General features: G+C 46.3%; 1 protein-coding gene across 8 annotated transcripts; it reads left to right on the top strand.

Moving 5' to 3' along the window:
* Positions 1-3,955: 3,955 nt before the first annotated feature.
* On the top strand, positions 3,956-26,265 carry Pex5 (peroxisomal biogenesis factor 5). Of its 8 annotated transcripts, none has more exons than XM_013110396.3 (16): positions 3,956-4,078; positions 4,661-4,823; positions 5,086-5,121; positions 5,428-5,560; positions 5,722-5,853; positions 13,498-13,603; positions 14,019-14,109; positions 14,508-14,618; positions 14,844-14,939; positions 15,278-15,397; positions 19,815-19,958; positions 20,106-20,176; positions 20,516-20,728; positions 21,041-21,206; positions 22,288-22,445; positions 22,567-23,869. In XM_013110396.3, the coding sequence occupies exons 2-16, from the start codon at positions 4,677-4,679 to the stop codon at positions 22,766-22,768; spliced, it is 1,926 nt and encodes a 641-aa protein (XP_012965850.1). In that variant the 5' UTR covers positions 3,956-4,078; positions 4,661-4,676; the 3' UTR covers positions 22,769-23,869. The 8 variants fall into 8 exon arrangements, with proteins under 8 accessions (XP_012965850.1, XP_012965849.1, XP_040593404.1 ...); XM_013110395.3 differs by having other exon boundaries at positions 4,004-4,078; positions 4,371-4,823; XM_040737470.1 differs by lacking the exons at positions 3,956-4,078; positions 22,567-23,869 and adding an exon at positions 24,960-26,265 and having other exon boundaries at positions 4,227-4,823.
* Positions 26,266-56,348: the final 30,083 nt, after the last annotated feature.

Raw genomic sequence — 56,348 nt, 5'->3', positions numbered from 1 at the left:
ATGGGGGGCAGATCTGTTTTTATAGAAGAGGCCACACCCTTGGCGACAGCAGGCTTGAAGGATGCCCAGGGTCGGTGGATAAAGATAATGAATGGTTTCTCTTTGAAGGACCAAAAATTAAAATTAATAAAAGTTTAAAAACTTGGGCCTGAAAAGCGAACTTCTAGTGACTGGGAATGCTGTGACTGGCACCTGAGTCCAGCTCTCAGAAAACAGGAGGTGACACTCCACCACTTGGGTCAAAATTCCTGTCTGCTAATTGCTCAGAGTAAGGTTGTAAAGATCCCCAGGGGATAACTGACAGACCTTGTGACCCTGTAACCCTGCAATCCGTGGCCCTGTCTTATCTTACTCAAATGTACCTTGCTTAAAATTATAGTTACTGCTTTACTCTGTACTTTGTATGACCTTAGGTAACCATGGAAACTCTGAGATTTGGGGCCTTCAACCTTGCCTTCTGCCCCTGAAAAAGCTTCTCTTTTTGGCTGGTTGGCATCTCATCACACCGTGTTCCAGTAGGAGGCACGGTGCTGTTGGTCTCCACATCCCGCAGGAGGGAGAGTTATCTGGTGAGGCTGACATTCAGGGAGCCATGATTTCTAAATCAGGTGAAACTAATCTATGAGAATGTGAGAACTTTCTTACACCTCCTACTTGCAGAGCAGGCATGATGTTCGGGATGACTGTGCCTCCACAGACTCTGCAGACTCCCTGGGAAGATGTGCCAAGCCCTGGACTTGCAAGTGGAATTGCAACAGCAAGCTTGTCCCACAGACTAAAACTACATCCTCTGCTCAGCAATAAACTGAGATTTGAACTTGACCTCATTTCTCTTTCTGAACTCAGAATGTAATTATCACAGTTCAAAATCCAATAGTAATCAAGTCGTTCCTTTATTACTATTCTACAAATAGTTACTGTCTGTATTATCCATATCTCTGTGTGTGTGTGTATGTGTGTGTGTGTGTGTGCCTGTTCAGGTGCATATGTGGGAACATTTGGAGGCCAGAGGACAGCCTCAGGAGTTATGATGTACATCTTTGTTTATCCATGAAAGGATCTATCACTGGCTTGGAATTGGCTAGAGTAGTTAGCCAGTGCCCCTCCCCCTCTCAGCTGTCCCCTCCCTCTCTCAGCTGCCCCTCCCCCTCTCAGTTGCCCCTCCCCTCTCAGCTGTCCCCTCTCACAGCACTTTGAAGATGCAGGTGCTGGATCTTTCATTATGGGCTCCACAGGTCCTGACTCTGTTTTTTCTATGATCTATTTCTCCTGTGCTATTCAACTCGAGTAATTTCTAATGTCCCATCACCCAGGTGACTGATTCTTTCAGCTGTCCCATTTATCCTATTAGTAAGCCTTTTAATATCAACTATTGTACATTTCAGGTCTAAACTTTCCATTTGGTTTTGTAGCCATGGGAAAAACATGGATGGACTCTTACTTGTTTGTAGTTGATAGCTAATTTTGAAGGTTATACACCTGATCCACACATTATTGGTGGCACATAACCTCTGAGACACGTGGATATGATTGCCTAGGTTACTCCTCAGGGACCTGAAGGTCACTTCTGCTGAAAGCACTGACTTTTCACATGGGCAAACGGTTGACTCAAGAATGACTAAGACAGGATGAATCAAGTTTGGTATTGCTGCCTCTGTATCAGTGTCCTCTGCTGTCTTAAACTTTGGGCCAAATTTCCACTCAACTCTTCACATAGTCATATTAACCAGTCAGAAATATCTTCTCTGGAACTATACATGCAATGTAACCTAAACCTACTTAAGCCTTGTTCCCCTCCAGGGCTGATGATACCCTCAAGAGAAAGGCAGCTAAGGCAGCATCCTACTCCAGGTCAGTGGAGCACTGTCTAGAAGTCTCCAGCCAGCAGCTCTCTCTTGCCTAGTGCTCCAGGCCCCTTTTCTTTCCCTCAGTTCTCCAAGAGTCTTCGCCAGTTACACCAACCATCTTTGGTTTTAAGTAAATCTTTTTCCTTGGCCCAGCAACCTGTACTTGGGTCACTGGCATTTTAGAATGGCGTGGCACCAGACATGGTTTGGCAGCAACGCCTTAAATGTACATCTTCTACTTGTTCTGCAATTTTTGGTGTTGGGAATGAACCTGGGGCCTCACACATACTAGGCAAGTGCTCTTCCACGGCACTGATTCCCAGCCTGGCTCCGTGTTTTGTTTGCTTCACATAGGTTTATAATTGCTCAATGAAGCATTTACATCAATTGATTAGAATGCAAAGAAATAGGTGTGTGTGTGTGTGTGTGTGTGTATGTGTGTGTGTAGAGGTCGGAGGACAGGTCTCAGGGGAATCATTTCTCTCTGCCACTTTGTGGGACCTGGGGATTAAATTTAGGCCATCAGGCCTGTGCAAATGCCTCTACCTGCTGAACCATCTTGCCAGCTGTGCCTTGGTGGATTCTGACTTCTCAGATGTTTGTAAAACAGGGTTAGTAATATCTTTTTCATAGGAGCATCATGAAGATTATGATGATTAAAAGTGCTAATGCTCACCAAGTGTTTAGTGTAACACTTGGGGTTTAACATGCATTTCATAAGCTTCAGTTATTATTAAACCATTCTCCCAAGAGCTTGGCACAGTGGATTACTGCTAATCAGTTACTAAACTCCTAGCGGAGCAGAAGGCTATGTGTGTGGTGTGCTTTGGATGCTACTGGGAGATGCTTTCCTGTTTCCCTGATGCTCTGAAATCCAAAACGTTACATGCTTTCCTTAAACACTGCTTTTTCCAGAGAGCCTCCTGTTTAAAGGACATCTTCCAAGAGGGTGTCCCTTTCTCCTTGGTGTGGCTAGTTTATTAGATGCTAGGCTATTTTCTTTAAATGGTAGCCTAGGATCAGTGGGGACATCCAAGGGCTGGGATTTATTGTCAATTGGAAAATAATGTTAGAGCCTCTGAAAGATATCGACAATGTACTAAAGACAAAAACATTGCACAATATTCTGTCTTGTTCAACCTCTCTAGTAATAAGTGCAATTTCTATCTTCCTAGGGATGAATTTACACAGCCTGTGTTCCCCAAGTAAGACTATCTACCATGCTGCACATATCAAGCCTGCCCCAGGGCGCCACCTGCTGACTAAGTGCTTCCGCTCCCGCATTCCGGGCTGGCACGGTCCGGCCTTTATAGCACTAATCTCATCCGAGCCCACCCGACAGCACTCTGAACCCCTCCACCTCCCCACGACGTCAAGGAGTCCCTTGGTTTTGTACCTAGGTGAGACATCAAGGTTTGTTTCCCAGTGACCTTGAGGTTTGGCATCCAAGCCAGTTCTCTGGCAGATGGTGGCGCCTGAGGCTTAGGTTCATATCCCCCGAATAAAGGTACTTCTTGCCACGTTTTCCCAGCTTGGAGCTGAGGGAATCAGGCCATCATGACCTTGACCAGTTTGGAAGGAGAGAGGAGTGACTCACTGCACCGTCCCCATCCATTACCAGTTTGAGGTCTCAGAAAGCGTAGGACCCTATTTTAGTCACCAGAATTTGTCATCATCCGGCGCTGTTTTCCTCATTACACAGGCACGGGAGAGGAACAGGGGGGCAAGCCTTGGAGGCTGTGACGCTGTCCTGAAGGAGCACGTGGGAAGGGGCGGGGTGGGGGTGGGGGTGAGGTCTAGAAGGCCGAAGCAGGTCACAGATTTGACCCCACGAAATCTCCCAGGTTCTGTTTGGGCGATTTAGAGAAAGAGAAGACCTAGGAAAGAGAGCTGAGCCTTGGATCCTCCAACCTTGGTTTTCCTCCAAAGCACGAGAAACCTCTCCTAGCTCCATTCCTCTGAATTTTCCACAAAATAAATTCTGGCGTTCTAGAGACTACTGGAGAGCTCGCCAAACCAACTGTCCAGGACTTCTCCTTTAAGGCTCTTGGCTCCGCCCATCACGCCGCGCAGTTTAAGGCCCCGCCCCCTCACCCTCTTCCGTTGAGCTGGGCCGCAACGCGGCGGTCCGGGTCCCTTTAAGGCCGAGCCCCGCCCCCTGGCTCCCGCCCCTTCCCCTCCCCCAGCCCACCCCGGGTGGCCCGGCGGGTCCTACGGTGCGGCCCGCGGCGGTGAGCACTGGAGCCTAGGGGGCGCGGGGTCGGGGCCGCGAGTCTCGGCTGCTGCGGTGGCCTTGCGGGGCGGGGGCGGGGGCGGGGCTGGGCCAGAGGGGCTGGGGGCGCGGGGCCGGGACCGGCCCGGCGGGGGAGGGGCTCAGGTGACGCGGGCCGGGATCGGGTCTCGCAGCGCACCCCGGGCTTGGCGTGCCGGTCCAGGTGTGCGGTCGGCGGCGTTCCCGCTCTCCCCGGTCGGGTCAGAGTCCCCGTCCAGTCGGGTTGATGACGCGGTGCCCGTGCTCCCCAGGGGTCCAGGCCCATTTGTCGGGCTGCTGTTGGCGGGTGGTGTCTGAGATGCAGTCGTGACAGCTGCGGGAGGACCCTAGCCGGAAGCCGCGGCTTGGAGTGGGGAGGCAGGACGATACAGACTCCCCTTGGCCTCGGACACAGCTTGCGGGTGGCCAGCGGCAGGACGCCTGGCCCTGGAGGCCTGGCCCGCGTGGGACAGACGTGGGCCCACCCGCTCTACATAGGGGCCGAAGCGTGCGTTGGGAGAGACTGCCCCTGGGACCACAGTTCTAATCTTCTGTCCATCAGGGAGCTGGTGGTCACCATGGCAATGAGGGAACTGGTGGAGGGCGAATGTGGGGGTGCCAACCCGCTCATGAAGCTGGCCACCCACTTCACCCAGGACAAGGCCCTTCGGCAGGAGGGACTGAGGCCTGGCCCCTGGCCCCCAGGAGCCTCAGCTGCAGAGACGGTGAGTGTTCTAGAGCGGGAGAGCTCATTTGTCAGCCCATGGCTGCCTTCTCTGTTGTTCTAAGTAATAGCTGTTACCACGCAGTGACAGTGGTGTGAGCCCTGTGCATCTTTGCACAGAGGAGGACAACTGTTTTATAGACAAAGAAGCCGGGGCGTCGTGAAAGCTTGCCTCAGTCACCTGAGCAGTAGTTAGAGCTGGGGTGCTCCGGATGCCTGTGACCCCCCCTCATTGTGTGTATTGCCTCTTCTACATTCCTTAGGTTTCCAAGCCTTTGGGAGTAGGTTCTGAAGATGAGGTAAATACAACAAGTTTCTTGTCTGTCTGTCTGTCTGTCTGTCTCTTTTGGTCTATGATGATGTTTTTTTAAACTTTTAAACAGTCCACTCATACTTCACTTTGAACTCTCTTCACCAAATGAGATTTGTGTGTCAATGTTTTCTTCTACTCTTTTTGGTTCCCAAATTTACAGATAGACTTTTTTCCTTCGCTGTCTCCAGTGTCTATTTTCTTTCTGTCTGACATCAGTATCCCCATCCAGTGGGCCCTGCCCCTCTCTGAGCCCCCGATCCTAACGGTTCATCTCACCATCTCTCTGTAATAGTTGGTGGCAGAGTTCCTGCAGGACCAGAATGCACCCCTTGTTTCCCGTGCCCCTCAGACCTTCAAGATGGATGACCTCCTGGCAGAGATGCAGGAGATTGAACAGTCAAACTTTCGCCAGGCTCCTCAGAGAGGTGGGTTGAGGGCCTGGTGGGAAGAGCAGTGTTTTCTGTGCACAGAGGACTCCTATCCTTTGACTTTGCTGGTGTCAGCAGAGTGAGGAGGCAAAGGAGGTGTCATCCAGGAGTGACGGGCGCTTGTTTCCCTTTCCGAGTCTACTCTTGTCTCTTTTCAGCCCCTGGGGTGGCAGATTTGGCCTTGTCTGAGAATTGGGCCCAGGAGTTTCTTGCGGCTGGAGATGCTGTGGATGTAGCGCAGGATTATAATGAGACGGACTGGTCCCAAGAATTCATCGCCGAAGTCACAGGTGAGGCTTGTGGGAAAATCTGTACTATTTGTTTAAAAGTTCTGTACTGAAGTACTAATTCCTCTTAGGGTCACTTTTAGCTGTAATGACTTCTTGATTCATTTCTGTAGGACATTAGATGTGACTTCTTGTACTAATTCCTCTTAGGGTCACTTTTAGCTGTGATGACTTCTTGATTCATTTCTGTAGGACATTAGATGTGACTTCTTGTAGTAATCATAGGGAATCAAAACATATTAACAAGAAAACCGGGTTTGTTTGTTTTGCTTTGCTTTGTTTTGGAGACAGGGTTTTTCTTTAGCTTTGGAGCTTTCCAGCTGTCCTGGAACTCGCTCTGTAGACCAGGCTGGCCTTGAACTCACAGAGATCCGCCTGCCTCTGCCTCCTGAGTGCTAGGATTAAAGGTGTGGGCCACCACCATCTGACTTTCTTTGTTTTGTTTTGTAGAAAACTGGGTTTGAAAGAAGAAAATAAAGAGGGGGAGGAGAGTGAGAAAGAGGAGATGGCCATTTAGCCTAGTGGGGAGAGCCAGAGATGGGATGGATGGTCCAGGAAGAGAGAAATCATCACCGGAGCACCTGGGAGTCTGGCATCAGCCATCTTGAGTAGAACTGGGGTCTTGGAAAGTAGGATTGTGGGGTTCAGAAGTTAGGCCACCTCTGTATCTGTAGGTCTCTTAGCTCTAGATTAAACAAATTGTGGATGGAAAAAATTTGGAAAATCCTTATGTCTGTACTAAAAGTATACATATTTTCTGAGTTTTTAGACAGGGTCTCTTGTAGACTAGGCTGTTCTCTAAATCCCTGTGTAACACGTCTCCCTACTTCAGCCTCTTGAGTGCTGGGATTCCAAGTGTGAACCACTGTGCCTGGCTCTGTCTGTGTGTGCGTGTTTGTATAGGCATTATTTTCTAAACCATGTGATTACTATATACATGGCATTTATATTATATACTGGCTATTAAAAATCATCTAGGGATGTTAAAATAACAGGAGGATATGTGTGGGTTATATGCAAATAGATCATTTCATATAAGAGGCTGGAATCTGTAGAGTTTTGTGTCTGTATGAGTTCCAGGAACCAGTCTATTATGGTTATTGAACGAATGGTGTTTGAGGGTAAAGGTCATCTATGATGATAAAATAATATTAGCTCTATGTAGTTATTGTGCTCTGAGCTCTCTGTTAAGTGTATTGAATTTCTTGTTTGTTTAAACTCAAGAACCCAAGTTCTAGCTACTGTTTTTAGAATCACTTTATAGATAAGAATACTGAGTTTTTAAGGTAAAGTAACTTGCTTAAGGTAACAATCTTATAAGTGATTTAGTTTTTGTTTTGCTTTTTTTTTTCTTTTTGAAACAGGATTTCTCTGTGTAACAGTCCTGGTTATCCTGGAGCTCACTCTGTAGACCAGACTGGCCTTGAAGTCACAGAGATCCACCTGCCTCTGCCTCCAAAGTGCTGGGATTAAAGGCGTGTGCCACCAACGCCCAGCTAGTTTTTTTTTAATAGATTAGCTTTTATTTATTCTTAGGCATTTCCATACATGTAAACAGTACATCTTGTCCACATGTAACCCAGCTCTCTGGAAGAGCTCCCAACTCCTCTCTGCTCCCTCTCGATACCAAACTTGCCCTGCTGCCTCCCGTGTCCTCTCCTCTTTTCTCTTCTTTTTTGATATTAATAACCCACTGAGGCCAGTTCATGCTGCCTCCCAGATGTCACCTGATTTCGACTTGACCTGCAGGTGACTACAGCTGAAATGAGTCCGTGGGTGCAATAGGCATGCCATGTCCTGAAGACAGTGTGTCACTGCACCCCACGCCATCCTTCGGTTCCTACATTCTCCCCCCCCCCTTCTGAGCTGTTCCCCGGGGAGGGGGATTAGGATGGATGTCCCAGTCAGGACTGAGTGCTCCGTAGTCACTTACTTATTCTCAGCACGTTGATCAGTTCTGAGTCTGCCTAACCTGCTCACCACTGCAGAGAGAGGCTTCCCTGGCCGTGGTTGAGGGCAGCACTGATTTATGGATGAGCACATGTTAGACTGTTTGGCAACACACTGTTTAGGTTTCTCCCTAGGGTGTAGTTGGGGTTTGACTGTGGACCAAGCTGTCAGTCTGTCCTGCCAGGCCTGAACTTTATGCTTTTTCTCTCTTGGCTGCACACTTAATCTTAGCCTAATGTGTGTGTTTGGGGCATCCTCTGCTCATGCCTCCCTGCGGATTGATTGCTCTTCCCACACCTATCAGACTGGGTGAAGGGGAAGGGCAGTCCTCAGGGCAGTCCTCAGCCTTCCTCTTCCTGATCGCGCACTGAGAAGCATTGTTTGCCTTTTTCTTTGTTGAGAAATCCGAGGATGAGAAGAGATATGAATGGAGAAAGTTACAAAAGATTCTAGCCTCTCAGGCAGTCACAGTGTCCTGGATAGTTGAAGGTTTTTGGGTTGAGGACTTAGTTGGCTTCTCCTCTGACCATTTCTTACCCTCCTGAAGGCAGGGCTTCCTCCAAACACAAGAGAAATGCCCCAGAGCCCAGCAATGAGTATAAGCGGTTATAAGTCATTTCACCCAGATGCCCTTTCCTAAAGCAAGGAGAGCAGACAATGTTCTAGGATTTGCTATTAGTTCTAAGCCCTCTGCTAGGCTGAGATTTGGAAACCTGTTACAGTGTCAGTAGGAGACATGATATCCAAAGTCATGCCTACTTGTACCCAGTGGCCGTACTTTTCTAAAATCTCAGTTTCAGAACACTCTCAAGTCTTCCCTGGGGAATTGCCTCAAGTCAGAATCTGAACTAGCCAGAAACCCTCTGCTGGATCGGCCCTTTCAGGTGTCTACACAAACCTTAACCTTAAGCGATACATCTTAGTACAGAAAGACTTCTGCTGGAATGGGTGGGCATTAGTCATTTCCATAATTTAAAACTAACAGACAAAACAACCCAAACTGTGTGTGCAGTGAAGCACAATGTGAGCCTGATTTTATTATAACTGCTTCCTGTCCGTGACATCTTCCCTAATTTATAAATGAGAACAGCCTTAGAAAAACATGTTGGACCTGCCTCACCTGTTTGGTTGTCTTTGGAGAGCTCATCTGTTTTGCACATTCGTTTGCAACTATACCTGCTTCATTCACAGAGGCCCGGATGTGGGTGCTGTGTGAAATTGGTCTCTGTAAAATTGTCCTGTTGTGGTAGGTCTTTGATAGTGAATGAATGAATGAATGTATGTATGGATAGAGATTTGGGAGCAAAATCTGAAAGAAGTGGTTTTCTAGGAATTCATTATTTAAAAGATGTATTATTATTCTTTTATATGCATGGGTCTTTTTGCCTGCATGTTTGTCTGTGTGTCACATGTATGCTTTACCTGCAGAAACCACAAAAGGGCATCAGATCCCCTAGCACTAGAGTTTGAGGTTGTTGTTAGCTGCCAAATGGGGCCTGGGAATTGAACCCAGGCCATCTGGAAGAACCCTTATATAAACCATCAAGCTATCTCTGCAGCCCCAGAGTTCATATTTTAAAATGTTTTTCTCTTAGTGTTTGTAGCTGGTATGTTAGTGATTTAAGTTAACTGCTGTTTTATGGATAAGTAGATTTGAGACAAATCCTATACTTTTAAAAGTCTTACTAGCTATTTTATTTTTTGGTGTTTGTGAGATAATAATCTCACTGTAGCCCTGGTGTGCCTCCAGCTTAAATTTGTGGCTGTCTCTGGTGAATGTTAGGATTACTGGCATCATCCTTATGTGTGCCTTTTTTTTTTTTTTTTTTTTTTTTTTTTTGAGGAAAGGTCTTACTACGTAGCCCATAGCCTGGGCTGACTTTGAATTCAGTTCTGCCTCTGTCTCCCAAGTGCTGGGATTAAAGGTGTGCATCCCTACCACCTGACTAGTTGTTTTTTATATGGACAATTTTATGGTCTTACTGATAATTGTGGAAAAATAAATAAGAAGAAAACATGTAGGAAGCATGTGTTACCACCTCAGTGTCCCCCAGAGGTGATCAGGATTCACTTCGGTATGGTCTGTAGAGCTCATTGGTTTTGTTCCGTTTTGCACGCCATTATCTGTGTGTGAGCAGTGTCATGCAGCGTCATCAGATGTGTAGATTTGCATAAGCGCCATCCCAGTCAAGAGCCATCACCATACGAGACCCATCCCCCCTTTTCTGGTCTCTCATACTACTGATAGAAACATCTGATGTGTTTTCTGGCCAGTCAGAATCTTGTGCTTAGTCAGATCTGGAGATGAAACTCAGCCTGCAGGTATTCTGAATTTAGACAGACTCAGTTGAATACTGTGTGTATTAATCAGGGTTCTCTAGAGGAACAGAAACTTACAGAACACACACAGAGGACAGCCAACAGAGAGTGCAAGCTTCCTTCTTCCATGTCTGGAATAGACGAGACTTCCAGCCATAATCTACAGGCAGGTGTGGGCCAGACTAAAGGTGGATCTTCTCATCTCAAAAGATCCGGACTAAAGGTGGATCTTCTCATCTCAAAAGATCCAGACTAAAGGTGGATCTTCTCATCTCAAAAGATCCGGACTAAAGGTGGATCTTCTCATCTCAAAAGACCCGGACTAAAGGTGGATCTTCTCATCTCAAAAGATCCAGACTAAAGGTGGATCTTCTCATCTCAAAAGACCCGGACTAAAGGTGGATCTTCTCATCTCAAAAGACCCGGGTTGAAAATGAGTCTTCCCACAGTGTGAGGCTCATAGGGCAACGTGAGCTGCCAGCTAGTGCTGTTACAGGGAAAGTTGTCTGAAGCCCGGCAGAATGTGCTGGTGACAGCTCCTCCCTGAATATAGGAGGAGTGTGGAGTACAGGAGCAACCGTCTCCCTGTGGTGTTCCGTGGTGTTCCGGAAGATTTGCCCTCCACGGACAGTAAGATAGCACTAATTTGTTACTGCCTTTTATGTTTTTTGTTTTTGTTTTTTTGAGACAGGGTTTGTGTAGCCCTTTCTGTCTTGGAACTTGCTCTACTGACCAGACTGACCTTGAACTTACAGAGATTTGCCTGCCTGTGCCTCCCGAGTGCTGGGACTAAAGGTGTGTGCGACCACCGCCCAGCCTCTGTGTTTTAATTTTGCAGACACTCCTATGAGCTAACTGTTGTCTGTTTTATAGATAAGGAAGTAGAAACTTAGAAGTTAAAGTAAGTACTCTGAAAGGCACAGTGAGTGATGTGTGGAGTTGGAGTTGGATGAGGGTGACCTTAGGCTCCTCCCCACAGCACTCTCACTGCTTAGGGTAGGGAGTTCTGAGTGACCTTTTAGCTTGCAGCAGAAGTGCTCAGTGAGAAGTGTGGTGCAAACACAGGTGAAGTCCAGGCCGTTGGCTCTAGCTCTGCTTCTTATATGTGACCCAAGAGTCACTGCTCGCTTTGGGCTTTACTGCTTCAGTTTCAGGTCCAAATGGACCCGGTTTTCTGTAAGGATTTCTCACAAAAGGTTGTTCATTTGCTTATTTTATCTAATTCCTTTGTTGGGGCAGGTTCCTAGTGCCAGAAAATTCAGCATCTTGAGAGCAGTATGCATGAGCCAGAGACAAACTGTGTTAGATTGTTGTTGCTATTACTGTTGTGGGGTGCTGGGGATTGAACTCACACCCTTTAGAATGCTAGGCAGGAACTTAACGCTGATGTGCACACCTAGCCCTGAATCGTAGCAATGTAAGGATGGCGTCTCTCACCTGTGTTTCCTTTCCCCCTAAAGTGTGGCGTGTGTGTGATAAAGTCCAGGCCTGTAGATTTTTCTGTTGTTTTGCTATTGATGAGAACATTCTTCAGAAGTGGTTTGTGACTTTGTGGTCTCAGGATCACTCGTGGCCAGAGAGAGAGCAAGGAGGCAATGGAGAGTGAGCAGCACAGTGGTCTTTTCAACAGGACAGGAAGAGGAGCGGGGAGGAGGTGTTACCGAAATCTGCTTTTCAGGGTTCATATGTAAGCCACCGTCTATTTATGGTAAAGGAAGAAGAAAAATGTTACCTAAGGACAGAGCCTGGAGTTGTTGAGGGTTCTTAAAACACGGGATCTGTAAACCCAAACAATTGTCAATCATGCTTTTTATTCTGGCAACCAGGCATGACTTCCTGACAGTTAGGTGTGTGCATTCTGAGACCTTTGGCTCTTTTTCTGTAAGAGTTGACATTATTTTCTCAGAGTTTGAGATTGCTTTGTTGAAATTGTTCAGGCAAGTCTTAGGTAAGGTGGATGTACACCAATACTGAGGGCGTGAGGGGCCTTCTCAGCGCGACAGCAGGACAGTCAGACCTCCCGGTTGGGGGTGGATTACCTTGTCAGCACCTGGGATGTAAAAATGGGGCAGAGTCGAAGCAGCCTGGGCTTGCGTCTTCTCTGTTACCTCGGCAGTGCTCATCGGCTCACTGCTTGGTAGGACAAAGTTCAAGGAGTTGAGAAAGAGTTCAGTGCCCTCATTCATGTTTGTTCCCATGTTCATTGTGCCCTTTGTCACTAGAGTTTCTAAGTAACTTCAGAATTTGACTGAAAAACATGGCCTGTTAAAATGAATCTTGAGTTCAAGGCCAGCTTGGGCTACATAGTGAGACCTTGTCTTAAAAAACCCCAAACAGCAACAAGAGCCAGAGTAGTATTTGTTATCTCTGGGTGGAGGGGCCTGCGGCATCCTAGGAGGTTGCAAGCACCCTGCCTCTCGCCGGGTGGGGTTGTGAGTGCTGTGGTATGTCCTGGTTTGGCACATACTTTTTGTGTAGTTCCTATAAGGAAACCCTGATGCTCCCTGCTTCTTACTGAGGACTGCAGACTTAAAGGAAAAGGATTTGGAAGGATGGTGAAGGGGAAAGGAAGAACGAGGAGGGGAAGTTGGAAAGTAAAGGGTGTGTGTGTGTGTGTGTGTGTGTGTGGGCATGGAGGCTTCTGCCATTATCCTAGCCATAGGCAAATGGGTCTGAATGATTTTGAGGCCAGCCTGGTCTACCTATTGAGCTCCAAGACAACCAGGACTACATACAGAGACATCCCAAAACCTCCATCACCCCAAAAGAAAGAGGGAGTTAATATGGACAAAACTCATTGTATGGATGTATGGAATTGGTATACTGAAGCTCTAACTTTGTACAGCTGATATACACTATTAAAGATTTAAAAACTTTATTTTATGTGTATTTTTTTCCTACTTGTATCTGTGCACTACTTGTATGCTTGGTTCCCTTAAGGTCAGAAGACGACTTTGGGTCTCCTGGAACTAAGATTACAGGCAGCTGTGAACTACCATGTGGTTGCTGGGAATTGAACCCAGATTCTCTAGAAGAACAGCCAGTGCTCTTAACCACTGAATCATCTTTCTTTCTACCCTACTTTCCTTTATAGACGGGCTCTTTCTATAGCCTTCAACTTTCGAGCCTTCTGGTTCAGCCTTGGGAGTGCTAAGTTCTTTCCAGATCCTCCTTAGTAGGTTTCCTGTTCCCAGCTCTCCATAAACTTTCATTCAGCCACTGAAGAGGCTGCTGGGTTCACTAGAATATCTCTCCTGGGGGACTCTCCAGGGTTCTGTGTGCTTTGCTTTGGTTAAGTGTGTCAGTGAGTCTGTACTGCTTTCTCTTTCTCTGACCTTACACTGAAGTCTTGATGAGTTCCACAACTGCCGTTTGCAGACCCCTTGTCTGTGTCCCCTGCCCGATGGGCTGAGGAGTATCTGGAGCAGTCTGAGGAAAAGCTGTGGTTGGGAGAGCCAGAAGGATCTTCTACCACCGATGGATGGTGAGTCCAGTGTCTTTCTTGGATGGCATGAAGAGAGTATGTTTTGGGCAGTTTCCAAGCCTCCCCCATCTCCATTCTCCATCCACACCCAGCTTGCAGGCTCTTCTCTCCTTCATTTGTTAGCGTTCCCACTAGTGTTGTTGGTATTTCACCTGTTGGTGGTAGCCCTAACTATTCCGTTAGGGATTTGTAACTGTCTCGACGCACCATGTTTCCTGGAGCACGCCATTCTCTTCTCCCTCCCTTTCCAACTTCCACTGAGATATCCTTCTTTGCTGTAACTTGTAGCTTGTAGTTCCTTACGGTAGTGGGACAGCATTGTTCTCCCCTCAAGAATGATAGTGTTTGCCGTGGGCCAGGACTGCAGAAGCGCATGGGCAGTGGGTGGATGACGTAATCCTCCTTCTCACCACAGGTACGATGACTACCATCCTGAGGAGGATCTGCAGCACACAGCCAGTGACTTTGTGTCCAAGGTGGACGACCCCAAATTGGCTAACTCTGAGGTGAGTTGCCTCCTGTTGCTGAGCTTGGACTGAAGGCCAAAACCTTCTTTCCCTTTCCCTACTGTGCTGTAAAGAGGGGCTAAGATTCTAGAGCTGTCTTCCCTCTGGGGAACAGAGATTTTGGATCTGGCTGCATGTTGCCACTATTTCCCTCATTTCTTTGTCTACTAACTAACCCGTGGTCTTTCCTGTGCCTTCTCAACTCTGTGGAGGCAGAGCATCCCCACCCCCATGTGTTTGATCTCTGCTGTTTTCTTTTTAGGGTCTTTAGCATTGTCTTGATTTGCAGCTAGAGATGTTTATAGGGAGGGGTGAGTGCAGGGTCTCCTTGGGCATAGTTGAGAGTGTGCACCTAGAAGTCCTGTCCCAAGGTGCCTCTGTGTGTCTCTGTGCCCCAGTTCCTGAAATTCGTGCGACAGATTGGCGAGGGGCAGGTGTCCCTGGAGTCCGCTGCAGGGTCGGGCCGAGCACAGGCAGAACAGTGGGCAGCAGAGTTTATACAGCAGCAGGTAGGACATTGTCACTCCCCAGCCCACCTGAAGACTGCTGCCTGAGGCTGGATCAGTGTTCAGTGGGAAGGGGTTTTATGACAGGTTGCCCTGTGGCATCAAGATTGTGAGTGGGTGGGGAAAGATTCGGAGAACACCCAGGCTGGTGGTGTCTAGTGGGCTTTCGGTCACTCTGTTAGTGGAAAGGAAGTTGGTGGAGGTGGTACTGATCATCTTTTGTCACAGGGCACATCAGAGGCCTGGGTTGATCAGTTCACAAGATCTGGAAACAACACGTCTGCCCTTGATGTAGAATTTGAACGAGCCAAGTCAGCTATAGAGGTGAGAGCAGCTGGTGTGAACACAAGTGCCCTAGGGCCATGCCCTCTCATGGGGAGTATGGCTTTGTTAGTGTCAGGGTGATGACCATTGTCTCATAATGGGTCATCCGTGTAGGATAAGTGCTTTTTAAAAAATGTAATTTCTTGGACATCATTCCACATTCCTGCATCAGTCTGGGGGTAGGGTCGGGGAATTTGCATTTTACAAAAGCTTCTCTGATGGTTGCTGACACATTGAAGTTTAGTACCTATAGCCCTAGGGACACACTCCAGTAGAGTGGGGGAGGGGTGGAGTGGCCATGAAGCACCGCCTTTTCTCTCTGCCCTCCTTCCTTACAGTCTGATGTCGATTTCTGGGACAAGTTGCAGGCAGAGTTGGAGGAGATGGCAAAACGGGATGCTGAGGCGCACCCCTGGCTTTCTGACTATGATGACCTCACATCCGCCTCCTATGACAAGGTAGGAGTCCCTGGCTTTCCAGGTTCTGGAATGGGAAGTTTCCATGCTGAAGCTGTTGCTGTTTTGGAGCCTATTTCTGTAAAGTCTGATGATACCTTGGCTCCTGCTGTCCAGTAATTGAATGGTCACGTGTTGTTGCGATTCGGTGGTTAGTAAGAATACCTCTGCACATCGCACAGTGATATAACGCCCATGAGGGGGCCTCACACACGACACACTAGGAACAGATGGGTAGGTCCTCTTCGCTGGTTGTACTGGGACAATTTATCTGCTGCTGGCCCCTCTGCTGGACAGTGGGAGTTGATGAATCATTCTTTGTCCATGCTGTGATATGTGCTTTCTTTTTACCTCATGAGTTCAAGCACCTGCTCCCCCACTCCCAAATGCTGGGGATCAAACCGGGGTGGTGTGTGCTAGAAAGGACTAACTATCCCATTGGGCTATACCCTCAGCTCTCATTTAACTATCCCATTGGGCTATACCCTCAGCTCTCATTTAACTATCCCATTGGGCTATACCCTCAGCTCTCATTTAACTATCCCATTGGGCTATACCCTCAGCTCTCATTTAACTATCCCATTGGGCTATACCCTCAGCTCTCATTTAAGCTCTGATCTCTTGTAGGAACAGGCTCTTTTGTCCCAATTCAGGATTTCAAAGAATTACATTAACTTATTTAAACAATAGGAACATTTCCAGTAGTCTATGGTGAAGATATTTGGATTTTGCATGTAATGTGAGCTTTTGGCTTAGATGTTTGTGAGTAAACCTGCTTGTGAGTTGCAGGATCACTGGGGACGTGACTGATAATTGAGCCTCTGAGTTGAAGCATGAGAGGGAAGACAGAATAGGAACGGAGTAATGATAGTTGGAGGTTTCTGTCCTGTCCCATCCCAAATAAACACACAGAAGTTTATATTAATTACAACTGTTTGCTGATGGCTCATGCTTCTTATTTGGCTAACTCTCTCTTAATTATTAACCCATTTCTATTAATCTGTGTATCTCCACTTTGTCTTGGTTTACTGGTGATGCCTGGCCCTCTTGTCCCTTGGCAGCTACATGGCATCTCCTCTCTGCCTTCTTCTTCCCAGCATTCTCCTAGTCTGGTAGCCCCGCCTATACTTCCTGCTTGGCTACTAGCCAGTCAGCATTGATTCATCAACCAATAGGAGAAACACATATTCACAGTGTACAGAAGAACATCCCCCATCAGAGTAACTCTTTCTCAGCCCTCCCTCTTTCTCAGCTCCACTGTGGAGGAGGAAGGACTGGACCCTGAGATGCGGAGCTGGGTGGTGGAGGTGGATTTCGACACAGGGAGCTGTGCCAAGGTGGGAGAGGGAAGTTGAGGGGCCGTGAGACTCAGGGACTGGTGAGAAGGGAGTAACCTGCTACAAGGGAAAATGGGACTATAGTATTGCCATCTGCTCTGGACTTGTTCAAGAATGGTCTTGTGTGGTACATTGAGGGCCTGCTTCGTTCTAGGGATCTCACCTTGTATTTTGCCACAATATAAATTCCTCTTATAGAGTAGCACTTTCATTGTCCTACATTAGCAATTCGATATGTTGTTAACTTATAATTGACATTTCCATACGTTTGATAAATGGAGATGTAAGTACTGCTTTCATATGGGTAATATTTTCTCTTAGTGTTTATTACTCTGGAAATTATGACATACTAAGCAGAATAACTTTTTAAATTTGAAGCTTAATTTAGCACTTATTATTAGCTCACAGGTCTTTCTGTGCTTTTTAGGGCTATTTATATTTTTGCATGTGTCTGTGGTGTGCACGTGTGTGCTGAGGTCAGGTATTTACATGAGGTGTCTTCCTTCATTGCTTTCCTCTTTCCTGCCTGGGGCGGGGCCTCTCTCTGTCTCCCTCCCTCCCTCCCTCCCTCCCTCCCTCCCTCCCTCCCTCCCTCCCTCCCTCCCTCCCTCCCTCCCTCCCTCCCTCTCTCTCTCTCTCTCTCTCTCTCTCTCTCTCTCTCTCTCTCTCTCTCTCTCTCTCGCCCCCAGAGCTCACTGACACAGCTGTAGTCTAGTTGGCCAGCTTGCCCTGCGGATCCACTCTCCAACTGGACCACATGATTGCCTGGGTTTTGCTCTCAGGAGTTGGGGATCCGAACTCTGGTCCTCCTGTTTACCTGCAAGTGCTTTATCCACTCAGCTGTCTCCTCTTCCCTCTTTATACTTTTTAAAAATTAAACTTTTTTATTGATAACCCTTAGATCACTGTTCACTGTTAGTGAAAGTGTTTCTGTGATATAGAGATGCTTTGAAGTGTGCTATGTCCACAGTGTGAGAGTTTGGAACAGCCCAAGGCAGTGGATCAGACAAGAGATGACTGGCTGGGTGAGAGCTTTCAGGATGTGTAGCAGTGCTCAGCTCCCATGCTCAGCTCTCTGCACCCTGTAGGCCATGAAGGGCTCCCTCAGAGCGTTCTTTCCCCATCCATGCAAATGCTTTCTTTTGCACAGGGAGATAGCAGTTCATTCCTCTTTGAGCAGTGAGACCTTAGAAACGACAGATTACGGGCTCGAGAGGAAACTCACGTGTGGGAGATGATTGTATTCATTTGTCACGTTGTCTTGTGGAGACGCCAGAACATTCATCACTGCTGACTGCTCACACGGGGGCCTTGTACCTTATGGAGGTAGCTACAGGCACTGTTAGTGAACAGGGTTTAAGACTTTTAGTAAGGCTCTCAGCCTTGAGGCATAAATTATTCATTAGGAAATTATATGTGATAACAATCTGCTTTCCACAGAGTGGTCTAAAGGATGGCTTGATGATGAACATCAGTTAAGATTGAGTGTGAACATATTTATTCTATTGAATTCAAATGATCTAGAGCATGTGTGACCTGTGGATAAGTGGATTTGCCACTCATTTGTAAATGGTTCAGTGGCTCAGAATGGTTTTAGCATTTTTAAATGACTGAAAGAAATCAAAAGAGTAATACAGTTTGTAATAACAAAAGATCAGTGTCCATGAGTAAAATTTGATAGTGACATAGCTATGCCCATTGCTTACATACCTCCTCTGGCTGCTTCTGCCCTCTTGTGGTGGAGTTGGGTAGTTGCAGTAGGACCTGTGTGAAGTATTATCGTCTGGTCATTTACTGAGAAGGCATGCTATTCCTTCTAGTAGGGTCATTACTGAATTTTTAATATTCCTAACTATCCATATGACACATTTCTCTCAAAGTCAGCTCCAGCAGCCAGTCTCGTGTTTTGAACCCCGCTGCAATTGTTAATTGTCCTTTGCATCGATGACTTGTGATGTAGAACATAGCCCTTCTGACTCTTTGTTTCACAATGATGAACAGGACATCTTGTCTTTATTCTGTAAGGTTTGCTGCTAAGTTCTCCATGTCTGCACTGTGTTTGAAACTGTTCACCAAACCATCTGGTGACGTGCCTGTGGTGTTTGTTCTTTTTTGTGGTGGTAACCTCCCCCAAAGAATATTTTACTTGTGATGGTAACCTCCCCCAAAGAATATTTTACTTGTCCAAAGCCTTGTGGCTCACCAGTGACGTTCACCTCATCCTGCTGTCCTCCTGTCTCACGTCAGATGCTAGTCGGCAAGCTTCTTAGGTGGCACTGTGACTTTCTCAGTGGAGAACCCCCAGCTGGAAGAGAACAGTGTCTTGTAGAAGCATTCTCTGACAGCCAGCTTTTGGGGTCCCAGTTGTATTTAAAGTCTAGAAGCCCAATATGGTGACTTATGTCTGTAATGTCAGCATTTGAGAAGCTGAGGAAAGAAAATAGCTGTGAGTCTGAGGCCAGCCTCAGCTACATGACACGACTCCGCCTAAAAATCAAACAAACAAAAATAAAAGAAACAAGCAGCCGGGCGGTGGTGGCGCACGCATTTAATCTCAGCACTCGGGAGGCAGAGGCAGGCGGATCTCTGTGAGTTCGGGACCAAGCCTGGTCTACCGAGCGAGTTCCAGGACAGCCTCCAAAACAATACAGAGAAACCCTGTCTCGAAAAACCAAAGAAACAAGCAAACGTAGTTATGGAGAATAAATTAAGCATTCTGATGTACCCCATCAGTTCATGCAGTCCCCCCAGTTGGACAGGTCTTGCAGGGCCTCTGGCTCTCGTGTCATGTGTGCGTGCGTCCCGTCACACTAGGAGTTAGGGCCTGAGGCGAGCAGTGCAGGCTTGGGAAATAAGTTGATGACCCAGCGTAGACACTTACATCCTCAGCCAGCTCGCTCTGCAGCCACTGCACTCGCCTTTGCTTTGTCATGGATGCTCCTCACAATTTGGGGACTTTGCTACATCTGAGTGGAAGCAATCCTTCACCTTCTCTGCCCGTTTTGGCTGCTGTTTTCCCAGCCGTGCTGCCCTGACTGCCTAGATCCCCTCTTGGAATTCTCCCTTCGATTCCCTCCCTTTAGGGGTACCAGTTTGAGGAGGAGAACCCGCTGCGTGACCACCCTCAGGCTTTTGAAGAAGGGCTGCGTCGACTTGAGGAGGGAGACCTGCCCAATGCTGTGCTGCTGTTTGAGGCTGCCGTGCAGCAGGACCCTAAGCACATGGAAGTGAGTGGGCGCCATCCGTTTTGTGGGAGGGCCCAGAGAGGCATGCCGATGGGGCATGGTCTCCTGGGGCCAGTGAGACAGCATGCCGGGGAAGCCCATGGGAGAGAGGACACGAAGTCAGTGATGGAACTGTCAACTTCTCTCTAGGCCTGGCAGTATCTGGGTACCACCCAGGCTGAGAATGAGCAGGAGCTCCTGGCTATCAGTGCCCTGCGGAGGTGAGTGTGCCGCTGTGAGGGTGCTTTTAGCCTAACAGACACCAGTTCCTTGTCTTTTCTGACTGCGAGTATACAAATAAACCCGAGACTGTCCACGTCAGCATAGCTCAGTAATGGCTAGAGGAGGGAGCAGAAGGCTTGATTCTGATCCTCTGTCAGCTTTGGGTGTAGTTGTGGGATCTTTCATATTAACTCGAAGGCCGGAGGATCCTTCTCCATGTTAAGCTGAGCAGGCAGAAAGGAGGCCACCATGAGTGTATTTCAGAGCTTGCCCATGGACCCCTGGTGCCGAGGGCTGCTGGTGTCCTTTGCAGATTCTCAGTCTGCTTCCCTTGTCAGGTGTCTGGAGCTGAAGCCAGACAACCGGACAGCACTGATGGCACTGGCTGTAAGCTTCACCAATGAGTCCCTGCAGCGGCAGGCCTGCGAGACCCTGCGAGACTGGCTCCGCTACTCACCAGCCTACGCCCATCTGGTGGCTCCTGGCGAAGAAGGGGCGAGTGGGACAGGACTGGGCCCCAGCAAGCGTGTCTTGGGATCCCTGTTGTCCGAGTGAGTGCATGGGGCTCCCAGGATGAGGAGGGTAATTGGAGTCCTAGTGAGAACATGACCTTGGTTTGGGCAGCTTCGGGATGCTGAGATCCAGCGATCTAAGAGTGAAATGGGTTACTCAGGGTCAGCTTGATGGAGCTCAGTGTTCTACCATGCACTGCTGGATGAAGCAGAGCAGACTGTGGAGTGGAATTTGGGTGAAGGAGGTGCACTGAGGAACCCTGGGATGCGGCTGGTTTTAAGGGGTTGTTTGGAGGTCAGGAATACAGATAGACCCAGCTCCCTACCTGTGCTTTTCTTCTCCTTACCTAGCTCCCTGTTTCTTGAAGTGAAGGAGCTCTTCCTGGCAGCTGTGCGTCTGGACCCCACATCCATTGACCCTGATGTGCAGTGTGGCTTGGGGGTCCTCTTCAACCTGAGTGGGGAGTACGACAAGGCCGTGGACTGTTTTACGGCTGCCCTCAGTGTCCGTCCCAATGTGAGCCTCAGGGGAGAAAGGTTCAAGAGTCATCCTGGGAGACTTCCTGAGAGTCTTGGGGAGACTGGGAAATGAAGGGGGGCCAGGGGAGAACAGGAGTGTCTGGACACAGAACGGAGTGGGTGACGCCACAGGGTGCCCTAGTGAGCACACCGGGAGCTACTGAGGGCAAGAGAGTGGGTTAGTAACCGACAGTAACCAGACAGTAACCAGACAGTAACCAGACAGTAACCAGACAGTAACCAGACAGTAACAGACAGTAACCAGACAGTAACCAGACAGTAACCAACAGTAACCAGACAGTAACCGACAGTAACCAGACAGTAACCGACAGTAACCAGACAGTAACCAGACAGACAGTAACCAAATAGTAACCAGACAGTAACCAGACAGTAACCAACAGTAACCAGACAGTAACCAGACAGTAACCAGACAGTAACCAAACAGTAACAGACAGTAACCAGACAGTAACCAGACAGTAACCGACAGTAACCAAACAGTAACAGACAGTAACCAGATAGTAACCAAACAGTAACAGACAGTAACCAGACAGTAACAGACAGTAACCAGACAGTAACCAGACAGTAACCAGACAGTAACCACATAGTAACCAAACAGTAACCAGACAGTTACCGACAGTAACCAGACAGTAACTAGACAGTAACCAGACAGTAACCAAATAGTAACCAGACAGTAACCAAATAGTAACCAGACAGTAACCAGACAGTAACCAGACAGTAACCAGAAAGTAACCAGATAGTAACCAAACAGTAACCAGACAGTAACCACATAGTAACCAGACAGTAACCAGACAGTAACAGTAACCAGACAGTAACTAGACAGTAACCAACAGTAACCAGACAGTAACTAGACAGTAACCAACAGTAACCAGACAGTAACAGACAGTAACCAGATAGTAACCAGACAATAACCAGACAGTAACCAGATAGTAACCAGACAGTAACCAGACAGTAACCAGACAGTAACAGACAGTAACCAAACAGTAGCGGAGTAGGCAGCACAATCGGCAGCAGTTGGTCCAGGCCTAACTCATATTCCCAGACCTCTCTCTCTGTCCCAGGACTATTTGCTGTGGAACAAACTTGGGGCCACACTAGCCAATGGGAACCAGAGTGAAGAAGCAGTTGCCGCATACCGCAGAGCCCTGGAACTACAGCCTGGGTATATCCGGTCTCGCTATAACCTAGGCATCAGCTGCATCAACCTTGGGGCTCACCGGTGAGTACGGGTTCCTCTGTGAACAGATGAGCCTTGCCTTCTTGGCTTTGACTTCTCGTGTTCTGATGCTCCCTCCCCATGCTCCATCTGCCTCACCAGCTCTCATTCCTGTTCCCTACAGTGAGGCTGTGGAACACTTTCTGGAGGCCCTGAACATGCAGAGGAAGAGCCGGGGCCCTCGGGGTGAGGGGGGCGCCATGTCAGAGAACATCTGGAGTACCCTGCGGCTGGCCTTATCTATGTTAGGCCAGAGTGATGCCTATGGGGCAGCTGATGCTCGGGATCTGTCTGCCCTCCTAGCTATGTTTGGCCTGCCCCAGTGACAGTGGGATGGGCTGCCCTGTGAGTGTCTGCCTAGAGGGGTCCTCGCTCTGGATGTGACTCCCTCTCCTCCAGTGGGCCTACCAAGGGATTGGGCTGATGACCACAAGCGGTACGACCTCTCAGGAGCTGCCCCGAAGTAGGGGTGCATAGTCTGTCCTCGGTCCTACATAATTGTAGGGAGTGAGCTGTCTCTGTCCCTTGGTAATTCAAGGGCTGTATATCTAGCTCCAGATCTCTTTCTGCTCATCATGCCCTTTCTTGGTGCTGCGTTTGGGTAGGACCCAGTGACATAGGGAAATTGTTGTCATCAGCTGCCATTTATGCTAGGGTCCACCACATTTGTAAGTCTCTCCTTGCCCTGCTCTTCCTGGGAATTGGTAACAGTCCAGCTTCCTTGGGCAGTTGATTGTAAGAGGTTCTCCCAGCAGCTGTGTGGGATGGATGCTAGCTGTTGGCCTGCTAACGGAAACGCTAACGCGCTCTCCAGAGCCCAGCTTGGGACAGGTGCTCGTAGTTGTGTCACTCATGGGAGTGAGCTGGCTTCTGTTCTCTGTGGTGGACTCCGAAGCAGTGGATGCTCATCACTGCAGGGAGCGTGGACGAGGAGGGGGGGGGAGGGAGACACGTTTGTGGAAGGAGCCCAGAGTCTGAGGCAGGACAGTAGGGGGTGTGGTCAGTCCTGAAGTCCCCTCTGCTCCTTGAGAGAACTGTAAGTAGGAACTGAACGAACTCTTGTAGCAAACTGGTTCAGAAGTTGTATTCTTGCCAAATTCCCAACAAAGTGTGTGTGTGGGGGGGGGCGGGGGGCTCCAGTGTTACCATTGAAAAATCCCCTCCCCCATATTACCTCCACAAGGTAAAGATCAAGGGACGCTGAGGGAGCCGCTGAATTCTTCACTGTCCTCTGTGTGGGGAGACACACACGCCCCCACAAGTGACTGCTAAGCCTCTTGCCTTGTCTTCAGGAGCTAATGATCAGAGATGTGTTTTTTTTTAAACTGCCATGATCCCAAGGTTCCATCCTGAAATTTATTTTTCTTTGTATGCATATGTGTAAATGATTTAAAAATAAAATGTAAAATATTTGTATGAAGAATAAACTGAGCTGGTGTGGGTAGGATTCTGCTGCTGGCTAATGCTGGGTGATGGGAGGCTGGTCAGTGTTTGGCAGATTAATGTTCAAGTTTTCCCTTCTCTGTCTTTTAAATTCTCACAAGCATCCATCCCTGCAGAATTATTGAGTGCCAGCAACCTGCCATGGTTCCTGGTGTTTTAGCCCTCCCTCCCTTCCTCCCTCCTCTTTTTTTTTTTAATTTTATTTTCATTGGTGTTTTGCCTGCATGTATGTCTGTGTGAGGGTGTCAGATCTTGGAGACAGGTACTAGCTGTCATGTGGGTGCTGGGAATTGAACCCAGGTCCTGTGGAAAAGTAGTCAGTGCCCTTAACCACTGAGCCATCTCTCCAGCCCCCTTTTCCTCCTCTTATATTTTTAAACATAATGTTACTATTACAAAGGGAACTGTGTAGTGCTGTGTAATCTTGGGTCTTTTTTGTCTTCAGTGCTGAGGATTTACTTTTGCTCTTAACCTACCTGGAATTTAAGCAGACGCTATACCACACCTGGCTGTACAAGTCCATGTGGTTCTGGGGTGGTGGTGCCATTAGCATAGCCCATGTGAGTGGCAGACTGCAGTGTGCATTGTGAAATCTATATGGCTATGACCAATAGACCTGTATGGGTGGCCACTTTTTCTTCTAGGTCTCTGCCTGGCTCTCCTTTATGTGTCCCTTTACCTGCCTGCTCATTGGCCATTGATGGTCCTCAGGACTCCATCTTTGTCCATCGTTTTAGGAGCCCTCATCTGTACCTGTGGGTGTGACGACCATATAATGCTGGTGACTGTCCAGCCTAGATCTCCACCCCAAGTTTCAGATACATCATGTACTGTTTTTGTCCCCCACAGAAGGATAGTTCCAGGCACTGTGGACTCAATAAGTTCAAATTATTTTTCTTCCAAAAATCTTGCATGTTCTTGGAAATCTTAGAAGACTGAATAGCTTTGTTCCTTTCATGTTACCCTGTAAGAGCCCATTAGACTCCTCCATGGTTCATGGAAGTCTGGGATTTAGGCCTTTAAAGATTTTTGTCTTTAAAGGTGGGGTGGGGGGGGTTGTCTCATCTTTTTCAGATTATTGTGAAAACTTGTCATCTCATTCACTCCTCATCGATGGCGCTGTTGCTCCACAGTGGCATTTGATACAGTGTCTGACTGCTGACTACACAATTGTGGACACATGCAGACATTTGGTCCCTGCCTGCTGAGTGAATAGTGTACACTGGAAGTGTGTTAAAGAATCAAGACATGTTGAATCGTGGAGATGCTGATCCATTCTTCTCTGTTTGGGGAGGATGACTAAATTTCCTGGTCACTGGACCTTGCTCCCTAGGGGAATGTGCCATGAGTCAAGAGTGCTTTTGGAAGTTCTACTAAGAGAGCACACTGAAGGGCTTATTCTCCCTCAGGACAAAGCCTCAGTGTGACCCACACTCACTTGCGGAGCAGAAGGGAGAACCTCAGACCTGGAGAGGGAACCCCACCGTAGGTGAGATGCCTATGCACAGGACAGCCTCAGAGCTCCCGGATGGCATGCCAGTGATGAACCTGGCAAGAACTCTTTGCAAGGAAGTCATGGCTTTGGAGACCGAGGCTGCCTCTGGCCACAGGGCTTATGTGCAGGTGGTGAGGGAACCTGATGCTGGCTGCCAGAAAGCAGCCGTTTGGGGAGGCTGACAGAAGACATGTTTGGAGTGAGTGGTCAGTCTTCGCTGCTGGCCTTACAGAGGTACAGGCATTCAGATGCACTGCTTTCTAATACTAGTTATGCACATGAGTTCTTCCCTGAACAATGACATGCTTAATTTTAATGTATTTCTGAGAATTTCGTGCTATGTATTTTGACCATATTCTTCCCCACTCAACTCCCAACTCCTCCCAAATTCCCCTGCACTTATTCAGAATATGCAATCAGAGGGTTCCAGGTAAGACAGTATATTAGAAGCTATCTCAATGTGACCCTATAAGGGAGAAGTCTGAATAAGAAAAAACTACTTTAAAGAAAGGGGGAACTTTGGAGATTCACAAAAACAACATTAGGATACCTGATAAGCAAGGAGAAAAGGATGGGCATTGCACAGGAAGGAAGTAATTCGAGGCTAGCACGATGGCTCCCTGGGAAAAGGTACTTGTCAGACAAACCAGACGATTCGAGTTTAAACCCTGGAACCACATAAGCTGACTCCAGAAAGTCCTCAGACCTCAACATAAAGGAACATTTGGAGCCCTGCCACTCATGTTTGAAGTCACTGGTACCCACACCTGATAAAGGCACAACAGAAAAGAAGAATTCTAAATCAGTTTCCTTGGTGAAAGTTGATACAAGATTTAATAAAATACTTAGAAACTAAATTGAATAAAAGAAAATTATGCATCATGACTAAGTTGGTTTTATTACAGGGATGGAGGTGTTCTGGCTTTTGGTTTTTTTTTTTTGTTTTGGTTTTTGTTTTTGTTTTTGTCAGTGGGACACAAGCTATGGTTATCTGGGAAGGGGAATAGCAAGTGAGAAAATGCCTCCATCAGATTGCCTGTGGGACGGCCTACCTCATCGAGGCCCAAGCCATCTTTGGGCAGTTCCTGCTTCCAGGCTCCTTCCTTCAGTTCCCTTGGCTTCTCTCTCCAAGTTGTTTTTGGTTAGTGTTTTATCACAGTAATAGAAAGCAAACTAGAACAAACATATGCAAATCAGAATTACGGGCCAGCACATAAGTAGACTCAAGAACAAAATCACAAGATCCATGCCCAAAGCAAGGGTAGGGGGGAGCCCTCTGACAAAGTTCAGCATCCCTTGATGGAAAAGCCTAGAAGACAATAGGAACAGAAGGAGCTATTTCAACAGATGGTGGACACCACAGACCTATAGCCAATATATGCTATGAGAAAATCTCAAAGTATTTCCTTGAAATTGAGGAACGAGACAAACAGGCCTACTCTCTGTTCTTACTCAGAGCTGGAATACAATGTTTGGATCTCACTTAGCCAGGGCAATAAAACAAGATACAGATAGGAAAGGAAAAGCCCAAATTATCTCCATTTGCATATGACACGATCCTGCACTTAAAAGACCGGGAAGACTCCACCAGAAAACTCTTACACCTGATAAACACTTCCAGCAAGTAAGGTGAAAAGAAACATAAAAACCTTATTCACAATAACATAAAAGAAAAAAAAAAAGCAGAGGAATAAACCTACCAGGGAGGTGAAAGACTTCTACAGTGAAAACTTTAAGATAAGAAAAATTGTGTGGTGGTTTGAAAGAAAATGGTCCCCAAAGGGACTGGCACTATTAGGAGGTGTGGTCTTGTTGGAGGAAGTGTGTCACTGTGAAGGTGGGCTTTGAAGTCTCATATATACTCTAGATACTGCCCAATGTCTCAGTTCACTCCTGTTGCCTGCAAGATGTAGAACTCTCAGTTCCTTCTCCAGCACGGTCTATCTTCATGCTGCCATGTCCTGCCATGGTGATAATCGACTAAACCTCTGAACTGTAAGTGAGTCACCACAATTAAATGGTTTTGGTAGTTGGAAGCTATTATGGGTTTCTGCCTGGTCCCCCTGGACCAGTTTCTCTTCACCCACTGGATCTCCACAGCGGCTTATGAGATAACCACTCAGAAACTTAATATATATTTATAATTGTTTGGCTAATGGCTTAGGCTTATTACTGGCTAGCTCTCTCTCATAAATTAACCCATTTCTACTAATCTGTGTATCACTGCATGACTGTGGCTTATCAATGATGCCTTGTATCTTGCCTCTCTGGCAGCTACATGGCATCTCCCTGACTCCACATTCTCTCTGCCTCTATCTCTGTTAGGATTTCCCGTGTGGCTTTACTCTGCTTAACCATTGGCTGAAGCAGCTTTATTCATCAACCAATAAAAGCAACACATATTTGCAACATACATAAGGACATCCCACATCAGTTTTCCTTTTTAAGTGTTGCCGTGGGGGCTAGAGAGATGGTTCAGTGGTTAAGAGCACTGGCTGCTCTTCCAGAGGACCCAGGTTCAATTCTCAGCACCCACATGGCATCTCAAACTGTAATTCTAATTCCAGGGGATCTGATACCCTCACACAGACATACATGCAGGCAAAACACTAATGCTCATAAAAAAAAGTTGCTGTGGTCATGGTGTCTTGTCATAGCAACAGAAACCCTAACTAAGACAAGTCCCAATGACATGCTTTATGTAATTAGGGGGGAAATCCTAAAATTGGTATGGAAGCTCAAAAAAACCCTGAATAACCAAAGCAATAGAGCAGAATGAGCAACATGGGAGTCATGGTGACAAAAACAGGGCTGTACTGAAAATATATGTCGACCGATGGAAGTGAATGAGGACCCAGACACGTCATACAGCTGTGACCACCTAAGTTTTGGCAAAGTTGTCGAAAATAAACATTGAGAAAGTCTCTTTAACAAGTGGTTCTAGGAAAACCAAATTTCCATGTGTGGAACAACTAGACCAGATCTGGATCTTTTACTGTGCACAGCAGTGAATTAAAAATGTGTCAAGAACCTTCATGTCAGGTCTGAGACTCTGAAACTTCGAGAGGAAAACACATATAAAAATATAAAATGAGCCGGGTGGTAGTAGCGCACGCCTTTAATCCCAGCACTGGGGAGGCAGAGGCAGGCGGATCTCTGTGAGTTTGAGGCCAGGCTGGACCGACAGCCTCCAAAACAATACAGAGAAACCCTGGTGGGTAAATCTAAAACACAACTCTGGCACCTAAGGCCCAGGAAACATGGAGGAAGAAGATGTGGAAAAGATTGTTTGAGCCGGAGGACAAGACACCATGCTGTAACATAGTGTCTTCTAGTAAGACATCTAGCGAAACCCATGACTGCCTAACACAAGGCCCAAACAATGGCAAGACCAGTGTGCATGCTAACAGAGAAGAGGGGAATTTCAAGAGGTCCGCACCCCTAGACAAAGAACTATAGGCAACTAATGACTGCTGAGAGAGAGGGAATTTGTCTTCCCTTGGGATGAGGCCCTAATTGGCTATACAGTACTAAAGTGGTCAGCCCTGAAATCATGTTAAATGCTAAACAGATCCAGCAGGTGGTATTTGTATATTTACTTGTGTGTGAGCATGCACAGGCACATGCACACACAGACACATGCACACACAGGCACATGCACACACAGACACACACACACAGACACATGCACACACAGACACATGCACACACAGACACATGCACACACAGACACATGCGCACACAGACACATGCACACACAGACACATGCACACACAGACACATGCACACACAGACACATGCACACACAGGCACATGCACACACAGACACATGCACACACAGACACATGCACACACAGGCACATGCACACACAGACACATGCACACAGGCACATGCACACACAGACACATGCACACACAGACACATGCACACACAGGCACATGCACACACACTCACACACACACACACCCCGATAAAAGAGGCCATGGATTTGAGAGGGAGTAGGGGGATATAAGAGGGATTAAGGAGAGGAAAGAGGAAATGATGTAATTATATTTTAACTAAAAATTAAAAAGAATATATAAAGAACTATAGTAATTAAGCTAAAACCACCAGTTTATATTTGTATTAACAATTAATGTTAAAGAACCATTTTAGGATGACATGGTTTTTAAAATTTTTTAAAAAACTTTTTAATTGATTCTTTGTGGATTCCACATCATGTATCCTAATCCCTTTCATCTCCTTGTCCCTTCAAGTCTGCTCTCTGCCCTTGCAGTCCCCCCCCACAAAAACCAAAACCCTAACATACAAAAAGAAAAAGTTTCCTCATAGAAGCTGTACCGTGGCCCACTGAGTCACACAGTAAACCCTTTAGCCACACATCTTACAAGTGTTCGTTGCAGTTAATCATTGGTCTGGCTTGAGTCCTCTGGCTTCTGCTGTACCTTTGATGCTGGGTCCTCACAGGGACTCCTCTTGACATCCTGTTGTTGCCCTGTGTCATGGAGATCTGACAGCTTTGGATTTGCAGGTGCTGCCCTTCACATGCTCCGGCGGTTTATAGATGAGGTGGAACTCATATCCCTCGTTCTGGGTCTGAGTGGTAGCGGGGTCGGTCAGCTTGCCAGCTTTCCCTTATGTACACCACCAGGACGAGCTCTCCAGCCTTCCCCGGGCTAGTTCACCCACTGCAGTAATCGGCAAGGAGTGGGGCCAGGTCTCCTTGTGTCCCCACACCATCATGGCCCCCTCTATTGCTTTGCCCAGGCGAGGTGCAGGGCCAGCTCTCCTGAGTGCCCCAAGTGGGGGAGGGCATTTCGCCAACAGGGTCAGCTCCATTGTGTTAGGATCTCCCCTGCCCTACTCCACCGTGTGGCGGATGAGGGGTGGGGCCAGCTTTCTCACACATATTCACTGGGCCAGATCACCTGCACCCCCACCGACAGGGTCAGCTCGACTGTGCTGCCCAGGCAAGGTGCAGGGCCACTCTTCTGAGTTTTGCAGTTGGGGGGGGGGTGCAGGACCAGTTCTTCCCAGTGCTGCAGTCAGTGAGGGGTGGGGACAACTCTGTGCAGTACTGTCCTCACTGTCTTCCGTGGGAACAGGAGCCATGGACATCAACACAGACCGAGGCAGTGGCAAGACCATGGACCCAGACATGGGCCTTGCCAGCAGCCAAGGCAGAGATGACTCCATGGCCCTGGGTGGTAGTGCAGGTCACTCAGATATGTATGGCCACTCAGACACTAACATGGCCCTAGGTGGTGGCCCAGATTCTGGCCATCCACCTGGCCATTGGTGGCAACGAGGACCATGGGTATCAACACAGACCCTGACTACAGTTGCACCATGGACCCATTCATGGTCCTTGTTAGCAGCTGGGGCCAGAATGTCACCATGACCCCTATTGACAGTACAGGTTACTAAGATTGGCATTGACCCAGTGGCTGTATGGTCCCCGAGTACCATGGCCTCAGGTAGTAGCCCAGATCTCAGGCATCCTCACTGTCCTTGATGGCAACAGGGGCCTTGGACATCCATGTAGACCCTGACTACATGGATGTGGTTGAACCATGTAATCCAGACATGGCCTGGCCACAGTTCTGCTGTAACATGAAAAATAAATGACCCAGAGACTGATACCGGGGTTCAAGCTTTAAACCGAGTATCAGAAAAGCAAAACAGCTGCCACTAGCTTCTTACCTGTACCTCAGGCTGAATGGGCTGATCCTGTCTCCACAAGCTCTTACCAAGCCTCAGGCTGTAACCTGTCTTCAGCATGTCTAGAGAACAAATGCCTCTCTGAGACCTTGCTTCTGTCTTATATACTTCCCTAATGTTGGGATTAAAGGTGTGAGCTACAATTCTCTTTTGGACTCATTCCCTCTTGTGTCTATCTGGGTGGCCTTGGACTCACAGAGATCCGCCTATCTCTTCTTAATTCTGAGTCCTAGGATTAAAGGTGTGCACCACCACCTCCTAGATTCTAGCTGCTGGGATTAAAGGTGTGAATCACGCTGCCTGGTCTGGTCTCAGCTTGAGGCTGACTTTGCTTTCTGAATCCTAAGTCAAGCTTTAGTAAATCATAAATAATATACCACTACACTCTGCCCATTTGACGCCACAGCCCCGGCTGGTAGTGCATGCCACTTAGGTCTGTATGGCTCTGGCAATGGCACGACCCTCAGACACCAACCTTGCCACAGGTGGCAATCCAGATCCTGGGATCTGTGTGGCCTTTGTGACAACATGGGCCTTGGACATCAACATAGACCCAGGGTGCAACAGAACCACAGACCCAGACATGGCCCCGGCAGCAGCCTGGGCTGGATGCCATCATGGTCCTAGCTGGCATGCAGGTCACACAGATTGGCATGGCTCCAGTGCCAACATGTCCTGAGGTGGCAGCCCAGCCCCCAGGCATCCGCTGGGCCATTGGTGGTGACAGGAGTCACGGAGATCGGTGCAGACCCTGACTGTGGTAGGGCCACGGACCCAGACATTGTCCTCTGCCACAGTGTGATTCCAGATGTCACCATAGCCCTGGGTGGCAGCACAAGCCACCCATATCTGTATGACCCTAGTGACAGCTTGACCCTCAAACACCAACATGGCCTCAGGTGTCAGCCCAGACAATGTGCATCTTTATGGCCCTAAGTGGCATTAGGAGCCACTGACATCAACACAGAGCCCAGCTGCAGCAAGGCCGTGGGCCCAGATATAGCTCTCAGAAGCAGACCAGGCCCGATGTCACCATGAGCCCAGACATGGCTCTCAGCAGCAGACCAGGCCCGATGTCACCATGGGCCCAGGTGGCAGGGCAGCCCTCTTACAACAGCATGGTCCCTGTGAAGGCACACTCCTCTGACACCAGCATGGTCACAGGTGGTGGCCTAGTCTCTTGGCATCTGCAGGGCCCTCAGTGGTAACAGGAGCCATGGACATCAACACAGACCCCCGTGGCTGCGTCAGGGCCACCGACCCAGACATGGCCCTTGGCAGCGGTCCAGGCCTGGACATCACCATAGACTGAGGTGGCTTGCAGGCCATCCACTTCAGCCAGTTCGTCACGGCCCTTGACTCCAGCTCATATCTCTCCTCAGCAATGAACCTTTCTGTCTCTCTCCATTTCCCCACCATGTATACTCACTCATCATAATGAGCTGACCATCCGCTCACCCAGGGCGTGTGTCCGAGGTGGAACTGTAGCTGTCCTCCATGCACCCAGGCCTCATGGTGCCAGGTAGCTGGTGACATTCACATATTTTTTGTGCTCACTGTTTTCTGTGAAGCAGTTTAGAGTTCCTTTGCCAGAACTAACTTGTAGTGTATTTTTTTAGGTTGGAAAGAAAAACATATAATAATCCTATCTTACATATAGTTCTAAAAATAGAATATCTATTCTGATAATTTCATTCATGGAAACAATACTTCTTGGTCATACGCACTCCCAACTCTCCCTTCCCACTGCCCCCAGGAACTCTACCTCCTTTCTCTTACTCCTTCAGGTACCCCTAACATGTCCCTCTGCCCCTTCCTTGTCCCCCTCTCCCCCACACCTTTTTCTTGTTTTTGGTTAATAATGCACTGAGTCCAATCAGTGCTGTCTGTCAGGGTGCTGACTGGTCTTGTTGACTTGAACTTGTGCAGGTCACCATAGCTACAGTGAGTTTATGTGTACAATGGCCATGTCATGTCCCTGAGACAGTGTTTCAAGGACTCCTCCAAACCCAGAGGTGCTTAGAATTGTTTTTCAGCCCTTCCTCTAGATGTTCCCTGAGCTCAGGGGTCAAGATTGATACAGATGTTCCATTTAGGGCCCAGCACCTCAATAGCTACTTATTCTCAACCCTTTGACCCAGTCTCTGCTTTACTTGTTCACCACTGCAGAGAGAAGCTTCCCTGGCCAAGGTCCAGGACAGCATTGATCTGTGGGCATGAGCATAAATACTCAGGAGGCGTTTGACAATGTCTATTTAGCAAAACCACGATCCTTATAGTCCCCGTGACCTCCAGACTCATGGGCTTTTGACCAGGTTTATGGTACCAAGCCTGAATTCCTTCCTGTAGAACAAGCCTCAAAATGAACCAAAATGCTATGTGGCACACACCTTTGATCCTAGCACTTGGGAGATAGAGGCAGGCTGATCTTTGTGAGTTTAAGATCAGCCTGATCTACAGAGCAAGTTCCAGGACAGCCAGAAACTCTGTCTCGAAAAAGAAAGAAAGAAAGAACTTGGAAGAAAGAAAGAACAACAACCAACCAAACAAAAAAACAACCACCACCACCAAAAACAACCCCCCAAAAAACTCCCAAAAAATAAAAACCCAAAGCAGTTGGTTACCCCAATAATCTTCATGCCACTATTGCATCAGCGTACGCATCTTGCCTAGCAGGTTGGTACTGTAGCATGCAGGAATGGCTGCAGAGATGCTGTGCTGTTTTTCCTGTCTGAGTGGCCTGCATAGCATCCTCTAATCCTGTTACTTATTTTTTGAAAGTTTTAAAGCATTTTTGTGTGAAATAGGTTTTTCTTCTGGAAATGTTTATAATTAGGTTTTAATTTAAAAATTATCTTGGACATTAGACATTATAGGACAGTCTTGCATTTTAAAGAAAAAGAAAAAAAAAGTAGAAATGAAGTCAGAGAAAAATCCCACAACGCGTGCATAGTCTTAGGATGAAAGGCCTAAACAGCTAGAATTTCTGGTGGTCCATGGCATTTGTTCTATTCTGACCTATGCGTTGGTTGAAGTGTGCCACGCTATCTGGGAACTAAATTCCCAAACTAGGAATAAGAATTTCCAATCCTTCCGGGAGTTGGTGGCGCACACCTTTAATCCCAGCACTTAGGAGGCAGAGGCAGGTGGATCTCTGTGAGTTCAAGGCCAGCCTGGTCTACAAGAGCTAGTTCCAGGACAGCCTCCAAAACCACAGAGAAACCCTGTCTCGAAAAACAAACAAAACAAAACAAAACAAAACAAAAAAAGAATTTCCAATCCTTCCTGAATAGAAAATGTCACAAACAATTTTTTTGTCTTAAGTTAGTATTTCTTTTTAACTTGATAAAAATATTCAGGTGAGGGAGGGGCTCATAAGACCCCATTCAGAGCGATTAGAAGTTAATGCTTGCTGGGGGACTGGGAGTCATTTCCTTCTGTGATGAAGCCCCTGGTAAGTACTCATGTGCCAAGAAACAACTGCTATTCAGAGAGCAACCATAACTGAACTCACTGGGTCCCCAAACCCAAAACAAACAACAAAGGACATGAAAGCAGGAGTGGGCCTTATTGGGAAGAAAGGTTCACTATGACGGGGTTGAATGAGGGTACTCAGAGTATACATGTGAAAAATTGTCAAATAAAACCCCAAAATCTCAAAAATCCTAGAAAATAAAGTCACTCCAAGAGGAAGAGTACCCACTTCTCTTCAAAGTCCGATCACAGGTTTCACTCTTCAAAAACTTTTTGCTACTAATACCTCAAAACATCTAGTAGGCATAATAAACTACCAGCATAATTCCTAGTAAGAATGCATATTTCTTTTTTGATGATTCATAAAGTGTCCTAAGTTGTTTGGACTGTGTTAAAAGTGAGCGCAATGTCAGACAACTTCCAACACTCAAAGGGAAGCGAGCACCAATACTCTCTGGCCTGGGAGCCAGAGTGATACATTTTGGTGGTGGTAGTATCATCATCATCCTCACCATTATTACCATCTCCATCACCACCATCACCATCATTATCACAACTACCACCTTTATCATCACCATCATCATCAATGATCACTACTCCCCCATCATTATCATTGTCATCATCATTATCACCACAACCACCACCATTATCATCATCATCATCATCATCATCACCACCATCATTATCATTGTCATCATCACCATCAGTTATCATCATCATCATCATCTTTACCATCACTGCCACCATTATCACCAGTCATCACCATCACCATAATCACCATCACCATCACCATTGTCATCATTACCTTTAATTATCATCACCACCACCACCAGCACCATGATCACCACCATTACCACCATCATCATCAATCATTATCACCACTACCACATCCACATCACCACCACTACCATCATCATTAATCACCGCCATCATCGCCAACCTCAATCACAATCATCATCACTCACTTCTCACTCCCCATCTTAATTAGCAAATCTGAGTCGCTTTTTGGTATGAATGAGAATAATCTGTTTCTTTGAAAGTTGTGTGCCAGTAGAGACGAAAAAAAAATGTTGCAATAAGAGGAAGGAACACATCAGTACAGTCCTGTTTGGCACGGTCTACCCTAGATCAACAGTAGATGTCACCAAAGGACTTTAGGACCAACTAAGAGACTTGGTGCTATTGCTGTTATAGTCCGATTTTTCTTTATCTCACAAAGTTTCTTCTGGTATGAAGTTCTGGGTAAGAACACAGTCTCATGTGTGTAGCTGGGCATGGTGCATTATCAATTCATATTTTTGAGGTTATTGTGAATGGGAGTATATTCAACGGTATCTTTCTCTGCTACTGATTTTTTCCTGAGTTGATTTTGTTGGTCATTCCTAGAAGTTTTCTGGTAAATTTTTGGGATCTCATGTGTATAATCTGTAAGTAGGAGTAATTTGATTTCTTTTTTTTATTTGTATCCCTTTAATGTCTGACATTAAGAGATCCTCTGGCTTAAGTTTCCCGTGCTGCACATGGCCTTTCTGTGTTAACACCCTGGCTTTAGTGAAGATGTGTGCTCTCTGGGGAAGGCATTATCTGCTAATCTGTAAACATCAGTCTTACTGATGGGAATAATCAGCTCTTGAATGATCAGGTCTGACAGCCTGTGGATTTTGTAAGAGAACTTCTAACTTTAACTTAGGCTCACAGTGCTTTATGAAGGTATGCTGTTTGTCCCAGAGTTACATTGAGCTGTCACTGTTAACTAAACTGCAGACCTAACACCATTTTGGCTTTCTTTTAAAGTCTTTGAGTCTCTGTGTGCTTGCATGTGCGTGCACACAAACGCTGTTGGTTTGTTTTCTCTCCCGTTTAGACTGTTTTAGTCAACCATCTGAGTCTAGATACAGAAATACACACCATAGAAGGAATGCTACTTTTGCATTCCCTAACTCTGTCCAAACCCTCTTCCTATCTCCTCCAACTGAAAACTCACTCTCCACACCCTGCAGAGTTGCTGTCTCAAGAATTTTATATAAATGGAATTGCATCATATGCAACCTTTCAAAGTAGACTTTTTTTGTTAATACAATCATCTTAAGGTCTACCTAGATTTTTATATATATAAGTAGTTATTTCTTTTCATTTCTGGGTAGTATTTCATTGTATTTAGATTGCTAAAGATACTTGTGTTTTATGAACATTGTTTCTCCACCACCCCAAGGTTTTTTCTTCTTATACTACAAGGGTTAGGTGATGACAGGGCTCTGTATGCCTGTTTCCCTGAGCAGTTTCTGATCACCTCTTGACTCCTGTGTCACGAGGGTCTCCGTGGTAAGCTCCCTGGAGAGGCCCATGAAGATAAGATTGTGTGAAGTCAGTCCCCTGGGTCGGAAGTCTGCAGCACTTCCAAACTGACAAGTCATGCTGTATCTGTAGGATGGCATTAGGACCTCATCACAGGGGCTGACTTCTCTTTGGGCCACCCCTGTGGGCCTTAGGAGTGCTTGGATGTCTTGTGAATCCAGCTGGAGGGATGTGAGAAAAGAGGAAGGTGTGCATTTGGAGCTTGTCCATCTCCTAAGTCACCAGATGAGGAACATGGTCCTTTGACTCAGGATACAGGCAGATGTCATCGCTTCTGGGATGGACGTACAAGCAGACAAACCTGACTCTTGCTTCCCAGATACGAACAAAGGTCATTGCTCTGCCTCTAGACTAGGTGCAAGAAGTCATCCTGAACCCAGGAACCAGCGCCAGTGCCGAGCAAGGCCTTCTGACCAGAGGGAGAAGCACAACCCAGCTGGTCTCAGTGGCAGCCGCATTTCAGACCCCGGCAGCTGGGAAGAGAAACTCGGCTTCTGCAGCGCTCAGCTCTGCCCATGGTTGCTGGCATCTGTGGTGAGCTTAGACTGTGGCATCCGTGTACAAGTGGGGAAGTGCGCTCCAGCTGACGAGATAAAGCCAGGAGTCGGTCACAGAGGCCCGAGTTACGGGAGTGGGAATGGAACGATGCACTCTGAAACGACGAGCCTAATAAATGAGACGTTAAATCAGGAACTACTCAGAGACCGGTGCAGAGGCAACCCCAGCACACCGAAGCTGTGGGACGCGGTGAAAGCAGTGCTGAGAGGAATTTTATTTTATTTCTGTATCTTAATTAGAAATGGTCTTATTTTACATACCAATCCCAGCTCCCTTTTCCTCCCATCCTCCCAAGCTCCCCACCAACCCCGCATCCCATCTGCCTTCTGCTCCCCAGGGAGGGTGAGACCTTCCATGGGGGATCATCAAAGTCTGTCACATCATTTGTATCAGGGCCTATGGCCCTCTCCTGTGTGTCTAGGCTGAGAGAGCATCCCTCTATGGGGAATGTGCTCCCAAAGTCCATTCGTGTACTAGGGATAAATATTGATCCACTGCCAGAGGCCCCTGGACTGCCCAGGTCTCTTAACTGACACCCACGCTCAGGGGGTCAGGATCAGTCCTGTGCTGGGTTTTCCAGCTGTCAGTCTGGGGTCCATGAGCTCCCCTTTGTTCAGGTCAGCTGTTTCTGTGGGTTTCCCCAGCCTGGTCTTGACCCCTTTGCTCATCACTCCTTCCTGTGAGAGGAATTTTAACTACTCATGTGTACATTAAGACTACCCTCGCCCCCAAATCTGAAATCAACAGTGTAACTCCAGGTCGAAGAGCCGACTATCACAGAGACAGAAACAATAGCATAGAGCAGAGATGAAGAGACTATGAGTAGAGAAAAGAAAGGGCAAGCTGTAGGAAAAAAGATTTTTTTGAAAGGACCCACAAACCTCGCAGATCTATAGCCAGGTGAATGTAATGGCTTATCTTCATCATCAGCCTGACTGGGTTTGGAATCGCCTAGGAGACACATTTCTGGGTGTGTCTGTGGAGGTCTTGCTGGAGAGGTTTAACCCACCGTGAATGTGAGCAAAACCTTTCTGTGTACTGGAGTCCCAAACGGAATGAAGTGGAGAAAGGAAGTCAGCTGTGCACCAGTTTCCGGTGCCTTTGTTTGCTGGTCTCCCTAGGTGCTACAGGCTTACACTGCTGTGACGTCCCTAAGAGAAAGATCTTGACTCATCCCTCTCTTTGCTTTTATTCCTTGTAGCCTCTTTGCCAGGCCAAAGCCTTTCACCAGCCCCTGCCCTACTGTCTGTCATCCATCGGGGTCCACTGAGGCTCCGGGTTCCAGCCCCCTGCAAGAAAGGCTCATGGGAATGCAGTCGTGACTACTGGATGCGCACAACATTTTCCTCACAGTTGGTCTTGGCTCTAGTGAATTTACCACTTTAATGGGAATAGGAAACGGTGGCTTAGAAAACAAACTATCCCAGTTAGAAAGATGCATTTTGAGAACATAATACCTGAAGACATTTCTTTGTTTGTTTGAGACAGGGTCTCATTATGTACCATTGGCTGTCCTGAAACGTGCTCCATAGGCCTGTCTGGCCTTGAACTCATAGAGATCCACCTGCCTCTGCCTCCCAGTACTAGGATTAAAGGTGTATAGCACCACGCCCATTTGTAGTAATTTTTGAGTTGTTACATGAATGTAATTACAGATACATGCAATTGAGATTTACTACATCCCTTTACCTCTGTGTAAGGTCAGCAGCGAGTCTGCTAGCTTAGGAAATTCTGCAGACACTAAGTCTTTCAGAGAAATCTAGGATTACACGGCACACCCACCCTAAAACGTGCCCTTCAGCAAGGCCTCCTCTCCACTCTGCTTATCGGACACCAGCAAAGATGTGGGTGCTTTCTTATTCATCCGTGCAGCCGTTCTCTCAACTGCTGTGGCTTCCAAGAGGAAGGGAACGTTGGCTACACCCAGAGAAGCGGCAGCGGTTGTCTTTGTGTTCAGGAAAAGGCGCTGTGTCTGTGGCAGTTAGCACGGACACCGTGTACTGTGTTAGAGCCAGCCAATGCTTAATTGTGGCAGTTAGCACGGACGCCCTGTACCGTGTTAAGGCAGGCCAGCCAGTGCCTCATTACCAGAGTTTGGATTGCAGTCTATGAGTCAGTTGGCTGTGGACAGGTTCCTGTTCTGAACTGCAAACCCTGCTGTTTATATATGAAAATGCTGTCCAGTTGTTCTGCAGAAAGCTTGCCAGTGCCTGCTGGAGCTAAGTCCAGGCTAGACTCCAACAGGCAGAATGCACAGATCCTGGTTAGGGGTCAGCTTGAGGAGGAGATACCCCAAATAGGAGAATCAAAGAGAAATGATGGTCAGTCAGTGACTAGAGAAAGTATAATATTTTTATCTGGTTTTTTGTTTTTTTTGGTTTTTACGAGCCAAGGTATCTCTGTATTGTTTTGGAGGCTATCGGTCCAGCCTGGCCTCGAACTCACAGAGATCTGCCTGCTTCTGCCTCCCGAGTGCTGGGATTAGAGGCGTGTGCCACCACCGCCTGGCATATTTTTATCTGTTTTTTTTTTAACCTATGGACAAAGCGTAAGATTGGGAGCAGACCAAATTCTACTTTGCCTTCGTGGGAGGAAAGGGTTTATTGACTTCCCCTCTGGTCACCTGTGTATATCCATGACAGGAAAGTCAGTTTGAAGAAGACTGACAAGAAAATCTTTTCAAAATTTGTACATGGGAAAAAAATGAGGGAAGACCGGCCTCTGGAGAGACCATGTGCCAAGTGGTGGCAATGGGGTGACATGAGAAGGGGCACAAGGACATTCAGCCTGGTGCAGGAGGGGCGCCGGCAGTGGGGCGTGTACATCCTGCTCCAGGCTGTCTTCGACCTCACTTCCCTCAACACCAAACGCAAATGTGGACTGCACAGAAGAGCTTTTATGTGTAATACTCCTGGGAAGGAGGAAACAGTGGAATGTCCATATACCAGACAAAATGGAGCACAGGGAAGTGACGGGGAGGCCCTTCTGCATGCTGTGAATACGTGTTTCTCTTATTGGCTGATGAATAAAGCTGTTTTGGTCATTGGACAGGCAGGATATAGCTAGGCGGGAATTCTGAACAAAAGAGGCAGGGAAAAAAAGACATGTAGCAGCCATAGAGTCAAGAGACCTGAATATCGCCAATAAGTAAAGGCCACGTGAAGATACACAGGTTAATAGAAATGAATTAATAATTAAGAGAGAGCTAGCCAGTAAGAAGCCTAAGCCATTGACTAAACAATTGTAACCGGTATCAAGTCTCAGAGTGGTTATTTCATTAAGCAGCTGCAGAACCCTGTGGGTGGAGAGAAAACCAGGCCAGCGGGGCTGAGATAGATGGAGAAAATCTCCTACAGTGAAGATGGAAGCCCATCGTGTGTAGGGGGAATAGGAAGCATACTTAAAAAAGAAAACAGAGTTAAAAAGAATGCACAGTAAACAGTACTTGGAACATGCTCCAAAGCAGTTAGAAATGGTGCGGAGAGTGCTGGGAAGACAGTGGGCAAGGGGCTTGTGGTGTATTTTGTGGTGTATTCACGAAGCCTTGAGTTCAGATCCTGGCACCTGTGCATGCATGCATGTACCTTCCAATTGATTTCTCCATCTTCCTGTTTCCATGTGTCTCTCAGAAGTTTTTCTGTTTTTTTTTTTTGGATTAATTCTGTTTTTACCGAGAGGCTCTCCGTCACATCTTCACCTATTTCCATGTGAGTAAACTCCAGTTTCTGGAAAGTATCCAATAAAAGGCATTATATATGAGAGCATAGCACATGTTTGGCATGTTGGAGTGACTTACTTTGAACACCTCTGAACCCAATATCTCCCTGCCTCTGAGCACGCGCCCCTCACCAGGGCTTCACTCAGAAGAAGGGAGGACAGAGGTGAGCCCTGGTGGCTCATTAGCATCTATGAAATCACACCCTTAGCCATTCACAAAGAGCTGCCATTGCAGAGACTGTTGAGTAGGACCAACATGTTTATTATTGGAGGACTTATGTAAAAAAGGGGCCACAATGCATCATGGTCCTATCCGGATACCACCACAGTGGTCTGTGAACCTCTAGCCTGGACCGTAGTGTAGCGTGTTTCAGTATAGGCACACCGAATCTTCCAGTGAGAGCTTAGAGTCTCTGAACTCAGCAATTTGAATACTGGACTCCTCTTCCTCCTCCTGCAGGAGTTTCACCTTTCCCTGGTCTTCTCCCTCTGAGCAGTGTGAAAAACAACCAGAAATAGCGAATTTAGGGCCTAATTATATTTAATAAGGCCAAGCTATCAAATAGTCTCACGGAGCCACGGAAGTCATGGACAAGGAAAGGAAGCATGCCTGGGTAACCAGGCTGACGTCTACATAACAGTAAATGAACAGGGAAGTAACCAGGCTGACGTCTACATAACAGTAAATGAATAGGAAAGGAAAACTGCCTTCAGAGGCCCCATGTTACAGGGAATGTTCCAGATCCATCTTGGAAATTGTAAAGACTTTCCTCTTTGATTAGGGGCCTGTAAGTTATGTAACAAGGCCTGCTTTGGATCCTAAAGAACTATGGGGTAATTCCCCAACTCCAAAAAAAAAAAGCCCGCTTCATGAAAACCCACAGTTCTCAGAGCACTCCTAATTTAACTATAGAGTATCAAAATTTGAGCAGATCAGTATCAGTGGTGTCTTTTAAACGTCATGTCTCTTTTTGTCTTTCTTTCATCCTGAGTTAGCCCCAAATACAACTTGTGACTGTTGTAACTTGGAACCACAAACTCCAATGTTTTTCCACACTCTCCCAACTCGCCCAGAAATAACAAGATGATGTGGGAAGGGAATCTTGACTGAAACAGGAAGTGACAAAACCACTCAAATTTTGTCGTCCAAGGAAGGATTGACATTGAATAGCTCAAATGTATCTTTCCAGGAATAGGAATAGGAATAAATAATAAGTACAGGAACAAGTCACTGCTAGATACTGACCTCCCTTTTACCTGTCTTTGACACACGGAAGCCCAAGACAAAATGCAAAAGGAGAGCCTCTTGTTCAAAACAATTCAGATTTTCAACACAGTGACTACAGAGCCAGGCACAGGTGCTATGCTGCCACTAAGTCCCCTTCACCTGACAGCAGTCTTGGGCATAACCAGATCATCCACTCCACAGACATGAAGCTCGGGAGGCATTGTAGGCCTGGCAAACCCTTCATTTCTGTAAATGTACTCTAGGTCACTGGTCTTCTGTCCACTAAGAGTAGACAAGGGTCCTAGGTGAGAAGCAAGGAGATGGGTAGACCTGTTCCTAGGAAGCAGGCTAGGGTCATGCGGGAGGTAGCAGTGACTTCATCTGTGGCCTTGAGAAAGTTCTGTACTATCTACTTTATGGAGCCGTGCAAAGTCTACAGTCTCCTCAAATAAGACAATCCCAGAGCCTAAACTTGAGAGCGTTCTAGGTAATCATCGATTGTATCAACATTACCCACTTCAAGTAAAATGCTCAGCAGATGCCAGTGTTCCAGCAGAATATTTTGCCATTGTCTGTTATCTTTTAGGTTTTCAACATTTTTTTTGTCAGAGAAGATACTGTAGTTTGAGAGATGCTGTCACAATATCTAAATTTTGACATGTATCTGAAACTGCTAGAGCAGCTGTGGATGGGTCACAAGACTGTCACACAAGTGTCAGAGCAAAAAAGAGTATAAAATAGACACACTATCATTCTATTTCTTTCTGGATGAGGTCTGGGGCAAGGCCAGACCTCTCTCAGATGACCAAGACCATAGTTTCTCCAAACCCTATTCCCTTGATTTCTCTTCCATACAAAGCTCCTCCTTCCTTGATATCTATTCCCAAGAACAGACTATTTTCTGCACTGCCTAGGAGGTCTCCCAATCAACTTTGTCATCACATAGCTTGGTGTACAGTGGCAGCTGGTGACAAAGCCATCTGTCAGGAAAGGAGCATTCTAAAGATGGACACTAGCAGTGACACACACATATGTGCAGAGGAGATAAGGGCCAGAGGAGAATCTCACCCTCAATACTTTTCCTTTCATAAAGACGCAGTGCTTCCTGGCTCTCCTGGAGACAGCCGAGGTTTTGAAGTGGGACTTGGGAGTGTGGTCTGCAGACACCACACACCTGGGTGTTGAAATCCCCTAGCTGGTGGTTCCAGATAACAGGATATGTCAAGGGGGCAAGGGACCTCCATCTAATCCCTGCTCTCTTCCTTCTCTCATGGCAACCATGGGTAATAGTCACATGAGCTCATGACTGAGACAAAAGTTGAGAGAGAAAAGTCAGTACTCTGAAACATCTTTATGAAGATCCTCCCCTGAAGTCTATGGGGGCATCTCTCAGATAGCCAGATGCATTCTACCTTCATGGTTCATGGGTAGCCCCACATTCTTGGCTTAGTTTTAGCCTCAGTTCAACCCTCATTTACCTTAGTTTTTGGCTCTGTGACCCCCTGGCCTTGCTGCTGTCATCAATGACACCATATTGCCTTGGCACTTCTAATTCAAAGTCATGAGGTCTGAGAGTGTAGGGGACCAATGTCATCATCCAGAAAAAACACAGTGAGGACAGGATGTAGACTCAACATCCCAAACAAGTGGCGCCTCCCACCCACTGCCCACAGTTTTTGGCATTCCAGGCTCTTGGTGTTTTCTAGAGCTACCTTGGCACTTTGGTTTCTTTCTGCATTGATGAATCATCAGGAGAAGGAGAAAAAGGAGGAAGCAAGGTCCCAGGCTGAAACCAAGGATACTTGCCACAAAGAAGATCCCAGGCCCAGGGTTCGAATGGACTTCTGGAAGGAACATATTTTGAATATGGCAATGACAAGGAGGATCCTGTCTCTGCTAATGCCTGCAAGTGTTCAGGGTGATGAAGTCACAGCTTCAGGCACAATGGGAGATTGTGAGAGCCTGATAGCCTCCTTGGAGGAAATAGGTCACTGGGCCTTGGAAGGCTGAATTTGTTCCTGGCCCCTTCTCTCTCTGTGTTTCCTTGGTAACCATGAGACAAACAGCTTTCCTGAGCCACGCCCCCCAGCCATACTATTTATTCCTTGCCACAAGTGTAAACACAATGAGACCAGCTGACTGTGAGCTAAAGCTCCTGAGTCCATGAGCCCAAACAAGCTTCTCTTAGGTTGTTCATCTCAGGTATTTAGTCATACCCAGCAGTTCAGGCTCCCATGTCATCCAATATCAAAATATGTTTGCTCCATACAAGCATTTTGTTTTTGTTTTTGCTTTTTTTTTTTGGTTTTTCGAGTCAGGGTTTCTTTGTATTGTTTTGGAGCCTGTCCTGGAATTTACTCTGTAGACCAGGCTGGCCTTGAACTCAGAGATCTGCCTGCCTCTGCCTCCTGAGTTCTGGGATTAAAGGCGTGTGCCACCAATGCCCAGTTTCATATAAGCATTTTGAAGGGACATCTTTGCATTTCTCTCATACATTAGGCTTGCCAAAGTGAATCACAGAAAGTTACCATAACAGAAGTGACTCCTTGTAGTTAAAAGGGCTGAGAAAATGACTCTGTGGGTAAGCGTGCTTGTACTGCAAATATAAAGAGCTGAGTTCTAATTCCCAGAATCCACATATACAGCTACCATGGCTGCTTATACCTGTAACCCTAGCATTGGGAAGCAGGGACAGATAGATTCTGAAAGCTTGCTGATGAGGCAGCCTGGTTGGAATGGTGAGCTTGTGGTTTAGTGACAGAGTCTGTCTCAGGCAATAAGAAAGAGAATGATAGAGTCTCAGCATCTTGCGCTGGCCTCCACATATGTGTACAAAGCAGCAGTTGTAACTTAGAAGCATGTACCATGCATCCCCCCCACAGAGTCCAGAATCAGGGTGTCAGGATGCCACATTCCCTTCTGATGTCTAGAGAGGGACAATTCCCGCCTCTTCCCAGCTTCCAGCAATTCTGGGCTAGTTTGGGTTGATGGAAACATTATCCGGTGTCTGCCTCCATCTTTGTGCAGAACTTGTCTTTCACACAGTGTTCCTCTTTCTGTATCTAAGTTTCTTCCCCTTGTAAGACTGTGATTCATTGGATGATGGTCCACCCTTACCCATTATGACCTCACGTTTTACAGCTACGAAGATGCTATCCAAATGAGTCCATAATCTGTAGTTCTAGATGAAAAGGGTTTTCCAGGGTACACAATCAAGCCTTATACATATTCCATTTTTGAGCTGCTAATAATTAATTGTCACTTAAAGAACTTCAATCCACTAACCAGACCATCTTATCTAGCATGCTCTGCACCCTGATAGTCTGTCTCACCGTGACAGTAGCACAGGACTACATAGCATAGCACAGCACGGCAGACTCCTTGCCATTTCACGGAGCTTTCCCCAACCAGCTGCTCTCATCCCCAAGACAGACTCAGCCACCTCAGATAGCCAGAGTAGAAATATACACATAAGGATGGAAAGTACAAAGAGCAAGGTACACACATTTAGTCATCCACGAATACATAAATCTTGGAAGCATTATAAATAATATAATCCAAGTGAATTATTTTATTTTTTTTTATCCCCAGTACAATTGGTATCAGGGGCCTTGGATCTTCAGCAATCCATGCTTAGGGTGAGTGTTCTCAGAAAGCTATAACTGAGGTGTACAGCTTCACCCTGAGTGTGAGCAGTGCTGTTTCATGGGACACAGTGCCAGCCTTATAAAAAGTGAAAAAGCAGAAGGCTGGCTTAGCATGAGCATTTCCCTTCTCTGCTTTCTGGTCTGCACTGCAGATCAAGCTGTTCTCTCTGTGATGCCTTCCCCACCACAATAGACTGTATTCCTTTAGACTGTGAGCCACAGTGAACTTCTCTTCTCTAACATTGCTCCTTTGTCAAGTGTTTGGTGACTGGGATGAGAAAGAAACTAAAATCCAAGACAAAGACTGAGGATTGAAATTTTGAGTCCCAAGTAGCTCTGGATATTTTTTTTTATTATAGCAGAAACATCTGTTTTCCAGGAAGCAGGCTTTAGGTGGAGACTTGGCAGTAGGCAGTTGACTGACAAATACTCTCTCTGAACTGAGGGAGACAGGTTGGACAGAGAGATCCAAATGTAGTCACAGCAAGGGTCCCTTTGATCCTATGCTAGATTTGTCACACTGGGATGTGAGGAACATTTCACAGCTGTGCAAATGGAGACCATGGGCCTTTTCTATCCATGTTGGAAAGAACCACCAGACAAGGACAGTTCCAAGTACATACATACATATCTACCGTCACCTATGGCATTTGGGTGGCTGTTTCACCATGGGACCCTCTGATTTGCTTGATTTGTGATTTAAGTATTAAACTCTGAGAGGTTATTCTTATTGGGTATTTGCATGCTCCTTATAGTGAGAAAACGTATGACAGAATTGTTAACAGGACAAGGTGCAGGCACAGCCCTGCATTTGTGTCTTGGCCTCCAAACCCTTGCCTACTCCGTGCCTGCTGCATCACCTTCTGCGTTTTCCTCCTTCTGTGAGGATCCTTGCTGGTTAAGGTGGTCCACCTGGTGAGGTCACTCAGATTCCGAAACTCTGGCCACCATGTAGACTTCTCAGGCTGCAGGAACTGGACATTTATTAACAAAATGAGGGAAGGGAGGGTCATAAGATAGTTACAGAAGGAGAGGAGAGACAGTGTGGACCAAATATAGTAACTAACCTCTGAAGATGGAAGAGGAAGGAATTTATTCTTTAAGTGAGTTAGAAAAACTCACTAGAAACCATGGAGACCAGAAATAGGAGGCGCAAACATTCCCTTATTGTTGAAAGAGTAGACATGCTATCTCAGATTATAGGAAAACCATTCTTTTGATATACAGAATAAATAGAGACATTTTCTGATAAGGGAAAATGGCAGAGTTGTGGCTAGCAGGCCTGCCCTGGCAGAGGCTGAATGAAGTTATTAAAATGAGAGGAGACTGTCATAGTTAGGGGTTCTATTGCTGTGAAGAGACACCATGACCATGGCAGCTTTCACAAAGGAAAAGTATTTACTTGGGGTGGTTTGCATTTTCTGAGGTTTAGTCCATTATAATCATGGTGCAACATGGTGGTATGATAAGATAAAAAAGTAGATTATTGAATTTACTTTTAAAAAGCAACTACTAGTTTTAGATATTTTACATTGATATGGATCTTTGTATATTGATGCAAATGTAAGGTTATTTTTGTTAGAACATACTGTATATACCTTTTAAATCTTGTTCAAGGTATTGTACCAATACAGTTCATTTAACAATGTAATGCAAATTTAAGATTATTATTATATTTTCGGTTGTGAGCCTAGACTTTAATGACTGAGCCATCTCTCCAGCCCTAAGATTATTATTCTAAACTATTTAGGATAATAAAGAAATGTAGGTTAGTAGTTTGCCATCAATTGCAATCAAACTTGTAGTCATATTAGGTATGCTTTCAAGATCAAACAGAGATATAGTTTAGATAGACAGGTCATCTTCAAACAACTGAGAGATCTACAGAATATGCATTTAAGATGTTTTAATAACATACAGTTCTTTTTTTTTAAATGACAACTAGACATGTCTGCTCCTGGCAGCACCAATATACAACAGAGAAAATGATGGACATTGAAGAAACTCCACATGGAGTTAAGTTTCTTTGTGGCAAAAGTAGCCACTGGGAAAGAAAGTGCCTTTGCCTTAACTGCTGACAATATGCTGCCCAAGTTGGATAAGCAGGACACAAAAGAGAGTGACTGTCAAACCCTGCCAAGACAAGGTGGGATGGTCCTTCAAAAATCCTGCTTTGTAGAGAAGTTTGCTGAAAATTCTAGTTCTGCTGGTTGAAGATGGAAGCCCTAATGTCACAGAGGAACCTTGGATAACTGTCCAGGCAGCCAGCTGTTTCTGTCATTTCTTGAATTTATTGGAAGTCACTTGCTTTCACTTCCTGCTTACTCAGTTAATATGGTTTCCCTCTCAGGTCTCTGATAGAGTTGAAGACTAGGTAGTTATAGTTATAGTTTTCTTTGCTTACCAGACTCAGAAATTCATTAAAGGGGTGTAAAATGTATAAGGTTGAGAGATATTAAAAGATAATTTGATAATGCAAATTGAAATTAGGTACAACCTTTTAGACTCACAAAGATAGGATAGATGTGGAGTTTTTTCTATGAATTTGTCAAATACAAATGGACTAAACATTGCTGATACATTTATTGCTTGTATATATTGTATATAGTTATTGCACATATCATATATAGTTTTTATATTTTAGACAAAAAGGGAAATGTGTTGATATTTTGTTTGTGATTTAACAAACAAAGCTGTCTTGAAGATTAGAGTGCAGAGCTAGCCACACGAGTTAGCCATAGATGCCAGGCAGTGGTGGTACACTCTTAATCCCAGCACTTGGGTGGATCTTTTTGAGTTCAAGGCTACCCTGGGCTACAAGAGATTGATCCAGTCTAAAAAAGAAACAAAGTCAGGTAGTGGTGGCTCACAGCTTTAATCCCAGTATTTGAGGTCACATGCCTTTAATTCCAGAACTAGGGAGATGGAGACAGGAGTGATATGACTGGGTGGAGAGAGGAATATGAGATAGGAGGAGGCAGGAGCTCATTGCATTCAGTGTTAGGTTTCGCAGAGACAGAATTCTGTTTGAGGATTCCTAGAGACAGGATTGCACATTCAGTCTGAGAGTTCATAGGGACAGGATCACCCCTTTGTCCGAGGATTCAGTAGAGGTAAGAGGTCTCTTTTGTGGCCAGGTCCTTTACTTCTCTGACCTCTGACCCTTATACCTGACTCTGGGTTTTTATTATTAAGACCTATTAGAACTTTTGCTATAATGGTGTGCAGGCAGACAAGGTGCTGGAGAAGTAGCCAAGTATCCTACATCTTGGCAGGCAGGCAACAGGAAGTGATCTAAAACACTGGGCAGTGTCTTGAGTATATTTGAAACCTCAAAGCCACCTCCACAGTGACACATTTCCTCCAACAAGACCACGCCTGCTACAGAAGGCCACACCCCCTAATGGTACCACTGCCTTTGAGGGGCATTTTTTTTCAAATCACAGAGATGGAGTAAAATGACATTGGGAGCATCTGCAGTGAAGAGAGAGAAATGGCATGGGCCAGCACAGAACCATGTGGGACAGACTGCCATTGTTCTCTTGAGTTTTAAAAATTATGTTTGCCAGTTGAAACCAAAATTTAATGTTATTTGGTGTGGTTTTCAACCCATGTAGGGGAATATTTAATCAACTATTTCATAAATGATTTCAAGAGGAACACTTCTATGTGCTGTCTAGTTTTATGTCAACTTGACACAAGCTAGAGTCATTTGGAAAGAGAGAACATTAATTGATAAAATGCCCCCGCCAGAATGGCCCATGGGTAAATCAATGGTACATTTTCTTAATTAGTAATTGGTATGGGAAGGCCCAACTCACTGTAGGCAGTGCCACCCCTTGAGTTGGTGACCTTGGGTTTTGTGAGAAAGCAGGCTGAGCCATCCTTGAGGAGCAAGCCAGTAATCAGCACTCCTCCATGGCCTCTGCATCATCTCCTGCCTCCAGGTTCCTGACTTTCCTGGTTAATGGAATAGAAATTGTAAACTGAAATAAACACTTTCTTCCCCAAGTTACTTTTGGTCAGTGTTTTATCAAGTGCTAGAACCCTAACTAAGACATTGTACATTCCCCTAAAGGAAGTCAAGTACCTGAGCTGTCTTGCCAGTCTGAATCGATGAAAAATGCTCAGGAAAACTGCAAGAAAGATGTCAAAGGGGAAACAGAAGAATTAAAAAGAGAATGGACAGAAAGCAAAGAGTAGAGTGAAAAACAAGCCCCAACATACTGATAAAAGGAAACTGAAAGTAATATAACTGATGTTGTAAAGTGTTTGCTATTGCTTAAGAGACATTAAATCACACAAAGTTAGATTTAGCAAAGGGAGTGCTGGCTCCAAAATACTTCAGACAAGTAATATGCTAACCAGGCCTGTTAGAGATTAGCAAAAATTATGATGCTAGGACGTAAATGTTTGTTCACCAGGATAGACCATCCATTAGTCATATCCCAAAAGAACACGCAACTTCCAGGCAGCTTAAGGGAGTAGCTCTGCCTACCTTGTGCAAACACTAGGACAGTGTGGAGGAGAGAAGAAAGTCCCTGAAGGAAGCAGCATCCATGCTAGGGCATTTTGGTCCTCATGTGTTCAGGTCACAAGCTTCCTCAGTGTGGGAAACCATACCAGCCTTTAATGAGGCTCCTACAACAGAGGGAGGCCATCTTCCAGGAGTCCGTTGAAACCATGATCAATGTCGTCACAAACAAGCTGTCAACTTCAGAGAGGAGTACATGCTGCTGGACTGGACGGTGGAGTTGGCTGTGGTGGTGATGATACATGCACGTGTGATGAGCACTGGCATGAGAACCTTGCTGCCCCCGAAGAAAGCCTCCCAGTTATAAGGTTACATCCAGATGACTTCTCACCTTCTCTCTGAGCCTGCCATGGAGTTGCTGCCGTCTTTTCCTGCCTCATGAACCCACGCTCATTTCTGCTTAGCTGTAGTTTTTCTCTAGCCCCAGCTTCCTATGGAATGCTGTCTCCCAACCTGTGTTGCTGCCTTCACACTTCCTGGGAAGGCAGTCCTCCAGTTACACTGTGAAGCAAGAAACTGGTGCAGATGTGGGTGGTCATGGATGGACAAATGGATGGACAGACAGATGGACTGGAGTTAGAACTGAGAGAGAACAGAAGTATGTACGACCTTAGAGACTCGAAAATGTGCCTCTCCTGATCAGACTTTCTCTGGAACTCTTCTGTGTCATCCTAGTGAACTGGGATGGAAGAGGGACATTCTCGGTGAGTAATCCTCCTTACCACTTCCTGACCCTGCGTGAAATCTGGTTTTGGGTGAGTGGTGAGCGCATGGTTCAGCGGAGTTAGAATGCCCCTGTTTGAGCTTTTGAGGTGCAAATCTTGTGTCTGTGTGCCTGGAGACCTGCTCCTCTCAGTGTGGCATTGGGCCTGGATGCTGTTGTCATGTTCATCTCTCTCCTTCCTATCCATCCCTACACCTGATTTCAAGCCCTTTCAGTCAACATCCCTGTCCTCTCTGGGAAGCTGCACCTTCTGAGGCGCCTCTGATCGCATCACTCTCATTACTTGTTTTGGAACATTGGGCTCATGGGGGTTTGACTACAAGCCAACGCAGCTGTCCTTTCCCAGGCTTTGCCCTCAAGGGTATCGGTAGACTCCCTAAGGAACACAGCATTAACCTTATGATGACCTTGGTCTTCTCTAGTGAATGAATTTCTTACTAGGTTAAAAAGGAATTTTCCTCCCAGAAACATTTTCCTAAGCTTGTATCAGAGCATGTTAATGTTCTCAGCACACATGAGTTTGTATGTGTACCAGTGTTTCTGCCTGCATGTATGGCTGTGTGCATGTCAATGTTTATGTTTGCATGGATGTTGTCTTGGGTCTCCTGCCTGGGTCTGCAGATTCTGCTGAGTTGTGAAGCTCCCTGCACACGTGTGGGACTTAACTCTGGCTTATATCAGGTTCCTATCTTGGGCTCACTGCTTCTCCTGTGAGCTGTGGAACAGCTTGTGTCTGTTGGCTTCAGGGACAGCTCAGCCCTGCTCCCTAGGTTTGCAGCTCCTGTCATCCTTGGTTGTGGAACTCCTAGTGTGGCTGTAAGCCTTATCCCATTCTGTGTCCCCAGCTGCACTGTGAGTTGTGACACAACACTCTTGAAATTCTGTGTTTTGTAGATTTTTTCTAGGCAGAATTTGCCTCCTTTTTCAATCAGTTGTTGTCTTCGTTTTTAAACACACAGACACACAATTGATCAGCTTATCAATTCCATAAAATAACCTGAGTTAGCCCTAGTGCTGCAGGCCTATAATCCAAACTACTCAGGAGACTGAGGCAGGAGGAAAAGTTCAAGGCCTGCTCATGACAGCTTCATTATATTCTATTTCAAAAAGCAAAAGGAAATACAGACAGTGAGTCTGGTGGTTTGAAAGAAAACAGCCCCCATAGGGAGTGGCGCTATTAAGAGATGTGGCTTTGCTGGAGTGGGTGTGGCCTTTTTGGAGGAAGTGTGTCACTGTGGGGGTGGGCTTTGTGGTCTCCTTTGCTCAAGCTACTCTCAGTGTGATACAGTTTACTTCCTGCTTCCTGTTCAAGATGTAGGACTCTCAGCTCCTTTTCAAGCACCATGTCAGCCAGCAAGCACCATGTCCCACCATGATGACAGTGGACTAAACCTCTGAAAGTGTAAGCCAATGAAATGTTTTCCTCTATAAGAGTTGCCTTGTCATGATGTCTCTTCATAGCAACAGAAACTCTTAACTAAGACAGTCCTCTAGGCAGAGGCTGGCCAGCCCTGCCTGGCTCTCACAATCTCCCATTGTGCCTGAAGCAGTGACTTCACCACCCCAAGGTACCTTATCGGCACCAGTAAGGGGCAAAGCATCCCATGTCTTTCTCATACTCCAGACATGTTCTTTCCAGGGATCCACTCAAATTCTGGTTCAGGGATCTTTTTTGTGGCCAGTATCCTCGGTTTCATCATGGGACATTGCATTTTCCTTTTCCTCATTATCCTGGTAATTCGTCAGTTCAAAAAGAGAAGAGCATTCCAAGGTAGAGAACAGCAGGGTCCTGGGATGCTGAGAGCTGTAGGCAGTGGGAAGGAAAGACCAGTGGATGTGGGACTGGACCTGTTGCACCCTGTCTTCCCAACACTTCTGGGTGGTGACTTTAGTTCTCTAAACTCTCAAACTCACTGATTTTAGGTTAGAAGTGTCAAGAAACACAGTGTCGTGTCAAAAGTATATTCAAGGATAGGAATAGAGCATGAGGTCAGGAATGATAGGAATAGAGCATGAGGTCAGGAATGAGGCTACAATACTGGCAGGAATTTTAGGGTTGTCCCGAAGGCGTGAAGAGGGGGGGTCTGACGGTCTGAAAGCAGACTAGAGAATGTGTGTTTTCTCATTCAACTTTGTTTTAGTCATGGCCACATGTGAATATTATCTCTATGCTGCAGGTGAGGATGACCATGGTGACCATGAGGCAGGGAGGAGAAGGAGCTGGAGTCTAGTGGGGGTCCCTTGACCTCCATAGTGTGTTCTTCTGTCTCCTCCATCATGTGGGCAGATTCTCTGTGTGCACAGTATCTGCACATGGGATCCCGAGTCCTACCTCAGAGCTGTGCCAGTGTTCTAAAGATATCAAGACATCTCTATGATTCCCCAGAAGACATCAAGTCCTCCCCGTTTTCTGGAAGAAAACATCTCAAGGCCAGATTTCTGTTCTGACCCTTATGTAGCCTTCACAAGCATGAACTCCTATGCTTATGTCTGTCCTTGGAATGTTCCTGGTTTGATGACTCAGTGGCTAGGCTGTGACAATGCACTGAGCAGTGTGATGTCAAGGTGGTCTGGATATGTGCTGGATATGTGCTGGATATGTACTGGAACAGGTGTGGCTGCATGTGGAGGGGACCCTGAAGGGAACACAGCTTTGGAAAGCTACAATTTCAGTCCTGGGAGAGGGATAGTGTAGCTTTGGGGAGAGGTTTATTTAAGAAAAAGAACATTCCATCCAACTGGTTTACACTTGACTTTTTACCTTGATACCTCTGTGACAGCCTTGTGGTCCATATCCATAGCTGACCTAGCAGGTTCAGGTAGGTATTTGTACCTAAATAATGTGACAGTATCTCTCAAACCAATGTTTGTGGCTGGAGGGAAAATGTAATAGTAAAGGGTGTCTGACAATGACAAAATACCATTTGTCATTGTCATCTGACGTGCACTTTGCTTGAAGGAAATAATACATTCAAATGTTAAAGGTGATATGTCTAACAATTATCCAGAATGCTTTCATGTGTAAAATCTGGGATTGTCAGTACTTAAAGACACCGTAGAGTTTACATAGCTACATACCTCTGCACACACAAAGTAACTGAAAGTTGGCGACAGGAGTTTTTCAAGGTTATTAAAAAGTCAGTGTTAGATGCAGAATGAACTTATTTTGAGTCCCATGGAAAAGTCCATCATATCTCCCTGCTTATCATCCTGGGCTTCTCTTAGAGGAGATGAGGTTATTTGCAGAATAAAGGGTCTGCAGTTATCGTCTCTTAGAGGAGATGAGGTTATTTGCAGAAGTGAAGGGTCTGCAATTCTTCCTGAGTGCCACCTCTGTGAGCTGGGTAAGTTGGACATACCAGCATCACTACCATGGCAATGGAACCCAAGCAGCAGCACAGGACACTTAGCCCTTTTCTAGGCATCTTTGGATCTCATATTTATAAGCCATCCCCTCCCTCAAAATCGTTAAGAATCCATAAATGGATTAACTCATTGATGAAATCAGAGCACTTATGACCCATTCACCTTCCCTCTGAACACTGCTGCACTGGGGAGGTTAAGCCTCCAGCAAATGAACTTTGTGGAGACATTTAAAGCCCTTTTCTTTCTTTCTTTCTTTCTTTCTTTCTTTCTTTCTTTCTTTCTTTCTTTCTTTCTTTCTTTCCTTCCTTCCTTTCTCTTCTTCTTCCTCCTCTTCCTCCTCCTCCTCCTCCTCCTCCTCCTCTTCTTCTTCTTCTTCTTCTTCTTCTTCTTCTTCTTCTTCTTCTTCTTCTTCTTCTTCTTCTTCTTCTTCTTCTTCTTCTTCTTTTGGTTTTTCGAGACAGGGTTTCTTTGTGGCTTTGGAGGCTGTCCTGGAACAAGCTTTTGTAGACCAGGCTGGTCTCGAACTCAGAGATCCGCCTGCCTCTGTCTCCTGAGTGCTGGGATTAAAGGCGTGTGCCACCACCGCCCAGCTAAAGTCCATTTCTTAATGTGCATCCATTTTGGGGTCTCTAGAGAAAGCTAGGATTATCTCTGTGGGTTGTGAGGAGGTTGGGATCATAGACTAGATGGCAACATATGCGGACTTTTCCATTACTAGTTTCCTGAGATTTTGCCATGGAAAAGCAAGGCATTTGCAGTTCTGTTCTCTGACTCTATGTTCCTGTATTACGGACAGATTGAGAAACATCTCTTTAGAGTTCCCGAGTTACCACCAACTTCTAGGACAGATATTCCTGAGAAAACACCCTGAAATCATTTTCTCGGGATGTGTTTTTTTGCAGCTTGCCTGTGGTTCAGATGCCTCCAGAAGGCTCCTATTGTCTTTGGGTTATAACCATGATGAGACCCTAAACTTTCTATTTCTGTTTGTTTTTCATATTGCTCAGAGAAAGGACTGATGCAGGAGAGTCTCCTGAATGAGGAAGAGGAGGCTGGAAGTGTGGTTGCTGAGCTCAGAGACCCTGGTGTATCACCGAAGGGATCAGTGTGGCTGTACTGAAAATACCTGTGTTAAGGTCATGGCTAGGGTTCAGAGACCACCACAGTGGTTACCAGATGTGTCGACACTGCATTGTGTCCTCTTTTTGAATAAACTATCCCATAATAAACACTGTGTCCTTCTCATACCACCCGGTGTAATCGAGGAATCTCTGTGACCATCTAATGACTTTGGTAGAGACTGATTTTAAAGAATCGGTGTTCTAGCCCTTGATACATGAGTGTATTTCTCCTCCTCGGTGACACTCTGATGGGGGAGATATCAGAGAGCTGAGGTTTCCCTCCCAACAGACAACCTCACAGTGAAAACAACTGAACAGTCTAGAAATGGTCTATGATGATTACAACATCGTTTCTCCCATAATTTTGACCTTTCTCTTAGTGAGTCTGGAATATGGTTCCATGAGCCATGTTTAGGAGTGACAACTTTCTGAGAAAGTCAAGATATAAAAACTCAGACACATTCTTGGAATAGGGACATACAATAGTTGGTTTTGAAGTGGGGTATTGTCAAGTTGTAATTT

Source organism: Mesocricetus auratus, unplaced genomic scaffold, assembly GCF_017639785.1.
Source record: "Mesocricetus auratus isolate SY011 unplaced genomic scaffold, BCM_Maur_2.0 Super-Scaffold_100676, whole genome shotgun sequence".
In the NCBI taxonomy this organism is placed as follows: Eukaryota; Metazoa; Chordata; class Mammalia; order Rodentia; family Cricetidae; genus Mesocricetus; species Mesocricetus auratus.
This window is presented reverse-complemented; position numbering and strand designations above follow the sequence as displayed.

What these genes read in the sequence shown, in the direction of transcription:
- Pex5 (XM_013110396.3), top strand. Translation starts at nt 4,677, where the DNA reads ATGGCAATGAGGGAACTGGTGGAGGGCGAATGTGGGGGTGCCAACCCG. An exon ending in CAGAGTTTATACAGCAGCAG is followed by an intron (nt 14,619 to 14,843) that starts GTAGGACATTGT and finishes CTTTTGTCACAG; the next exon opens with GGCACATCAGAGGCCTGGGT. An exon ending in ATCAACCTTGGGGCTCACCG is followed by an intron (nt 22,446 to 22,566) that starts GTGAGTACGGGT and finishes TGTTCCCTACAG; the next exon opens with TGAGGCTGTGGAACACTTTC.